The following is a 72,089-nucleotide window of genomic DNA, read 5'->3' as shown; positions in this document are numbered from 1 at the left end:
CGTCATGTGCTGTTTGGGGAGTGTTTTTTGGAAGGGCCATCCTGCGTGACACTGCAGTGCCACTCCTAGATGGGCCAGGTGTTTGTGTCGGCCACTAGGGTCGCTTATCTTACTCACACAGCTACCTCATTGCGCCTCTTTTTTTCTTTGCGTCATGTGCTGTTTGGGGAGTGTTTTTTGGAAGGGCCATCCTGCGTGACACTGCAGTGCCACTCCTAGATGGGCCAGGTGTTTGTGTCGGCCACTAGGGTCGCTTATCTTACTCACACAGCTACCTCATTGCGCCTCTTTTTTTCTTTGCATCATGTGCTGTTTGGGGAGTGTTTTTTGGAAGGGCCATCCTGCGTGACACTGCAGTGCCACTCCTAGATGGGCCAGGTGTTTGTGTCGGCTACTAGGGTCGCTTAACTTACTCACACAGCTACCTCATTGCGCCTCTTTTTTTCTTTGCGTCATGTGCTGTTTGGGGAGTGTTTTTTGGAAGGGCCATCCTGCGTGACACTGCAGTGCCACTCCTAGATGGGCCAGGTGTTTGTGTCGGCCACTAGGGTCGCTTATCTTACTCACACAGCTACCTCATTGCGCCTCTTTTTTTCTTTGCGTCATGTGCTGTTTGGGGAGTGTTTTTTGGAAGGGCCATCCTGCGTGACACTGCAGTGCCACTCCTAGATGGGCCAGGTGTTTGTGTCGGCCACTAGGGTCGCTTAGCTTACTCACACAGCTACCTCATTGCGCCTCTTTTTTTCTTTGCGTCATGTGCTGTTTGGGGAGTGTTTTTTGGAAGGGCCATCCTGCGTGACACTGCAGTGCCACTCCTAGATGGGCCAGGTGTTTGTGTCGGCCACTAGGGTCGCTTAGCTTACTCACACAGCTACCTCATTGCGCCTCATTTTTTCTTTGCGTCATGTGCTGTTTGGGGAGTGTTTTTTGGAAGGGCCATCCTGCGTGACACTGCAGTGCCACTCCTAGATGGGCCAGGTGTTTGTGTCGGCCACTTGGGTCGCTTAGCTTAGTCATCCAGCGACCTCGGTGCAAATTTTAGGACTAAAAATAATATTGTGAGGTGTGAGGTGTTCAGAATAGACTGAAAATGAGTGGAAATTATGGTTTTTGAGGTTAATAATACTTTGGGATCAAAATGACCCCCAAATTCTATGATTTAAGCTGTTTTTTAGGGTTTTTTGAAAAAAACACCCGAATCCAAAACACACCCGAATCCGACAAAAAAAAGTTCGGTGAGGTTTTGCCAAAACGCGGTCGAACCCAAAACACGGCCGCGGAACCGAACCCAAAACCAAAACACAAAACCCGAAAAATTTCAAGTGCACATCTCTAGTGTGAAATTATAGTTATATGTTATTTTTAAATTATTACATGTGCTGTGGGGAGCAATTAAAACTTGATGTATTTTGCTTTCTGAAGAGTCTGCTGTATTTATGTGTTATGTTGTACATCATGCACACGTCAGACATCAAATGTACAGTATGTATTATGCGCATAACAATTGAATTCACATGAAGATTCACTATGTGTATGTGGTACATGCAGAATTAGCAAAACACACCCCTTTCTTTGGCAAAGCAATTTGAAAAGTTGAAAGTTAACCATTTAGTAACATGTCCATTAACTTATTTTTTGTTCCATATGTATGAGACTATGTTGTTTTTAATTATTTGCATTTGAGGACAATGATAAAAGATTAAACTGGTCAATGTTTATCTTTTGGTGAGTAAATAACTGTAATTTCAGCATTACAGCTCTTGCTACTGTGTGCTAACTTTGGTCAGCAAGAATATGCATCATCGTGTACTCCACATTGGAAGAGACTAAGGGCCTAATTCAGACCTGATGGCTGCTGTGCATTTTCGCAGGTCAGGTCTGAACTGCGCATGCGCTGGCACCACAGTGCGCCGGCACATGCCAGACAGCCGACGACCATCTCAGCCCTGCGTTCGCCTCTGCCTGATTTACAGCGAGAGGCGGTCGCTGGGTGGGAGGGGCGGGCCGTGTAGCAATGTCATCTGGCGAGCAGGTGCTAGTTGTAGTAATTTCTGCACTGCTTTTCTCTTCATCAAGATGAATAAATATATATATATATATATATATATATATATATATATCCATCCAGTGAATACGGGGCACTCACCACAAACATGAAAACAGCTTCCTCCGGTGCATGTCCATATCAAAGGTAGACTTCCAGCAATGACAGCACTCAGAGATTATTTCAGCAATAAAAGTGTATTAAAGTAATTACTTTAATACACTTTTATTGCTGAAATAATCTCTGAGTGCTGTCATTGCTGGAAGTCTATATATATATATATATATATATATATTATCCATGACAGCCAGCACTCCCATCAATAACAGCAGCTTCGCCCCGTGCCTGGATACTAAACAGCATATGAATCCAAGAAAAACGGCACTGGAGGCTTGTATATAGCAAGCCTCCAGTGCCGTTTTTCTTGGATTTGTATATATATATATATATATATATATTTATAAATATATGTGTATATATTATGTACATTATGTTGCATTGGTTTTGTAAGATAATATTTTAGTGCAAGAATAAAATAATTTCTATAATTCAGTTTATCTTTTAAATATATGTGGGGAATATTGATAATATTATAGGTAAGGGAATAATCTTTTGTTCTGAAAATGCTCCAATCTGTGATTGTGAAAGAATCACGTATATTTAGCAATACCATTTACACTTTATCTGCCCAATCCAAATCACATTACAGTGTATTAACAAGTCCTTCAAATACATTTAATGCGAAATCCATAGTATCTGTACTGATATCTTGTAGCAAAAAAGAATACTGAAGGTGTCATCAATTATTTTTACTAGGCAATCTTTCAGAAGAATCTAGTATGAACCTTGGCACAGAAAGTAGAAACAAGCTTATGTAAAGAAATTGCATGGGCAACTGATTGGACTACTGTTGAATTTCTTGTTTTTTCACATGTTGACATTAGAATTAAAATCTATAGTTTTTCAACTCTCAGTAATGCTTCAAGATCAGATGTAAATTCACACCTTTGTGGTCCTCAGACATGGTTTTCTGCTTGTTATGGTATGTTGTTAACTGTTTAATTCTCAGTCTACACAAGCAAGATTTATATTGCTTATTCAGGACGTAGAGGTTATTTTTGCTATCATACGTATTAAAATATATAGTTTTCTCTTGCATCCTAGAGGATGCTGGGGTCCACATTAGTACCATGAGGTATAGACTGGTCCACCAGGAGCCATTGGCACTTTAAGAATTTAAGAGTGTGGGCTGGCTCCTCCCTCTATACCCCTCCTATTAGACTTAGTTTAGAAAATGTGCCCGGAGGAGCCGGTCACAGCTAGGGGAGTTCTCCTGAGCTTTTCTAATGAAGTTTAGTCTAGAGTTTTTCATTTTACAGGGAGGCTGCTGGCAACAGCCTCCCTGCAGCGAGGGACTAAGGGGGGGAGCAGTGTCTTCCCTGCAGGGTCTGAGCCACTGACTCTGCTGACTGGACACTGAGCTCCAGAGGGGCTGATCGGTCTCCGCCGCAGGGGAACCGCTCACCCCGCAGCATGCCGCCGACCCCTTACAGAGCTGAAGCAAGTGGTGAGTTAGTCATCGACCCCCCTAGCAAGCAGGGGGCCAGTGTGAAAATGGCGGCAACAGGGGATGGAGCGCAGTATTAACTGCGCTACTGGATGGCACCAGAGGCACACTGTACGGCACTGTGAGGGGCGCCCTGGGCCAGCGCTTACCCCTCACACTGTTCAGCAAGCCTGTCGGGCTCCCAGGATCCCAGCCAGCACAACTCCTCAGGCCAGTTTCAAATTCAGAAGAGCGGGAAGACAGCGCTTCTCCTCAGAGCGGACCCTGCAGCATTCCAGCACCATTTTCCTGCATGCTGTAGCTGAAGGATTATCCTGGTCCCTCCACAGCAGCTACAGATTATTGTAATATAGTACCAGGGGGTTGTAGAAGGGAGGGGAGGCTAATTGTTTGACTGTGTGCCCTACTAAGGAGATACATTGTATCTGTGCCGTGTGCTGCCTCACAGACACTACAGGAGCACACAGCCAATCAGAAGGGTGCCACGACAAGGCGCTCCCTGATTGGCTGAAGGGACCCTCTTTGACAGGAGTCAGGGGGGTCCTGGCAGTCGGGGAAAGGGGTCCCATGTGTAAACAGGGGACCCCTTTCAGTGCGTGGTCGGGTTTGCGTTTTTTTTTTTTTTTTGCCAAGTACGTGGATAATTCAAAGGCCGGATTCTTCACTGGATTATGTGAGTATAATTTTTTTACCCCTAGGATTCTACATGGAGAAGAGGACCGAGCCTCGTGGAAACATAGGTAAGTATGTGTGTATGTTGGTGTGCATGTATGTAATAAAGTTGTACTGTCACGGTGTGTGTGTGTGTGTCCTGTTTTTATTGGGGTATTTTTTTAGTAGTAGTACTACAGGTACCAGCGGGCCCGGTTTTCCACCGCATGCTGGTACTTGTGGTTCTCCAAGTACCAGCTTGCGGGGGAGGCTTGCTGGGACTTGTAGTACTGCTACTAAAAACAATGAGGGTAATTCCAAGTTGATCGCAGCAGGATTTTTGATAGCAATTGGGCAAAACCATGTGCACTGCAGGTGTGGCAGATATAACATGTGCAGAGAGAGATAGATTTGGGTGTGGTGAGTTCAATCTGCAATCTAAATTGCAGTGTAAAAATAAAGCAGCCAGTATTTACCCTGCACAGAAACAAAATAACCGACCCAAATCTAACCCTCTCTGCAAATGTTATATCTGCTTCCCCTGCAGTGCACATGGTTTTGCCCAACTGCTAAAATATTTCCTGCTGCGATCAACTTGGAATTACCCCCAATATTCACAATTTTACACTTGGCTATCAGCCCCCCATCCGCCGCCCTTGGATGGGGGGGTACAGCCTCGGGCTTCACCCCTGGCCCTTGGGTGGCTGGAGGGGGGGGGACCTCTTGATTGAAAGGGGTCCCCACTCCTTCAGGGTACCCCGTCCAGGGGTGACTAGTTGGGGTTTTAATGGCACGGCCGCAGGGACCGATATCAAAGTGTCCCCCGACTGTGGCATTATCTCCCCAGCTAGTGGAGCCCGGTGCTGGTTTCAGAAATATGGGGGACCCCTACGCTTTTTGTCCCCTGTATTTTTGGAACCAGGACCAGGCGCAGAGCCCGGTGCTGGTTGATGAAATATGGGGGAACCCCTGTAATTTTTTCCCCCATATTTTTTCAACCAGGACCGGCTCAAAGAGCCCGAGGCTGGTTATGCTTAGGAGGGGGGACCCCACGCAATTTTTTTCCTGTTTTTACAGTAAACAGACCCTATCCCATAGATAACCATGCACAGATCTCATTGATCCGTGCATGGTTATCCAAACTCGACTGGAAAAATCAGGTCTATTTTTTTGCTGCTTTTTTAAACGAATCGAAAAAAAAACAGACCCGCACTTGAGCACTCAGAAACTAACACCCAAATACGAATGAATAGTGAATGCCCGTATTCTATGAAATAACAGCCGTGTTTGACCGATGGTCTATTCATTCGTATTTCGGAAGGTTGTCATTCAAACCATTACGAATAGACCAGACACTGCCGAGATTGGTGCTTAGTGAATTCCCGGATTGGGACTTAGAAAAAAAAACACAAATCAGGTAAACTCTGATTTTTAGTAAATACTGGACAGTGTCTTTACTGGCATCAGACACTAAACGTAGCACACACAGGTGTGGGCCTGGTCACACACGTACATAATCAGTGTCGGACTGGGACATGTAGGGCCCACCAGGGGAATGCAGTGGTATGGGTCCATGTTTAGAGGTGTGGCCAGTCTGAAGAGGGGGTGTGGCCTGCCACCTCATTGGTTTGACCAACGATTAGATAGTGCAACGTCTGGGCCCTTTCATAAATATATACAGTAAATTCAGCTGCTGCATGCATGATAATGTACCAGATTATTTATCAGCAATGCACTCTAGAAAATACACTATAGTCCAGTATAAGGCAACATATGTATAATGTATAATTCAAGTGCACAGTCTGGAACCTGATCCTTAGAGCATGAGGTGGGCCCCCAGGCAATGGGGCCCACCGGTGGTTTCCCCTGTACCCCTGTGGGCCAGTCCAAACCTGTACATAACTTTAAATTAGCAAATGAAAAGTAAATGTCTTAGCACTCCCCATGCTTAATAGTCATTCTGCTGCAATGACCTGCAGGCTGCAGCCACCATCTGCCACGCTCTCCTGGTACAGTCAATGTCCCAAGTCCCTGGCACTATAAAACTGCAGCCTACTTGCTGACGGCTAACAGGCATCAGTGCACCGTGCAGTGCGTGTATTAGAGTTTTAAACCCCTCTCCTGCTTCTGAATTCCTGCTGGCTCTAGGTGAGCTGAAAAACCCGGAATTCTGTTTTTACACCCACAGCTCAGGATTATTAATGCAGGTGCAGAATGTTCAGGTCTTGTTTTCATCTCCATTGCAGGGAGCTGATACCACAGAAATGTGGGCAATTGTGGTGCGACACAAGCCCGCTCACCACAATATATTGTTCGTACTATGGGGGTCATTCCGAGTTGTTCGTTCGTTATATTTTTCTCGCAACGGAGCAATTAGTCGCTAATGCGCATGCGCAATGTCCGCAGTGCGACTGCGCCAAGTAAATTTGCTATGCAGTCAGGTATTTTACTCACGGCATTACAAGGTTTTTTCTTCGTTCTGGTGATCGTAATGTGATTGACAGGAAGTGGGTGTTTCTGGGCGGAAACTGGACGTTTTATGGGTGTGTGCGAAGAAACGCTACAGTTTCTGGGAAAAATGCGGGAGTGGCTGGAGAAACGGAGGAGTGTCTGGCCGAACGCTGGGAGTGTTTGTGACGTCAAACCAGGAACGAAACTGACTGAACTGATCGCAGTTGCCGAGTAAGTGTGGAGCTACTCAGAAACTGCTAAGAAGTGTCTATTCGCAATTCTGCTAATCTTTCATTCGCAATTTTGATAAGCTAAGATTCACTCCCAGTAGGCGGCGGCTTAGCGTGTGCAAAGCTGCTAAAAGCAGCTTGCGAGCGAACAACTCGGAATGAGGGCCAATGTCTGTATGCTGTACTCCAGTTCATTTGTTCACATAAATAAAAAAGCGCTGTGACTCCACATAGTGTAAACAGAGCTTATAAAAATATACATTTTCTATTGTTTGTATTACTTCTGTGTGTTTATCGATATGAATAATGATCAGTTGAGAGAAGAACAGGAAAGACAACCAAATGCTAGCACTGTAGCTGCTGTAATTCATGATAATACATCATCTACCAAAGATGGTCCAGGGAACAGAAAGTTTTGGAACGGGCACCTGAAATTGAAATCTTTCACAATGTTAAAAAATGGGTAGAGGTGTCACCTTAAAAGCAACTAATCAGTGCCCAAAAAAAAGAATACTAAGGCTCAAACTATGTGTTCACAAATCCCTGAGGAGAGACTAGAGGTGTCCATGTTAGTTATGTGTCAGTCAGACATTTCTTACACTGTCCACATAAAGAAGCCTCTTTCACCTCCTCCCATCATTTCTGCCCCATCTGCACATGTGGGGAGCAGTAAAGTAAAGATGGTGAGGAGTACATAATAGAAATTAAGGATGCTTGTGTGGAAGTGAAACAGGATGAGATGGATATGTGTGTACTACAACTATTTGACATTGACATTGAGGATGAGGAGGTTTATTATGTTGTTTGTGTAAGTCAGCCACCGATGGCTGTGGTTCATGCCCGTGATAAAAAAAACAAGTGATTGTGATGCCTGGGCATAAGACCAAAAAAGCCACCTCTTGGGTGTGGAAATATTTTTACTCAAACCCTGACAATGTTTGTGAAGGCATATCCCCCATTTGTGAGGCCAAAGTTAGAAGAGGTAGGGACATTAACCATCTAGGCACATCCTCCTTGTTACGTTATTTGTAGAGTTCATGGATTAAAATGTCTAAATAGTGATCGGTGTAAATCTTTACAAAAAATTGCCTTGTGATGGCCCAAACAAACCAAGCACTTCAGCCACAAAGTGGCAGTCCCTGTGCTTGGTTAGTTAAACTGCGCATGTCATTTTTAATATCCAACATAAAAGTGGGTGGGAGGGCCCAAGGACAGTTCCATTTTGCACTGCTCTTATTTTCATAATGGGCAGCATTTTTGGAGTGCATTGGCGATGGTCTATTTTGCATAGACAAACATCAGCTCTGATAAAAGGAAAGTTTACTGCTGAAAAATACAGTATAAAATTTCCAGCACTGGAATCCAGCATTTTCCTTACTTTGTTGCACTGGGAAGCAAAGGTCTTCCTCATATAATTTGTAGTTCATTTTTATGAATATGATATCAGAAAACTGGCTTTCACTAATCTGCCTGGCCGGATTCTGTCCCATTTGCCCCACGGCATCCGGAATGGACTCACGCTCTCAGAAGCACTGTCACCGCTGGCTGTGGTAACTGGGGTCATCCTCAGCAGCCTCCATCAGTGCTGTCAGTTTTTGGGTCTCAGAATGCCGACTTTCCCACCTACAACATTCAAGGGAGCAGCCATGTTATTCCAGTCAGCTGACCGGACTACGGACCAACCAGAATCCTACCTGCGGTCGTGTGACTCAGCCAATCCACTGCCTTACTGGGGTATAAAGCTGGTGATATGGAGCTGAAACAATGTCAGTGCTTTGTTGTCCTCAGCCTGTACTAGGCTCCTGCAGTGACATTCTGTTCCAGCATTCTATACAAAGACTTTAGAGTTTTCCAACTGCTCTCACTGACTCTGACTGTAACTGTGCCCCAGCTATTCAGTCTTCCTGCCCTGCTAGTCAACAGTGCTAAAGTATAAGTCTTGCCCTGGCTTTTCAGCCACTCCAGCTATTCAATTCTCTAGCATACCAGTGCTCAAGTATAAGCCATGTCCCAGCTTTTCAGCTACTTCAGCTACTCAAGTCTCTAGCACACCAGTGTTCAAATATAAGCCGTGCCCCAGCTTTTCAGCAACTCCAGCTACTCAAGTCTCTGGCACACCAGTGCTCAAGTATAAGCCATGTCATGGCTTTTCAGCTACTCCAGCTACTCAAGTCTCTGGCACACCAGTGCTCAAGTATAAGCTGAGTCCCATCTTTTCAGCTAATACACAGCCATGCCCCAGCTGTCCTGACTCTCACTTCTTCAAGTTCCATTATACCTCAGTTCAAGCAGCAAGTAAGGTCTGGACATTCAGCATCGGACATCCACTTCTTCAATTTATCTGTGGACAAGTATACAGCCAATTTCTTTGCCTTCTTTAAGAACTCTTGCATATTTGTGTATCATTACTCATTCTTTGCCATAACCCTGTATGCGAAGAAAGTATATTAAACAACCTTGCTTCATTCCTCTGCTTCTGAGTGTAATCCCTGATACAAGTTCTAGTTTAGGTCCAGCATTCGGTCAGAACCTGATACAGGAGTCTTTTTCAACATTTCATTTGTTGTTACCTCAAATGTTTTTTTCAGTAACTTGCATAAACAGAGTATTCTCCAGTGTGCATTGCCCCTCCTCTCTCTATATTATAGCTTCTCTTGTGTACTGTAGGTTTTGATGGCTTGCTGCTGTTCCTTCATTCGTAGAAGCATATAAAGGTTGCAGTTCCACCTGGTCACTACTTCTTGCTTTAGTTAGAGGCATGGCAAATGGGACTGTTCTTGCAGCATCTGCAATCTTCTACATGTTGTTGCTGAGTGAATGCTGAAAATGTCCAGATGTTTTTGAGGCCACAGACAGCATCTCCTGCATGCCCATATCATTAAAAAGAAATTCTGAACTACCAAGTTTATTGTTTGGGCAAGACCTGGGATGTGTTCAAATTCATCCAGTTGCAATGTTCTCACTATATTACATGCATTATTGGAAATGACAAATCATCAGGAAAGCCATCTTGTAATCAGATCCCTGAGTTTCTCCAAATAGGTTTACACTGGTATGCCTCTTAGTAAAGCAAGTGATACGGAGAGTAGCCTGCCTGGCAATGATCTGGTGGCAATGATCTGGTGTTGTGTGTAATATACTGCCATTGCTGCTGAAGGCCTTACACCCACCCAATGGGACTGTCACAGTCATGTAATCTTTGTTTGACCAGTTACACTTGTCCACATATCTGTGGTTAAGAGTATAGTGGGTACAATGGCATTTTGCAGGCCAATATTTTTTTTTTAACCTCACAGTACAGGTGAGGAATCGCTGTTCTGGTAAAATGCAATTGAGATGAATCCTGGCCATACTACCCCCCTCATACATTTTCTCAGTAAAACAATTCAATTAAATTAACAAACTAATCAATACTTCTTTCTTTCTTTTACAGCAAGTGGGAAGAGAAAAGGCCATTAAAGAAGAATTTTCAATCCTTACCGTCATGAAAGAAAAAAATTCATTCATTTAGATATCAATGGACCTGGAAAGCACTGATGTCCTGGCTTTGATTCCCACTATTACCCTAACTGCATGGAGTTAGTTTATTCTTCCTGTGCTTGTGTGGGTTTCCTTTGGGTGATTTGGTTTCCTCCCACAATCCAAAAAAATACTGGTAGTTTAATAGGCAACAAAAGATAAACTGTAGTGTGTGTGCAAGATGGGCCAAGCTGTTTTCATCTGCTGTCAAATGCTAAGTTAATCCTTATTTCTTTCTTCTACAGGAACTGAGAAGAGAAAAGGCCATGAAAGAAGAATTTTTAATCATTACCATTCCCAATACCCCCCTTGATTAACATTTTTGGAATTCCCTTCCCTACTGCAATGCCATATTTGAAGTTGAACTGCCAAGTGTTTTGTCACCAGGGATGGACGGGGCCTCCTAACCAGCCCTGGCATTTGTGAACATCATGAGGGGCATGTGCACGTCACAGTGGGGTGCATTGACATGACACATGGGGGCATGCCGTGAGTCATGGTGGCATAGACCCGTGGCACCCCCCCATTTCCATAGAGACACATGCTCGGTCAGTGGTGGTGGCTAAACCAGAGAGCTGGAGGCTGAGCGCAGCCTTCCCGGCTCTCTGTGGGACTGGACAAGCCATATACCAGAAGTCCAGCCTTGTGTGTGGCTCACTGCTGCTGCTTAGCTTAGACAGCCAGCTAGCTCAGTGCAACCTTTAGGCCTAAACTGGATGAAAACATTATACAGGAAATTAATGTCATTGAGGTTAATAGGAACAAAATAAGGTCCAAATTACGTTATTTCAGCAGTTTTCAGAAAGAAAAATACAGAAAACCAAAGCCAAAACACGTGATGGTGGTTTTAGTAAAACCAAATCACAAAGATAACACAGATTCAAAACAAAAAAATGAGGGTCAGTGCGCATCTCTACACCTAATTTGTGCCACGGTTAATTTTAAATTGCGTAATGGGGGTCTCTACAATTGATGCAGAGGTGTCACAAATGACATTGTACCCCATCAGGGCACAATACATTACAGACCATGTAGCACTGTCCACTAGATGGGATCAGTGTTAGGGAGGGTGGTGGTTGAAAGATAGACAGTCAAAAGGTCGACAGTCAAAAAGTTGACGCATGTTCTTTAGGGTTTTTGACATTTTTACAACTTTTCCTGCATTTACTATCCATATCACAAACAATTACCTTTAGTAACCTTGTGGCGAGCCAATCGGAGTGGTGCGAGCCACCGAGCCCGAAGCATGACGAGTGAAGTGAGCCCACAAAGGGACGCATTTCATCAAATTGACTATCCATGTCACAAACTATCACCATTAGTAACATTGTGGCTAGCAAAGCGGAGTGAGCCACCATACCAGAAGTGTGGCAAGCGGACGCATTTCAACAAATTGGGGTAAAAAAATGTTTAAAAATACAAAACAACCATTTTTGGGGGGTGTTGACCTTTTGACCCTCTCGACCTTTTGACTGTCGGCCTTGTGACCCTCTCGACCTTTTGACTGTTGACCTCTGACCCTGTGAAGCTTTTACTGTCGTCCTAATGATTGTCTATCTTTCCAATGTCTATCTTCTGTATTACACTCTTATAGGTACACAACCCCTGAAAAGACTGAGGTATCACTTGCTAGACCTATCCTAAAATATTGTCTTTCTCCAAATGGAGTCTTCTATTTTGCTAAGAAATATTTTTAAATGCTCATTCTGAAATATGTATTTTCTCTTATTCATACAAATAGAGGACATTTAAAAAAATAAATAAACATCAACTGCTCTCCCATATAAAAAAGGGAGTAATTCAGACTTGTTCATAGCAGCAAATTTGTTAGCAGTTGGGCAAAACCATGGGGGGTAATTCTGAGTTGAGCGCAGCAGCAAGTTTGTTAGCAATTGGGCAAAACCATGTGCACTGCAGGGGGGGCAGATATAACATTTGCAGAGAGAGTTAGATTTGGGTGGGTTATTTTGTTTCTGTGCAGGGTAAATACTGCCTGCTTTATTTTTACACTGCAATTTAGATTTCAGTTTGAACACACCCCACTCAAATCTAACTCTCTCTGCACATGTTATATCTGCCTCCCCTGCAGTGCACATGGGGGGTAATTCCAAGTTGATCGCAGCAGGAATTCTGTTAGCAATTGGGCAAAACCATGTGCAGAGAGAGTTAGATTTGGGTGTGGTGTGTTCAATCTGCAATCTAATTTGCAGTGTAAAAATAAAGCAGCCAGTATTTACCCTGCACAGAAATAAAATAACCCAACCAAATCTAACTCTCTCTGCAAATGTTATTTCTGCCACACCTGCAGTGCACATGGGCCCTCATTCCGAGTTGTTCGCTCGGTATTTTTCATCGCATCGCAGTGAAAATCCGCTTAGTACGCATGCGCAATGTTCGCACTGCGACTGCGCCAAGTAACTTTACTATGAAGAAAGTATTTTTACTCACGGCTTTTTCTTCGCTCCGGCGATCGTAATGTGATTGACAGGAAATGGGTGTTACTGGGCGGATACACGGCGTTTCAGGGGCGTGTGGCTGAAAACGCTACCGTTTCCGGAAAAAACGCAGGAGTGGCCGGGGAAACGGTGGGAGTGCCTGGGCGAACGCTGGGTGTGTTTGTGACGACAACCAGGAACGACAAGCACTGAAATGATCGCACAGGCAGAGTAAGTCTGGAGCTACTCTGAAACTGCTAACTCGTTTGTAATCGCAATATTGCGCGTACGTCGGTCGCAATTTTAAGAAGCTAAGATTCACTCCCAGTAGGCGGCGGCTTAGCGTGTGTAACTCTGCTACATTCGCCTTGCGAGCGAACAACTCGGAATGAGGGCCTTGGTTTTGCCCAACTGCTAAAAAATTTCCTGCTGCGATCAACTTGGAATTACCCCATGGTTTTGTCCAATTGCTAACAAATTTGCTGCTATGATCAACTCTGAATTACCCCCAAAGTGGCTAAAGTGTTAGTTGCAAACCAGTCTGTTTAAGACGAACAGAACCAAATTAAGGTCCACATGGTCCTAGGAATGAAACTTATGAAGGGACTATTGTTTTTAGTGGATCAGGTGTTACCACTGCTTGGTGGGAACAGAAAGGACATAAATACATGAAAATAAGTATAAATAAATAATTAATAAATAAACACTTGGAGTCCTTTTTCAAAGGTAAAATTTTTTATTTTCTTTTTTTTCCCCATGAATTTTATTTATTACGTATTTATTAATAGTTTCGTATATAGCGCAGCATATTCCGTTGTGCTTTACAATTAGAACAACAGTAATAGAACAATACTGGGTAAAAACAGACAGACATAGAGGTAGGAAGGCCCTGCTCGCAAGCTTACAATCTATAAGGAAATAGGCATAGATACACAAGGATAGATGCTATCTATTGCGTAATGGTCACCAGATTGCTAGGTTCTTATTGGGTTGTATGATATGATCACCAAGCAATGTTGGCTAAGTGTCAGGAGGGTGTGAGAGTAAATAAAGACAAGATATATGATGTTATGTGTACTGTACAGAGAGGATGTAATTAGATAGGGAAGCACTGAAGGTAATGTGGGTGGGTCTGGAATTTGATAGGCTAGTCTGAAGAGGGGAGTTTTCAGGGAACGTTTAAAGGTTTGGAGACTAGAAGCAAGTCTTATTGTGCGTGGGAGGGCATTCCACAGAGTGGGTGAAGCCCGGATAAAGTCCTGTAACTTTGAGTGTCAATAAGTAATGCGTGTGCCTGAGAGATGCAGATCTTGTGCAGAGCGGAGAGGTCGGGTAGGGAGATATTTTGAGATGAGTGAAGAGATGTATGTTGGTGCAGTTTGGTTAATAGCCCTGTATGTCAGTAAAAGTATTTTATATTTAATACGGTAGAATACCCGTAACCAATGGAGGGACTGACAGAGCGGATCTGCAGACGATGAACGTTCAGCGAGGAAGATTAACCTCGCAGCTGCATTCAAAATGGATTGTAGTGGTGAGAGCCTATGTTTGGGAAGACTGGTTAGGAGACTATTAAAATAATCAATGCGGGAGATAATGAGAGCATGGATTAGAGTTTTTGCTGTGTCTTGTGTAAGATATGGTCGTATTTTGGATATGTTTCTTAGATGTATGTAACATGATCTTGAGACATTGAATGTCAAAAATGACACCTAGTCAACGAGCTTGTGGGCTAGGGATGATTGCCGAGTTCTCAACAGTGATAGAGATATCAGGTTGGTAACTACTATTGGCCTGTGGAAATATAATTAATTCTGTTTTGGAAATACTAAGTTTGAGGCGGCGAGATGTCATCCAAGATGAAATGGCAGAAAGGCATTCAGTGACACAGGCCAATACAGATGGTGACAAATCTGGGGAGGATAGGTAGATTTGAGTATCATCTGCATACAGATGGTACTGAAATCCAAAAGAGTTGATTAGTTTGCCAAGAGATGTGGTATGGATAGAGAAAAGCAGAGAACCTAAGACTGAGCCTTGTGGTACTACAATGTAAAAATAAGGAATAGTACTGCTCTATTAATGAATGTCAGTAAGCAGCTCCTATTAAGTAGATGATAATAATAAATATTTGTAAGGAGCACTTAAATAAATAAATATAGATGTCATAAGTGTAATACCTATAATAAAAATGTATGCAATGCAATACCTGTAAAAGAAAAAAAAATTTACTTTTAAAATGTTTAAGCTCCTTTTGGGTGCTTTGTAATAGATAGCAGTCCATGCGGGTGAGACAGCGGCGGGTCCCGTTAATTGCCGGCGGTACTCCAACTGAGAGAGGTAGCGAAGAGGAGGTGGAATCAGAGAAATGAACACTGAAGGAGCGATTAGATAAGATGAGAACCAAGAAAGGGCTGTGTCCTGAATACCTAGGGATTGTAGTGTTTGTATGAGAAGAGAGTGGTCAACAGTGTCAAAAGCAGCAGAGAGATCAAGGAGAATAAGTAGTGTGTAATGTCATTTAGATTTATCAGTGACCAAATCATTCACTACCTTAGTCAGTGTTGTCCCTGTGGAGTGTTGGGCATGAAATCCTGACTGAAGTGGGTCCAGTAGGCTGTGTGAGTTAAGAAAGTGTGTGAGGCGAGTGTAGGCAAGTCTCTCCAGTAGCTTGGAGGGGCATGGGAGCTGAGAGATGGGATGGTAGTTTGAGAGAGAGTAAGGGTCAGAGTTTTTTTTTTCAGAATGGGAGTAATCACTGCATGCTTGTACAGAGAAGGAAAGAGACCAGTGGATAGAGAGAGATTACAGATTTTAGTTAAGGTTGGGATGAGCACAGCAGACAGAGCTTTACTAATTTGTGAGGGTATAGAGTCAACGGGAGAGCTATTAGAGTAGGCAGATGAAAAGAGTGCAGATACTACATCTTCATTTGTAGGATCAAATGAAGAGAATGTGTTAGAGGGTTCAGGCAGGGAATTGAGCAGGTCACTTGCTGTGGAAGAGCATACCATTTCATTTCAGATCTTATCAATCTTGTCCTTGAAATAGGAAGCAAGATCTTGCGCAATGACAGTGGCTGGTGGGTTGGGTGAGGGAGGGACAAGAAGTGATTTAAATGTATTAAAAAATCGCTTGGGGTTAGAGGCTTGAGCAGTTCTGAGAGATTGGAAATATGTTTGTTTGGCAGTGTCCAGAGCATTACGATAAGAGTGTTACACGGTTTTATATGTAATAAAGTCACTTGAACTACAAGATTTACGCCACTGGCGTTCTACTTTACGTGATAGTTTTTGTAGGTGTCTAGTGTATTTAGAGTGCCATGGTTGACATCTAAGTCTACGTGGAGTGTGATGTGTATCTGGAGCCACTTCATCGAGTGCTGTTTCTAGAGTTTGGTTAAGGTGTGACACAGCAGTCTCAGGAGAGGGTAGAAATTGGTGAGAGCAGTGGTTGCAGTGAGGTAGATAGTTGTTGAAAATTAATAGTGCTAATATTTCTGCGGGTTAGAGGCATCTTGGTAGACTTCAGGGACATTGAGTTTGAAGTAATGGAAGAGAGCATGCAGGTGATGAGGTTGTGATCTTAGAGAGGGAAAGGGTGTTAGTGAGTTCAGAAACAGAGCATAGTCTAGTAAATATACGATCAAGGCAGTGGCCATCCTGATGAGTAGGGGAGTCAGTCCATTGGGACAGGCCAAGAGAGGTGGATTGAGAGAGTAGTTTAGAGGCATAGGGAGATTCAGATGAATCAGATTATTCACCACAATTTGTCTCTGCTCACTACTTTAGCTAATGTCAGATACAGTATATTGTACCTGATATGAAATAAATGCTGCTCACTAAAACAGTATGTTTCTTCCCAATATAATTATTTTTGATCAGGATACAACGTAATTTGACACGGAGTGAAGAATTAAATCTCTTTCAGAGCTGTCTGTAGCTCTAACTAACATAGTAACATAGTATTCGAGGTTGAAAAGAGGCAAAATGCCCATCGCGTTCAACCTGTATTTTGTATTAAGTTGAGTTGATTTTAATGTACCTGCTGAAGAATGTTTTATGACTAATTAACAACTACAAATCATGTTACACCTGGATTAACAACTTCAATATTTTAAATGTTGTAGCCTTGGATATCCTTTTCAATCAGAAATTGATCCAATCCCCTTTTAAATGCATTTACAGTTTCCACCATTACCACCTTCCCTGTCAGGGATTTCCAAATCCTTATTGCCCTAACAGTGAAGACCCCTTTCCTCCATTGCGTGCAGAATTCTCTCTCCTCCAGCCTCAGCGAGTGCCCACGTGTCCTAAAGAGAGTTCTTTTTAATAAATACAGTAATTCCTCTGATAACTCTTTGTAGTGCCCCTTTACATATTTGAAGACATTAATTATGTCTCCTCTAAGACGCCTCTTTTCCAGTGTTTTCTAGCCTACTAATAGGAAGAATGCCAACAAATTTAATAAGTATAATACTCAAAGCATGGGAACAATTATTCAGAGAAAAAAAATGTTCCAAAATCTGCCTTTATAGAAAAATATGTTACTGTAGATGTTAAAATGAATAAAAAGATACCAATTAGTTGTGGCTTCTAATATATTTGTCTTCCTCCCCCACTATCTGCACCTCAAAACTGTCAAGATGCCTTCCATAAGTTCTAGCAGGAAGCTAATAGAGACTTAGATCACATTTTGAATGAGGTACTGTAGAAGAACTAAGTTCTAAAAGTGAGGACCCCAAAATTCATGAGTGGCTTAGCAATATCCATGCAGGAGCTTTGCTGGCAGGGGCTACTCGTCAGGTACAAAAGCATCACCGACGTGTTTTTTTTTGTACCTGTGTGGTGGTGGTGGGATAGGGCCAGACATGCGGGGCGCACTAGGCCTGAGCTGGGCGTACCCCCCCCCCCCCATGTCAGAGTAAATGATCGTAGATGTGCTAAATTTAGCACATCTATGATCAGATCTGAATTAGGCCCAAAAATCTAGTTATGTCATTCCCACAAAGCAAGTCACATGTGTTTTATGAAAACAGCAAACTCCAATTCTTGACATATCCCCACTGACTATTACCAAACGTAAGGAGCTTCAGCATCTCGCCCATGGTTTCATGACTATTGGATCTGCCACAAATGGGAGTTTTCATTAAAGCTGATCTTGCTCCTCCAATGCTGTTATTTTTCATGATCTGAGGGAAGGCTAAGATCTGGGTCCGGATGTAATGGCTTGCGAAACGGCCGGAACTCCGAGACTTCAGCCAAACTCATAATTTTTTTTAAAGCAGCAAACATTTACAAGGCAAAACATACCAGGTTTTGCCTTGTAAATGTTTGCTGCTTTAAAAAATTGAATGAATTTGTCCGGAGTCTCAGAGCTCCGGCTGTCTTGCAAGCCATTGCATCCGTCCCATATTCTCCAAACTTGAGGACTCTAGCCCTGTTCTCTAGAATTGATCCAGTCTCTTTACACTACTAAGTGCTTTAGTACCCATAAGTTTGTTTTTGGTTATCCTTCCAGTTTACATTTGTCCCCCATTATGCATGCTCATGATACGGGGACTCCATTTCTGTTGTTAATAATGCTAACTCTCTTTTATGGTCCAGAATATTGTTATATATGTTTTATCCTTCTATTATTCTCACAAATATTACATGTTTTTATTGTTACCTCCCCTATGTGGCCCTTTGGTTGCTGGAGAGATGGGAAGCTCAAGTGGATCTAACCACTCTACTTCCTCTTCTATGTTTTACACTATTTGTTCCATGAATTTTCCATGTTCTTGTTAGAGATAAGTGGCTCAGTTTTCGGGAAACTGAGCCCACCAGAACTTCTGGGATCTGAGTGAATACGAGCAGCGTCTTGGGTTTTCCTGCCTTGCTCAGATTCCAACTCTATGCAAAATGTCATCATCCTGGCATCAGATTCTTGCAGGTTTTGGATTCTATATAAGTGCCGTCAGTGGTGATTTGGTGCTATTTCACAGCATACTGTATAGAGAGCTGTATACTCTGATGGTCTGTGCATATTCCATGCTGAGTCTATCCACTCCAGTGGCTGAGCTGACCTATTTGTCTGTCTACTGTGTGCATCCACTCCAGTAGCTGAGCTGACCTATCTATGGCTACTATGCCCATTCACTCCAGTGGCTGAGCTGACCTACCTGTGTGTCCACTGTGTGCATCCACTCAAGTAGCTCAAGTCCACTGTATCGATTCTCTCTAGTGATTAAGCTGACATGTCTATATTCCCTCTAGGTGTTGACCTGACCTATCTGTGTCCACTGTGTCTATACACTCCAGTGCTGCTCAGTGTTGTTAATATTGGCCGAGTTTGATTACAGCACAGGCAGTTAGCAAGTTATTGTTTATTATTTTTTATAATGGAGGAATTTTGTTACATCTATTGCCTAAGTGTGTCAAACTGGTGCTGCATTGTGACTCCACAGCCCTGACGAAGCTAAAGTGAAACGTGCACGTGGGCGTTTCAGAGCGGCGTTAGCACGCCGACTCACTTAACATGTGTCCGCAATAGTAAATGTTTGTTTGTGTGCACAATGCCTAAGTAAATGTTTGTTTGTTTGTACAATGCCTAACAGAATGTTGTGAAAATCGACTAGAATATATGGAACATGCTCATAGTTAGGGACGAGGCAAGGGACCGAAGCTCACAGCAATAGGTCACACTGATTCAGATCAGGCTAGCTGTGGGACCTGCATGTGTAAAAAGACACAAAGTCTCAATCTCAGTATATTAGTATCAATACACCTGATTCAATTAAGTCAGTCTGCTAAGCAGATACGGCTTATTGGTATATGCTACTAATCTTGATCAATGCAATATACAGATACATCTTATTATAGGCTATGACAATTTTGTGCAATCAACGCACATAGAAACATAGCCTATTTCCTCTTTAAATAATTCATATGGTGGAGCAATAATTATTTCAAAAGTGGGTGCAATTAGTTTTTGCAGGATTGTGTATGCAACTAATAAACACAGCAGACTATCCCTAATAAGGGAAATAGAAATCCACAGTCTTAAGCTGCAACTGTTGCAATAATTACAACAGCATTTTAAATGCGATGGATTGCGACAGCCTGCAGGAGAGCAATAGACAAACTATATGTAATATATATAAATGAGGCATTTTTTGTACCAAACCAGCACAGAATTTTTTTACATTTCTTTTTACATTTATACTGGTATACCTGATTTAATTAAGTCAGCTATTACACAGGAACAGTATACTGGTACATGCAATCAGCCCAATATATAAGCGCATCACAATATAGGTGGTGCTAATTCTCTGCTATAAATACATATAGGTATGCATCTCAATTATATCTAAATGGCACTCAGCCTATGAGGCGGAACAGTATCTCTTGAAAGGCAACACAATCATTCCCTATAGAATTTTTACGTGAAGAATTCACTCAGTAATTAATTCTCAATAAGGGAAATAGAAACTTATAGCTCCATCAGCAACAGTTGCAATGTTAATAACACTTTAAATGTCACGGATTGCTGTAACTTGCAAGGTAAGTAACAGTATAAAAAGAGATACAAATGAGCTAAGTTACCATACAATCAGCACAATACTCAGACTATGAAATAATAGTTTGCATGATCAACGAATAAGAGGAATGTGAATAGGATTGGTTAAGAGCAATAGATACACACAGGGTTAATCTACATGTAAATATATGCTGTCTACATGTGAATATATGCTGTTTATTTAAGTCGGCACAAGTTACAGATACACTCTAATGGTGTATATTTAATTGATCCATAGGAGCTTGCAGGGTGGGACTGTACCCTTGAGGAGGGAACAATAATATCTCCTGCAATATACATATGACCCTCTAGCTCCTGCTGTAACTATTGCAGTGTTGCAGAATAGATGTAGCTCGGTTCGGTTCCATATATATGAGCAAGAATACACATAGAAAATAAGGATTTAGATGTAATATGATTATGAATTATAACATCATACTTGCTCATGTTTTGAAGTAATATAGGCATCTCATAAATTGAGGATTGATTTGAGTAGCCAATATAATATGGTTATTCTCAAATTGTAGCACACACTTAGGAGTCATAAATTATAAAAATAAGGAAACACAAGAGATTTGATAATTACAATATTCTATTATTTTTAGTTTTTCACTTTATGTAATGTTTGTGATTGTTGTCTCACGATTTTTCACGTTCTCAGGCATTTTTTTAATGGTATCAAATTAAAAGTTATATTTTAAATATATATACTCTTTTCTTGAAAGTGCGCCAACAAAGAGACAATCCTTTTCTTTCCAGTATTTGACTCCACAGGCCATACTCCACTGTGCCTTTGTTGAAATAATAAATATAAGTGGTTTGACTCACTGCTTTGAGTTGTCATTTTTTATACAAGCTGTGTGCACTATACCCCCCGCTTTGTGCTGTCACTTTCAAATAAAAATATATTTGCTCTTTTTTATCCAATGCCCTGTACCCCACCGTGCCATTGTTGACATAATAATAAATAAAAGCAGTTTGACTTGCCATTTTAAGCAAGTGATTGTTCTTTTTTTATACAAGTTGTGTGCACTGTACCCCTCTGTGCATTTTTTGACATAATAAACAAAAGCGGTTTGATTTGCTGTTGTTAGTTATTTTTTTTTAAAGTAAATAATAATTGCATTTTTATACAAGCTGTGTGTGCTGTACCCCACTGTGATTGTGTTAACAAAATAACAAATATAAGAGGTTTGACTCACCACTTTGTGTTATCATTAAAAAAATAGTTTTTTTTACACAAGTTTTGTCCCAACTGCACCTTTGTTGACATAATAAATATGAGTGGTGTAATTCGGCACTGAGAGTTGTCATTTTCAAAAAAGTAAAAAAGAATTGTTCTTTTTTTATAAAAGCTGTGTGTGCTGTACCCCACTGCAATTTTTTTTGACATAATAAATATAACTAGCACAAACCCACACTGAGTTATTTGCAAAAAAAAGCAAAAAAAAATGTTCTTTTGTTTGCACAAGTTTTGTGTGTTTAGTTCATTGATATTGATATTGATATTGATATTGATCAGTAAAGAGTGTAGAAGGAGCAGAAACCAAATACTAGACCTGCAGCTGCTGCCACAAATCATGACAAATCACTACTATCAAGTAGTCATTCAACATCATCTACTGAAGCCAATGCCCAAACGCATACATGGTTTAAGTCAGGGCATCTGAAAAAAACAAAACAAAACAAAACAGTATGTTACAGTGGGAAAGAAAAATAGACCTCTAATAAATAGAAAGTTTACTGCAGAAAACAAAAGAATTGCTAAGATACCGTTCACCACACTCAGTGGCAAGGAAAGGCCCAGGCCTTGGCCTTTATTTATGAGTGGTGGGTCTGCAACTGTCAATGAGGCATCTTCTTCTGCTTCTCATGACAATGCTAGCACTTCTCACTCAGAATGTAGAAAAGGTGTAAAAAATCTGAAAACCAGAAAGCCAATGTTGAAAAACAAAACAAAACTAAGACAGTAGAACAATCTGTGTGTTCAGAAGCATCATAAATCCCTGAGGAGATGCTAAGTGTGTCCACAAGTGCTATGTGTGATCCTGACCTTTCTGATACTGTACTCATAAATAAGCCTCCTTCCACCATTTCTGCACCCTCTGCAAGTGTGGGGATGAGCAGCACAATGTAGCTTGTGAAATAGAAATTGAGGATGGCACTGTAAAAGTGAAACAGGATGATGGGTTATTTGCGTAGCCTTCTCTGGCAGGATAAGTCTGTTGAGGATGAGAATGTTATTTGCGTAAGTCAGTCACCACTGGAAGCAGTTCTTGCCCATGATAAGAAGGCAATTGTCATGCATGGGCAAAATAACAATAATTACTCTTATGTGTGCAATTATTTTTCACAAACACTGACACTTGTTTAGCTATCTGTAGCATTTGTAAAGCCTCAGTAATTACAGCCATTGCTGAAAGGTTTTGAGAATGACACAAATATTAATTTTCACAAGGGCTGCTGCCTCAGTTTTTATGATGACAATTTGCACATACTCCAGAATGTCATGAAAAGTGATTGGATGAACTGCAATTAATTGCAGTCCCTCTTTGCCATGACAATAAACTTAATCCCAAAAACAAAAATTCCACTGCCACAAAAGGACCAACTGACATAATTTCAGTGATTCTCTCGTTAACACAGGTGAAAGTGTTGACGAGGACAAGGCTGGAGATCACTCTGTCATGCTAATTGAGTTAGAATAACAGACTGGAAGCTTTAAAAAGAGTGCAGTGCTTGAAATCATTGTTCTTTTTCTGTTAACTATGGTTACCTGCAAGAAAACACATGCAGTCATCTTTGTTTTGCACAAAAAGGGCTTCACAGGCAAAGATATTGCTGCTAGTAAGATTGCACCTAAATCAACCATTTATTGGGTCATCAAGAGCTTCAAGGAGAGAGGTTCAATATTTGTGAAGAAGGCTTCAGGGCACCCAAGAACATCCAGCAAGTGCCAGGACCATCTCTTAAAGCTGATTCAGCACCTGGATGGGGGGCGCCACCAGTGCAGAGCTTGCTCAGTAATGGCAGCAGGCAGGCATGAGTGCATTTGCATGCAGTGAGGTTAAGACTTTTGGAGGATGGTCTGGTGTCAGGAAGGGCAGCAAAGCAGCCACTTCTCTCCAGGAAAAACATCAGTGACAGACGGACATTCTGCAAAAGGTACAGGGATTGAACCTCTGAGGACTGGGTAAAGTCATTTTCTCTGATGAATACCCTTTTAGATTGTTTGGGGCATCTTGAAAAATTCTTGTCTAGAGAAGGAAAGATGAGCACTACCATCAGTCCTGTGTCATGTCAACAGTAAAGCATCCTGAGACCATTCATGTGTGGGGTTCCTTCTCTGCCAAGGGAGTGAGCTCAGTCAAAAATTGACTAAGTACACAGCCGTGAATAATAATAAATAATAAATAAATAAATAATAATAAACAAAAATTACACCAAAACATCCTCCAAGGGCAACTTCTCCCAACCATCCAAGAATAGTTTGGTGACGAACAATGCCTTTTCCAGCATGAATGGAGCACCTTGTCATAAGGCAAAAGTGATAACTAAGTGGCTCAGGGGGAAAAAAAATGACATTTTGGGTCAATGACCAGGAAACTCTCCAGACCATAATACCATTCAGAACTTCTGGTCAATCCTCAAGAGGTGGGTGGTCAAACAAAAACCCACAAATTCTGACAAACTCCAAGCATTGATTAGGCAACCCATTAGACAAGAATGGGTGGCCTTCAGTCAGTATGTGTCCCAGAAGTTGATTGACAGCATGTCAGGGCCAATTGCAAAGGTCTTCAAAAAGAAGGGTCAACACTGCAAATATTGACTCTTAATATAATTGTCAATAAATACCTTTGACACTTGTAATTTTACTTCAGTATACCATAGTAATATCTGACAAAAAGGTATAAAAACACTGAAGCAGCAAACTTTGAAAACCAATACTTGAGTCATTCACAAAACTTTTGGCCATGGCTGTAGAGGTAGAGACCTTAACCATCCAGGTACCTCCTCCCTCTTACGTCATTTGCAGTGAGTTCATGGAAATGTTTTGGGAAAATTAGAAATGTATGCTAAAAAAATAACAAAAAACAGTACAGCATCAGCTAGATCCCATTACCTGCAACCTCCACCATCAACACCTTCATCATCAATATTCTCAATATTCTCTCTGAGGAAGCCGCCGAGTCGCACACAGGCAGGGAAACGCGTTAGAGGAGTGCTATCCTCGGCTGGGATCAATTGCCGTTCACAAACAGCATCACAAGCGTGAGGACCGGCTAGGAGCATAAGGAGTGAGACGTCACCCCGGCTAATCACCATCCAGGTCTGAAGACACGCAGAATTGCTGGTTAATAAGCGTGGCCACACTGGACTGTTAAGTATATAACCATTATTAAAAGCTGTTGCAGTGGATATATTAGAGCAAAGGGATTCCTGCACTAATACGCTTTATACTAATAAGTTCCGTGCTTTAAACTTTATTAAACCTCCATCAGCTGAATGAGTTGCATGCTTTGAACTTTTTCTGATGATTTCAAGTTTTCCATTATGGCATGATTAATGGCTACTAACATCTAGTGCACTAAATAAGCTTATTAACCCCGGAGTGGCTACATTATATATTATATATGTTTTAAGTGATATTAGATTAACACCGGCCGTGTGATATATGTTTGTCATGTATTTGTTAAATAAATTTTATATGTTTTAAATATACATTGATTTGGACAGCGCTTCATTATTGTGTATATATCTTTTGGTACTTTTAGTGAGGTTGGCAGTGACCTCTTGGTGAAGCAGCAGCCTTAAATCAGTGATATTCAATATCAAAGTAATTATTTTCAGCGCCCAGATATTCGTTGTATTATTTTTCTTGTTTCAGGTGCTGGTACCTATAGAGTTGTCCACACTCTTGTTGGCAAATGGTAAATAGTTTTTTTTTGGTACCTGCGCTCACCAATGCATGTTGTCAAATGTATGAAAACTGTATAATCAGTGTATAATAAACAGGTGTCTGTGTCATCTACTAATACTTATTCAGTCACAATGCTGAGTATCAGTCATAAAAAAATGCTATAAACACCTATAAACACCAAATGAAAATAACAATTTTGTAAGCTATGTTCTTACACAACATATGTTAATTTTAAATATGGGGTCAGAATGTACGTATTCCGTGATGCACAAAGTTAATATCTAGTGCAGTTAATTAGTTTAATACAGTTCGCAGTCTCTTAGGGGTGCAATATTGACCCTTCAGTCTGGGAATGCCCACTTGATGCTGAAAAAAGAGTTTTTACTCTGAGGGGGGTCGTGTTCTTAGAAGGCGGCGTCTCAGCCTGCCAGGTGCAACAAACTTACTGACACTTCTTATGTATCTCCGATGTCTCACTAAGCTGTGAGTGTTCTACTAATGTTTCCGCTGTTGCTGCTGTACCCACTCTCCATCCCCGGCAGCTCTCCAAATGTGCAGGGCTTGGTGTCCACCTCGCTCTGCTGGTCAGTCGCCGGGTCCCACTGGAAGCCGCACTGTGGGGGTAATTCTGAGTTGATCGCAGCAGGAATTTTGGTTGCAGTTGGGCAAAACCATGTGCACTGCAGGGGAGGCAGATATAACATGTGCAGAGAGAGTTAGATTTGGGTGAGGTGTGTTCAATCTGCAATCTAAATTGCAGTGTAAAAATAAAGCAGCCAGTATTTACCCTGCACAGAAACAAAATAACCCACCCGAATCTAACTCTCTCGGCACATGTTATATCTGCCTCCCCTGCAGTGGACATGGTTTTTCCCAACTGCTAACAAAATTCCTGCTGCGATCAATGCAGAATTACCCCCTGTGACCGGAAGTCACAGGGGGTAACGGCCGCTCCACTCGCCAGCCGGCGAGGAGACTTATGGATGTAATTTGTGGTGCTTGGTTGGGTTTCAGCCCTTAGACCTTTTTCAAGGATCCTTGAAAAAGGCCTAAGGGCTAAAAGGCATTAGAGGCACTCATCAGCACTCACACACAGCCTAAAGAAAGCACTGCTAACCTGCAATCATACCAACCAAGCACCACGAATTACATCCATAAATCTCCCCACCAGCTGACGAGTGGAACGGCTGTTGAGCAGTATGTTGTTTAAACAGGGCATGCACAGTTAAACCCATAATTTCAGCGACAGGTGGTCCCCCTGGAAAAAGCTTGCCAAGTTCTCAGAATCATAGCTAGCTACAAACATACCACCTCCATATATGATGACTTTTCACATTACGAGAAAAGGCAAGAAGAAGAGGACAGTGTCAAGAAGGTGATTAAAAATTAGAGAGGCACATGCAATCATGAACAACATATAGGCTTTCACCTCCACTTCTGTATTGGTGTGGAACAGAAAGGACTTCAACCAAGCAAATATTTAATTGTTAATTACCATATTACTGGACAAACTAAAAAACTAGGGACCAAAGCCTCCAAAATTGTACCTCCTTCTCCATTTTCAGGGATTAAGATAATATTGGATTTAATGCTGGGATGCAAATAAACTGGTGTATACTACAAGATTAAGATTGGATATTTTCCCCTCCCTGGAGTCTGTAGACTTATTTTGTGAAAATCTCGTGGGTTTCTTTTTTTATTTTTTTTATTGCATTTTTATTTACATATTTTGTGGAAGGTGCCTTATTTTTAGTTTTCTCAGCTCCCAAGTACACACATGTAAGCTTACCTGTATCCCCCAGTTACACGCCTGTGAGCATACCTGTGTGTCTTGTTTATTTTATTCATATTTTTTTTTAAAGCAGCCCCTTAGATGTTTTAGCAGCCCCTCCTGAGCCCCCACAGCAGCTGCGGATGGGCAAGTTGAGTTCGGAAGTTGAGTTCGGGTAGGTTTGGTAAAGTACTAAGCACGACTGTGCAGTAAATATTTTTGTTATTGAGCCCCTGCCCTAGTGGAGCTTACCACTCTACAGTCCAAACTCATTTTAAGTAGGACTGTGGGAGGAAGCAATGCTAACCTCCGTGCCCACAGCATGCCTCAGCCTGGAGAGCCAGACATCTTCCTGGCTGTAAGCCACTCTGAGACTCAATACTGGGCCTTATTCAGTAACTTTTTGTGCCTCACAGGAGCTCCTTGCCCATCTAGTGCTGCAGTGCAATGGAAAGCTGATGCAATGCAAGATCACTGAAACTCTGTTCTTCTAACACCACAAGGTCTTGCCATAACCCTACACAGCACTTAGGAAAAGAAGATCCCTGTAAAACAAATGCACATCTTCTAAATAAATAATCCCAAAATGTGGAACATCAATAATAAATCAAAATGAAGGTTGACTAATTGGAGCCATTCATTTGAGTGAGTCCCTAACATGAAATAATTGAGAATATCCTCTCTCTAATGCTCCCGCAGAAAACATCACATTTACCTCTCCAGCAGTTGCGCTGGATTATGATTCAGTCTTTTCTGAGTCACACTGACTTTGGCCACAAATGTGGTATCTCCACACTTTATTAAAAACACTTTCCATTTAATTTCCACATTTGCGGTTAGTTTTCACAAATCTGTTTGTGATGTTGAAACTTGTTTCATATCTGCTGTAGGCATTCATTTAAACCTAGGATCAAGTACAGCAGCACCCCTGGACTTATACAGCAAAGGCAGCACCCCTGGAGAATTACACAGCACCGCAGACAGGCAACAGCACCCCTGGACTTAAACGGCAGTGTGGTCAACACCCCTGGACTGATAGGGCAGATGGGAAGTACCTCATAAATGGCAGCACCCCTGGAGTGATGTGGCAGACAAAGAAAAGACTTGCAAGATGGAATTGTCCTTGGGCCCTTCTACCCACCTTTATGTTGTATAAACAGGACATGCGACAGGGTCTGCCACACGACTGTGGCTGAAATGATTGGTTTGTTTGGCCCCCACCAAAAAATAAGCAATTAATATCTCCTTGCACAAACTGGCTCTACAGTGGCAAGATGTCGTCCTCATCCTCAGATTCCCCCACCCCCCCTCAGTGTTTACATCCTCATCATCACAGAGAATATTTAAACAAACAAAACCACATGATTTAGGTGTCAGTGGACTGCTTATGCTATTACCCAAAGTTTATAAACTTGACAATGACTTATGAGGAATGTGCTGCAGATGATGTATAAGGGAGGATGTTCCAAGGTGGTTAACGTCCTTACCCCTATTTATTATGGATTGAAAAAGGCAACAGATGGCTTGACACCTGTTGTTCGGATTTGTGGAGAAATAATTCCACACCGAAGAGGTGGCATTTTTGGTATTTTGCCCAGGCATGACAATTGCTTTTTCATCCCATGGCCAACAACTGTCTCCACTGGTGCCTTATGCAAACAAACAACATTACCATCAGAATCCTCATTGTCAACTTCCTCCACAGCGTCAGCTACACCCATATCCCCCTCATACTGGTGTACTTCTACAGTGACATCCTCAATCTCAATATCAGTAACTAGACTGGCAGTGCTCCTCCCAGCACTTGCAGGTGGTGTGCAAATGGTGGTAGGAGCATCCTCTTCCCATACAGTGTTGTGAAGGTCAGGCCTAGACATCGCAACCACAGACAGTGCCAGCACCCCTGTATTTTCACAACACACCTGTAATTTTACAGCATACAAGACAGAGTGAGTGTACATTGATTTTTACTGCACCCTAGAATTATTACAGCATACAAGACAGGGCCAGTGTACATTGCTTTTCACTGCACACCTGAATGTTAATAGTATACAGGGCTAGTGTAATGTTATTTGAACAGTAACACCTTTTGAGGCATACAGCAGTGTGTTTTCAAAAAATGTTTTAATCTCTTTATTTATAAAAGTGGAGAGCAAAAGTGTACAACTCAAATATAGTCAACAGGAAGCAATTGCAAAATACAATTCGATGTACTATGACATATGAAGCAAAGTATATTCCAAAACAAAACATACATTATCAAGTCCACTAATTTTTTTTTTTATTTTGGGGGGGAAGGTGGGAACAAAAAGAATCTACAGTATGATAACCACTGTATAGTATAGCTGGAATGGGAAATGGGAAAAGAAGATGAAGGGAGGGAGAGGAGGGTGGGGAGGTACACTACTGCTCCAATCAACGCTTAGTAGAGTATAGTGTAGTAGATGAGAGAAGGAGGGCTCCAAACACACAACAATAGAAAACAATTAGAAACAGGATTTATATTTGAAACTATAAGGAACCCGGAATTTGTCAATGGAAATATAGATACCAAGGGCTCCACATGTCTCGGAATTTGACTACTGAATCTTGAAGCAAGGCGGTGAGGTATTCCATCGATGCAATAAACCAAATTTGGTTTATTACATTTTGCAGAGAAGGAGCCGCAGGTTGCTTCCATTGTATTGCAATTAGTAACTTGGTGGCAATTAAGGATATGGGTGCAGAGTCTACTTGAGGGTCTAGAAATCCTTTCCAATGGTTTGCACAACAAGGTATGTAAGGGGCTAATAGGAGTGGAAATCTGGAGGATATTCCTGATGACAGTGAGGACGCTATCCCATTAAGAACTAATCAAAGGTCAATCCCACCACACACGTAAGAAAGAGCCTGTGCATCCACACTTTCTCCAGCAGAGATCCGAACTTGTCGGAAAGATTCAATGTAATCTTTCAGGGACCATATACCACCTTGAGTAGACTATGAATGCATTTTCCTTAAGATTTGTGTTTATAGAGGCCTTGGCAATTGAACACCTGATCTCTGACCACTCCTCCTCCTCCAAGGCCACGCCCAAGTCACGTTCCCAGGCCAATTCAAATGGTTCCTTGGGACATGAGGAGTCATCCAGAAGAGAGTATGAAATAGAAACAATGCCTCTGCATTCTGGGTCATTAATACAAATTTGCTCAAATGGATGGGGTTTTCTGAGTGTACCAGATGTACACAAAGAGCGTACAAAGCTGGTAATCTGCAAATATTCAAAGTACTGGGTTTCTGGTATACCATATTTTTAACGCAATGCTGAGAAATCTTGCGGAGTAAAATCCCCTGAAATGTGCAAAATCCTGTTTACACCCGCTTCAACCCAAGGGTGCATGTAAGAGGATATACAACCCAGAGGAAAACTAGGGTGATGCCAGAAAGGGGTCAAAGGGGAGGGATAAGGTGCTAAATTGAATTTCTTATTTAAACTATCCCATACCTTCAAAACAGAATGGATACAGGGGGCATCATGTACCAAGGCTGGTCTCATATGTAGAGGGAGCCATGGGAGGAAATTAACGGTAGTTAATAAGATCATTTTCCAGGGACATCCACTTACTGTTACCCTCAGGCAAATGCCAGGTGATGATGTGGCTCAATTGTGCAGCCTGGTAATACTGTTCAAATATAGGAAGCCCCAGACCTCCGATGGACGCTGATTTAGAGAGGAAAGATCTCCTAAGTCTGGGCCGTTTGTTCGACCAAATAAATTTGCCACACATAGATTGCACAGTATGGAGAAATTAGGTCAGGACTACTATGGGGATGGTTTGAAACAAATAAAGCAGTCGTGAGAAGATATACATTTTAACATAATTAATTCTACCAGTCCATGAAATACACAAGGGATCCAATTTAGCCAAGTCCTTCCTAATACTTTGCAGGAGTGGAAAAAAATTGGCCTTGAATAGCTGATCATAATGTTTTGTGATCTGGATCCCCAGATATTTGATGGACTGAGGCCGACATATATACTCAAAATTTGTTTCTAGAAGTTGCACAGTATCACTGGGAAGATGTAGTGCTAGTGCCTCATTTGGCACTATTAACTTTATGTCCCGATAACCTCCCAAACAACGAAAGTACGGCTTGCAAGTTAGGGAGAGAGGTCACAGGGAAGGACAAAGAAAGCAAGACATCATCTGCAAACAGAGATATTTTATATTGGGTACCTAGGACCGCGATCCGTTTGATATCAGGATTTATCCTAATGTGTGCTGCCAATGATTCAATACTAAGGGCGTATAACAGGGGTGATAAAGGACTGCCCTGTCTAGTGCCACTACCTAAACCGAATGAGGGAGAGGAGAGCCCATTGCTGGAAACAGATGCCGTGGGATTGTGGTAAAGAGCTTGTATTGCAGACAGGAAGTTACCACAAAAACCATAAGACCGAAGGGTTTGAAACATAAAAGGCCAGGACAAGCGGTCGAAAGCCTTCTCGGCGTCGAGTGACAAAAGAATAGATGGTAGTTTGTGTTTATTGATATATGAGATCAAATTGACTGTACGCTTCGTATTGTCAAGGGCTTGTCTGGTCGGAACAAATCCCACCTGATCAGTGTCAATCAAATGGACCAAATATGTATTCAACCGGATCACCAAAATCTTTGCGAATAACTGAATGTCTGCATTAAGAAAGGAAATTGGCCTATAGCTATTACAACTAGTCATGTCCTTTCCCGGTTTGGGCAACACAATAATTACTGATTTTAGTGAGTCTGCCTGGAAACGTTCCCCAAGCATTATTTTGTTAAAACAGTGATCAGATGGGGGGCCCATAAACCCGAAATGGATTTGTAGTATGACATGGGGAACCTGTCCTGCCCTGGCGCTTTAGACGGTTTCTGAGATTTCAGGGCTGCGTCAAATTCCTCGACTGAGATGGGGGAATTCAATTTGCTAACTGCGGAGGTAGGGAGGTGTGGGAGATTACAGGCAGCTAACTATTCCTTGGCCACTGCCAACGGTAGATTAGGACCTCTCACAGGCTCTCCAAGATTATAAAGAGACTTGTAATAATTATAGAAGGATTTGTTAATGGAGCCTGGGTCGTAACTAAGAAAATTCAAACCATTCCTGAGAATCAGGATGGTCTGCAAAGCTTTCTTAGCTCTAAGAGTGGCCGCTAATAGGGAATCAGATTTGTTCCTCTTTACATAGAATTTTTGGTTCAGATACTTAAGGGATTTCTCTGGGCGTTCTGCGAGGAAGGATTGAAGCTCTGCCCTGATACTTTGGATCTGACGAAGGACCTGTGGGGAGTGGGACTGCTTAGGGACATGCTCAAGCTGCGTTAGTTGAGAGGTGAGAGTAGCCATCCTCTCAGACTGTTGCTTTTTTCTATGTGTAACATATTTAATAATTGCCCCTCTAATGACGGCCTTATGTGCCTCCCAGATTGTGGCAATGGGAACATTGTCAGTGACATTGCTGATAAAATAATCCTCCAGTTGGGATCAAACGTATTCCTTAAAATGGGGAATGTGGAGAAGAGTCTCATTCAGTCGCCAAGTAGGGTGACCTCCAGGGAGTTTAGAGGATTGATGGTAGCTAGGACTACCGTGTGGTCAGACCAAACATTGGGAACATTGTCTACCTTCATTAAGGTTTGCAATAACCCACTGCAACCAAGGATCATGTAAATTCGTGAATATAAACCACAGGGATTAGAGAAGAATGTGTAATCCCTGGAGGTCGGGTAACGGGCCCACCATGTATCAAAGAGACCAGCCTCAGCCATGTGTTTCCTAAGATTTCCTACAGGTGGGCGTGGGAGAGGGGAGTGGCATGGCTTACTGCAGTCCAATTCGGGTAAGATTATGGAATTAAAGTCCCCACCCACTATGAGGATACCTTTATGGAGGGACTGAATATCAATAAAGAGTTTGTGGAAAAAGCGACATTGGCCCACATTGGTAGCATACAGGTTTACCAAAGTCATAATCTGAGGGCCCATTTGACATACCATAATAATATACCACCCATCCTTATCCACTTTAGTAGAAAGAACCTGGGAGGGGATAGATGCCCGTAGCATGACAGCTACCCCATTTTTCTTTGAGGTGTGAGAAGAATACAGTACTATGGGAAAGCATCTAGAGACAAGTGAAGGGTGAGATCCACTCTTAAAATGGATTTCTTGAAGGAACACAATGTCCCAGCGATGAGTATTGAGCCTTTTGTATAAGAGTGAGCATTTGGCGGGGGAATTCAAGCCCTTAACATTCATAGATAGAACATTTAAAGGCATACTATAGGATGGAATACCTACACACCCTGATATACGCAAAATCAGTAGGTGGCAAAAAAAGGAGAGAGGATAGCAATAGGGATGGAGAGGTAGCGTACTGGGAGTGAAAAGGGAGGGGGTGGAGGCTGTGAACTGGATCACTCCTCACCAAGGAGAGGCAGGTTCACAGATGTCGAGTCCCACGGGTGTAGGTATGCGTCAACAACAAGAAAAGCTAGGGGACCCAAATATTAGGAGTGCTATACAAAAAAAATACTGGCAACTAGAAAAACTATGAGAGCCAGGAGAACAGGGAAGCTCTCATGTAAGTCCCAGGTGTAGGGGGAGGGTGGCACAGGCTGAGCGGACAGGGGACTGTCCACCCGGAACCAATGGACAGTGAGACCAACATTACTACGTACAGACGAACAGTAAAGATAGTATTCAGATTGAAGTTGCTAACAGTAACTATACCTGGATGGCAAACGGAAAAACATGTCATGATAGCTTAATGTAGGGAAAGCATACATTACCAAGTCCTGTCAGTACTGTGTAACCCGGCCATGGGGGACACTGGGTATAACATGAGAAAAGAACAACAGGAGCAGAATAATAATGTTAGCAGTAGTCATTGGCAGGAATAAATGGTCCAAAACTACCCCGTACCGGGTATAACATATACTGAACTGGAGAATAACAGGAACGGTTCACAGGACCCCCGATCATCTGCTGAAAGTCCAAGCTTAAGATCTGGATGGATTACCAGAGGAGGGACGGATCCCAGATGCAGAGAGCTGGAGCCTATGAATCAGGTCTTTCCCTTCCTTAGGATCCCTCTCCAACACTGGGCGACCATTCACATCAACTATTAAGCAGAACGGGAATCCCCATTTATACTTGTATCCGTCGTCTCAAAGAACCGTCGTGGTGTCTCGCATTTCCCTGCATTTAATGATGGTGGAAGGAGACAAATCTTGGAAGATCTGTAGGTGAGATCCCTCAAAACGTATGTGTGGCATCACTCTGCTAGAAGCATACACCTGTTCCTTAGTCTTATAAGAGAGGAATTTCAACACCACGTCCCTGGGTGGATCACCAGCCCTAGGTCTCGGCCGTAGGGCTCTGTGAGCCTGTTCAATATGACACGGTTGATCCTTCAGTGCTGGGACAAGCATCTGGAATAAACTTAGTAGGTAAGATTCCAGGTCCTGAGGGACAACCAATTCCGGTACATTCCGAATGCGAAGATTGCATCATCTTTCTCTATTTTCGAGATCTTCGGTTTTATCGCAGAGAAATTCTAATTCATGGTAGAGAGACTGAAGGTCCTGAGAGGTTTCCAGCAAACCTTTAGAGTTGGACTCCACCTTAGATTACACAGCAGCCATGCATCCAGAAAGAGAGGCCAAGTCACTGCGTAAATCGGAAACAGTTGCTGGAAATTAAAGGTGAGGGTTTTATTCAAATCCGCCATCATGGCCTGAATGTTATTTTTAGTCGCAAAAGAATCACCAAGTGCAGCATCTGCACTAAGAGAGTCCACTGGAGAGGCAGGCGGTGAGTCTGAGGGGTGATGTGACGACCTGGAGAGGTGTTGCATAATGTCCTGTTGGGTATTTTTTTGTTTTCTTCCGTTGTTGTTATTTTTGGACATATTGACAGTTGAGAAAAAAAGACATAGTAAACAAGTGGGACAGTAGAGATTCCGGTTGAACAAGAGGGGACAAAATCAGAACATAACAGGCTGGAGTATTCCCCACAAATCGATAGACACTTCCGGAAACAGGAGCTGGATGTTTACTAAACTAAATAGCAATGTAGTATGCAGACACCGCAACAGACCCTGGTCACTGTACCTATGAGGGGTTGCAGGGTACAATCCACTGCCCCCAAAAACCCCTTCCTTATGGGTGGGATATCCAGTTACCAGGGCATGGGCAAGGGCAGAAAAGCGCCTCAGGCAAGCCCAGAGGGCAGACCCAAATGCCAGTGGCTGCATTGCAGTGTAGCCGGAAGACCCAGAGTGAGTATCTTAGGTGTCATTGGTAACAGACTCTTCAGCACGACAGGGGCAGGCAGTATATAAATACAGGAAAACACAAGGGGGGAAGGTTGAGAAAACCCCAGCTTCATGCACTGTGGGATCCAGCAGGCTAACCATTCAGTAATATTGGAGGGTTTCCTAGTTGGTTGATATAGCCCCTACCATCAACCAGCAGGGAGGTCATAGAGGAACTCCAGCACTTAGATATGCGGCATCTGGATGCTGCACAGGGGGCACCAGCAAATCACTCTTACTGCCCACTGGCCATCAGGTACAATGTGCAGATCTCCTGCGGTCAAGGTCGCTGCCGCCCGCCCACTCCCGTCGCAGGGAGAGAAGACACCGCAGCGTCCACCCAGGATCCCGGCTTTGAGCTCTGGATCCACTCTGGTTGGAGGGTTGGAGGGGAGCAGGGGATGCTGCAGGTGCGCCAGCACTCCATCCAGCAGCTGAGAAGGAGAGGGACCTGCGGTAAGCAAGTCCATGTGAACCGCGCCAACATGGCCCCCATGGCGGGCATAAGGAAGGTACTCCAGTCCACGGCTTATAGCAGGAGGAAGGCCACAATCTGCAGGGTCACCTAGAGTGACCACGTGTAGAACATGAAAACAGCGTTAATAAAGAATCTAAAAAAACAGGTGTTTCCTTAAAATAAATTACATACGTTTTAATATTATTCAACATATATATAAAAAAGAAAACTCTCACAGATATGAACCATAAAAATATAGAGCCTCTATAGCCAGTCTCTGACCACCGACATTTTGATGTAAATGTGCACACCTCTTGGTATTAGGAATGTCCCTGTGACCGGTCACAATATCAACAGGATCCTTAGTTTTAAATATGCAGATGTATCCAATCTTGTGGTATAGTTACCAAAATTGCAGTGGATTGGCCGGGTATCCCACCTAGCGAGGGTCCAGAGGCTGTCTCCGATCCGACGCAGATGTTTGGTGGTTTTCCCTCTGTTAATTTTCCACGTCCATAGGTTGAAAATGTCCAAGATGGTAATAACTGCAATGGTATCCTGAAGGTGGCTTTAGGGTGTCTGGGTCAGGGCTGGTTCGCTTACGCGTTTCGCTGGCGTTTGGCAGCTTTATCAAAGGTGCTCTTACTGGGCTCATATGGCTCTTATATAAGAATAACAATTAACAACCTGGAAACACCTGTTCCTATTTAATTAGGTTTATATACACAAAATCATATTAACTATACATATATAGCAGCAGAAAGACAGACATCTTCTAATGTAGATAGATAAATAAATAAAAAAACGAAATGTATAAATGTATTAAAAACATTGTTTTAGTTAAGTGTCAGAATGGGTCCGATCACATGACCTCTATCATGTGATGTGGGTTTGTCCTTGTCGTATATCCCTATTGGTCAGCAACATAAACTACAGAGTAACCATGGTAACCACCCCCACTATTCCCCGGTCACATGATTTTATCTCCCAATCATTGTATTCAATCGGACGGTCCCTCATCATACGTCCGGTATTATTTCCTTATAAGGACTTCCGGATCGGCCACGTCATATCATCATGTGACCGTGGCTCGACCGCCCGTCATAATGACGTATCCTGAGGCCCGATCACGTGATCGTCGGGTTTCCTGGATAGTGTGAAGGTACCCTACACTGCGGCGGCGCAGGACGTATATTCAACTCCAAGTCACATGATAACATTCCGTCATGTGATCGCCGCTGAATTACTTACACAGTATAGGAGTGCCTCACAGTGCAGCCGCGCGAACACGTGATCAGCACTAGGTGACATAATGTTGTTTACCTTTTACCTTACTGACGGGCGGTCGAGCCACGGTCACATGATGATATGACGTGGCCGATCCGGAAGTCCTTATAAGGAAATAATACCGGACGTATGATGAGGGACCGTCCGATTGAATACAATGATTGGGAGATAAAATCATGTGACCGGGGAATAGTAGGGGTGGTTACCATGGTTACTCAGTAGTTTATGTTGCTGACCAATAGGGATATACGACAAGGACAAACCCACATCACATGATAGAGGTCATGTGATCTGACCCATTCTGACACTTAACTAAAACAATGTTTTTAATACATTTATACATTTCGTTTTTTTATTTATTTATCTACATTAGAAGATGTCTGTCTTTCTGCTGCTATATATGTATAGTTAATATGATTTTGTGTATATAAACCTAATTAAATAGGAACAGGTGTTTCCAGGTTGTTAATTGTTATTCTTATATAAGAGCCATATGAGCCCAGTAAGAGCACCTTTGATAAAGCTGCCAAACGCCAGCGAAACGCGTAAGCGAACCAGCCCTGACCCAGACACCCTAAAGCCACCTTCAGGATACCATTGCAGTTATTACCATCTTGAACATTTTCAACCTGTGGACGTGGAAAATTAACAGAGGGAAAACCACCAAACATCTGCGTCGGATCGGAGACAGCCTCTGGACCCTCGCTAGGTGGGATACCCGGCCAATCCACTGCAATTTTGGTAACTATACCACAAGATTGGATACATCTGCATATTTAAAACTAAGGATCCTGTTGATATTGTGACCGGTCACAGGGACATTACTAATACCAAGAGGTGTGCACATTTACATCAAAATGTCGGTGGTCAGAGACTGGCTATAGAGGCTCTATATTTTTATGGTTCATATCTGTGAGAGTTTTCTTTTTTATATATATGTTGAATAATATTAAAACGTATGTAATTTATTTTAAGGAAACACCTGTTTTTTAGATTCTTTATTAGCGCTGTTTTCATGTTCTACACGTTGTATTTCCAGTATATGAGAGATTGACTGTCTCTCACCTTAACAGCAGCTTAGAGAACCAGCACAATCATAGCGCCAGAACTTGTATCAAGCAATTGATACAAATATATTTTTTTTCACCTAGAGTGACCCCCTGGCTCTGCAACCTGTCCTCCAGGGTGCTTGTACAATCAGTAACACCACTGATGTCCCTGGGGAAACACTGGGGTGGCTGGGAGCGGATGAAAAGGGTATTCTTTATATCTAGAAGCAGGGAGCTCTCCAAGCACATGACTGCACCCTTTGCTAGCCAGGCCACGCCCTGTATGCTTTCAATTTTTAACAACTGCACCCCTGAATTTTTAGAACATACAGGGTCAGCAGCACCCCTATATTTTCCAGCATACAGGAGAACAGTGCTCCTACACCCTGTTCAACAGAGTGACAGCCATAACAGCAACACCCATGTACAGCTGCAGCCCATGAAACACCAGTGACAGCCCGGACAGCCAGAACAGCCAGGAAAGCACCCCTAACACAACACAGGTACACCACAGTGACACAGAGCACACACCAACCCTACCCAATGCCACCACCCACAGAGAGAGACAGAGGTCTGTCTCCCTCACTCTCCAAGTCCAGAGTAAAAATGGCTGCAATGCGCGGATGTTTATATGGGATCCAAATCCTGCGAGAATCCTACAGTGGGATGACGATTTGCCTCGCTTTGGTTTCCGAGTCCGGGAAGTATAGAGACAAACAATGACGGGATGTTCGGAGGGGGGGGGGGGGGGTCGGTTCTCAGGGAACCAAACTAGCTCATCTCGAATAATATTGTCTTGTGTTTTTATGTGTCCTCCATGTTGTCCTCTCTTTAAACTAGTCTTTGATCAGGGAGCCGGCCTAGTGTTGTCCTACTCTGATGCTTCTACCCCACTTTAGTCAACCCTATGAGGAGTCTGTGCCCTCCCGTTTTCCTGTTAGCATTGTTTCTCTTGAACATGGCGTTTCAAGTTACTGAGTGTATAAAGCACTGCCTCATTATCACGTAGACAGGCCTAAACAACATTTTATGATTTTGCATTTATGCACACTTCTTGTCTGTATTCACTCTGATACCACTACCCTACATATTTCTTCCACCGCCCACCTTTTTATTGCTGCTCCTACATCTCACCCTTTTCCACTACATTTTCCAGTGAGACTTGTTCGTACTTCTATATCCCTCTCTTCAGTGGCGGAACTAGAATGTGGTGTGCCCAGGTGCAACAATATGCTTTGCCCCCCCCCCACACACACACACACACACACACACACACACACTACCCCCCCTTCCGACACAAACCCACAGAAGAAAAACAAGAGACTTAGTTCTTTGTTGCATGGTTTACTTCGTTTCAAGTATGTGTAGAGTACAATACAAGTTAACATGAGCACATACAATTATCAAAAATCCAGAATAAAAGCTGAAATGTACAATGAATGCCACATATAACATGAAACATAACATTAAAATCAATAAAAAGTATACAGGTTGAGTATCTCTTATCCAAAATACCACATTTTTTAGACCCCTTACTGATATAATGACATACTATGTGTATATACAAATATATTATATAGATATATACGTGTCATTATCCCAGTAAGGGAACCAAAAGTGTGATTTTGAATTTTGGATAAGAGATACTCGACCTGTATTACGTTTTAGCAATGAGTGTTTTCCTTGTTGGCATTTCTGGCATGCCAAAATAAATAAACACTTCTGCTTAGCTTCCTATCAAATGACAGTAATTGATAGGCATATCACAATACCAAGAGGGACCTAGGTGTCTGAGGTCTTTGGAATAGATCACCTACTGCTGCTGTAGGTACCCAACTCAGAGATTGGTAGTAACACTACTACAAAAAGATCATGTCCACTACACCTGCATGTAAGGAATGACTGTAACATCTTAAAGATACCAGCAAAAGAACAGGTAACAATTTCAAGAGGGACCCAGGTTTCTGAGGTCTTTGGAATAGATCACCTACTGCTACTGTAGGTACCCAACTCAGAGATTGGCAGTAACACTACTACAAAACGATCAAGTCCAATGCACCTGTATGCAAGAAAACTTGGAGATGCCAACAAAAGAACATACCTCAGAAACTTTGGTCCCTCTTGAAATTGTATTTGGGATAGTCTCCTACAGCTACTGTAGGTACCCAACTCAGAGATTGGCAGTAACACTACTACAAAAAGATCATGTCCACTACACCTGTATGCAAGGAATAACTGTAACAGCTTAAAGATACCAGCAAAAGAACAGGCAACAATTTCAAGAGGGACCCAGGTTTCTGAGGTCTTTGGAATAGATCAGCTACTGCTACTGTAGGTACCCAACTCAGAGATTGGCAGTAACACTACTTCAAAAAGGTCATGTCCACTACACCTGTATGCAAGGAATAACTGTAACAGCTTAAAGATACCAGCATAAGAACATGCAACAATTTCCAGAGGAACCCAGGTTTCTGAGGTCTTTCGAATAGATCGCCTACTGCTACTGTAGGTACCAAACTCAGAGATTACTACTACAAAAAGGTCATGTCCACTACACCTGTATGCAAGGAATGACTATTAACAGCTTAAAGATACCAGCAAAAGAACATGCAATTTCAAGACGGACCCAGGTTTCTGAGGTCTGTGATAAATCTACTGCGATCTGATAGGAAACCAAGCAGATTCTATGCCATTTTTTTTTTTCTGGGTATTTTTGTGAGTGCATAGATTGAAACTGTAAAGAAACCCACAAAAATGAATATAATTAATACTATGTGAAACAGAAGAAATAAATATATTACCCACTAAAAATACCACAGCAGCTGGGAGGGGTTTGTCAGACCCCGCTAAAAAATAAACAATATGCAGAGAGGTACCAGCGCTATGAGTTGTGTCGCCAATTATACAATAAATCAATTACCACTGGATCAGTTAGAAATTTTAATAAACATAATTATCACATAAATTAAAAACGTGAAAATGAGGTATTTAAGAGTTAACCATACAGTTAAAATATAGATTGCAATGTGATAAAATCAAAAAGCAAGGAAGATGAACTTCCAGTCATAGTATTAATTATATGCAGAGAGGTACCAGCGCTATGAGTTGTGTCGCCAATTGTACAATAAATCAATTACCACTGGATCAGTTAGAAATTTTAATGAACATAATTATCACATAAACTTTATTGCACACTTGGATTTCCAAGGACTTCACCTGCAAACCACTCCTTTTCAGCACAACCAGCAAGATTATGGAAACCCCTTGAATATCTGCACAGACGAGCAATCATCACCATCTTTATATGGAACTGTGTGAGAGGTACTATTAAGGGTATTACCAGCTGACTGCACAAATAATTCTAAGGAGGAGGAAATCTGCACTTTATTAAGTCCGGGATCACTACATTAATGGTTGGGTCCTTTCCAGCAATTTGAATCAATATCACCTCAGAGCCAATTTTTATTTTTGATTTTATCACATTGCAATCTATATTTTAACTGTATGGTTAACTCTTAAATACCTAATTTTCACATTTTTAATTTATGTGATAATTATGTTTATTAAAATTTCTAACTGATCCAGTGGTAATTGATTTATTGTATAATTGGCGACACAACTCATAGCGCTGGTACCTCTCTGCATATAATTAATACTATGACTGGAAGTTCATCTTCCTTGCTTTTCGCTCAGCAAATTCATCAATAACCTTATCTAATTTAAGATTCTTTGCCCTTTCATTTTCGATGGATAATATTGCTAATCCTTGAAGTCTCTCTTGTGCCATTGTGCTGCATAGGTAATTTTTAATGATTTTAAGTTTGGAGAATGAACGTTCAGCAGTTGCTACTGTTACTGTGATGAACAGAAACAAAATAATAGCTGTACATACTTCTGTAAAACTTGAAGACAACACACTATCGTCAACAATTAGTAGTTTTGCCATATCTTCCACAGTAGATAACTTTGAAATGCTTGGTTTTAAACATGATCTGAACTTGAGCAATTGCCCTGAGAAAGACCCAGTAAAGTCTTTACTGAAATGTTGAATTAGCTGTTCAGCATCTACATAGAGCTCGTCATCTGTTGCTGTCATAAGTGTGCTTGGTAGAATTGCTTTAAACTTTTTGACTGTGGCATCGAGACTCCTGAAACGATTAGACAGTTGTGCCACAATAATATCCAGACAACCACAGAAAATATTTACTTTAAAGGAACTTTCCGCATCATTTAGCCTCTCATCCTCACACAACTCATCAAATTGTTTTTTTACTCTTATTCTCCTTTTGGATGCAAACTTGGCCTCCACGTTCCACTTTTCAGACATGTTTATAGCAGTAATTTTAGCTTCTTCAAAATGGTTTCTAAACAAAGTCAGTGACTCTATTGCATTACAGATTAATTTTGCAGCATTTTCTAAGTGTGTTTGTTTGGACTGCAGGCATTTAGAGACAGAATTGACCATTTCAACAATCTTTTTTTGAAGTACTAACTGTACTACAAACTTATAACATCCTAGCATTTTGTTCAAAGCAGCAGCTTCATTTCATTCATCTTTATTCTTGCTGAGAAGAATTATTCTTGTAAGTGCCTTCATTATGTCCTTATACCGGAATCTCAAAGCAGTAAGATAATCATTCCTTGATGACCAATGTGTTGGACATAATCTTTTTAAAGTAACGTTGCTGCCAATCTCAGTGGCAGCAAGAGATACCAACTCTGACAACATGGCCTATCATTTGACACTATGCCCAAAGAAAGTGTACACTCTTTCAAGCACATTATGGAACTGTTTTATTTCAGGTATACCCTGAACACATTCATTTAGTGCAAGATTTAAATTGTGGTCAGCACAATGTACATATTCTGCACTAGGTTCTCGCTGAGCTATTCTTGCCTGCACTCCTGCATAAATGCCACTCATATTTGCTGCCCCATCATACTAAAGTTGAGCGGGTTCGGTTCCTCGGGATCTGAACCCCCCCAAACTTCACCCATTTTACATGGTTCCGAGGCAGCCTCAGATCTTCTTGCCTTGCTTGGTTAACCAGAACGCGCCCGAACGTCATCATTCCGCTGTCGGATTCTCGCAAGATTCATATTCTACATAAGGAGCTGCGCGTCGCCGCCGTTTTCACTCGTTCTTTGGAGATTGAACGGAGAGGACGTGGCAGCATTCTGTCCCTGAAAAGCTCCGTAATCTGTGCTCAGTGTGCTGCAAATATCTGTGCTCAGTGTGCTGCAAATAATCTGTGCTCAGTGTGCTGAAAATATTTACGTTCTCTGCCTGAAAACGCTCCATATCTATGCTCAGTGTGCTGCAAATATCTGATCAGTGTGCTGCATTGTGGGGACTGGAGACCACCAGTATATAATATATGTACTTTTCTATAGCTTCTATACTGCTTGTCAGGACACATGGTCACAGTTACATCGCTCTGTACTGATATACAATAATATATATACTTTTCTATAGCTTCTATACTGCTTGTCAGGACACGTGTCACAGTTACACTGCTCTGTACTGAAATATACAGTAATATATATACTTTTCTATAGCTTCTATACTGCTTGTCAGGACACACATGTGTCACAGTTACACCGCTCTATACTACTACTGATATACAGTAATATATATACTTTTCTATAGCTTCTATACTGCTTGTCAGGACACACATGTGTCACAGTTACACCACTCTGTACTGATATATACAATAATTTTAAATAATTTTCTATAGCTTCCATACTGCTTGTCAGGACACACATGTGTCACAGTTACACTGTTCTGTACTGATATATACAATAATTTTAAATCATTTTCTATAGCTTCTATACTGCTTGTCAGGACACAAATGTGTCACAGTTACACCGCTCTGTACTGATATATACAATAATTTTAAATCATTTTCTATAGCTTCTATACTGCTTGTCAGGACACACATGTGTCACAGTTACACCACTCTGTACTGATATATACAATAATTTTAAATCATTTTCTATAGCTTCTATACTGCTTGTCAGGACACACGTGTCACAGTTACACCGCTCTGTACTGATATATACAATAATAATATATATACTTTTCTATAGCTTCTATACTGCTTGTCAGGACACACATGTGTCACAGTTACACCGCTCTGTACTAATATATACAATCATTTTAAATCATTTTCTATAGTTTCTCTACTGTTTGTCAGGACACATGGTCACAGTTACACTGCTCAGTACTGATATATACAGTAATATATATACTTTTCTATAACCTCTATACTGCTTGTCAGGACACATGTGTCACAGTTACACTGCTCTGTACTGATATATATATACAATAATATATATACTTTTCTATAGCTTCTATACTGCTTGTCAGGACACACATGTGTCACAGTTACACCGCTCTGTACTAATATATACAATCATTTTAAATCATTTTCTATAGTTTCTATACTGCTTGTCAGAACGCATGGTCACAGTTACACTGCTCTGTACTGATATATACAGTAATATATATACTTTTCTATAGCTTCTATACTGCTTGTCAGTACACACGTGTCACAGTTACACCGCCCTGTACTACTACTGATATACAGTAATATATATACTTTTCTATAGCTTCTATACTGCTTGTCAGGACACACATGTGTCACAGTTACACCGCTCTGTACTGATATATACAGTAATATATATACTTTTCTATAGCTTCTATACTGCTTGTCAGTACACACGTGTCACAGTTACACCGCTCTGTACTACTACTGATATACAGTAATATATATACTTTTCTATAGCTTCTATACTGCTTGTCAGGACACACATGTGACACAGTTACACCGCTCTGTACTGATATATACAATAATTTTAAATAATTTTCTAAAGCTTCTATACTGTTTGTCAGGATACACATGTGTCACAGTTACACCGCTCTGTACTGATATATACAATAATTTTAAATCATTTTCAATAGCTTCTATACTGCTTGTCAGGACACACATGTCATAGTTACACCGCTCTGTACTGATATATACAATAATTTTAAATAATTTTCTATAGCTTCTATACTGCTTATCAGGACACACATGTGTCACAGTTACACTGCCCTGTACTGATATATACAATAATTTTAAATCATTTTCTATAGCTTCTACACTGCTTGTCAGGACACATGGTCACAGTTACACTGCTCTGTAGTGATATATACAGTAATATATATACTTTTCTATAGCTTCTATACTGCTTGTCAGGACACATGTGTCACAGTTGCACCACTCTGTCTGTACTGATATATACAATATTATATATACTTTTCTAAAGCTTCTAGTATTACAGTGCAGCATTTTGGTGACTAACAGTATACAGTTATACAGTAGGCCATTGCTGTATCTTGCAGCTCTGTGACACTGCAAGTATCCATCCATTCCATTTTCTTCCAGTGGTTTGGACCAATAATATCATTGATTAGAACAAATAATTCCAGTGATTTTGTCATTTTCTTCCAGTGATTTGGACCAATAATACCAGTGATTAGAACGAATAATTCCAGTGATTTTGTCATTTTCTTCCAGCGATTTGGACCAATAATACCAGTGATTAGAAGTTAGAACGAATAATTCCAGTGATTTTGTCATTTTCTTCCAGTGATTTGGACCAATAATACCAGTGATTAGAACGAATAATTCCAGTGATTTGTCATTTTCTTCCAGTGATTTGGACCAATAATACCATTGATTAGAAGTTAGAATGAATAATTCCAGTGATTTTGTCATTTTCTTCCAGTGATTTGGACCAATAATACCATTGATTGGAACGAATAATTCCAGTGATTTTGTAATTTTCTTCCAGTGATTTGGACCAATATTACCATTGATTAGAACGAATAATTCCAGTGATTTTGTCATTTTCTTCCAGTAATTTGGACCAATAACACCATTGATTAGAACGAATAAGTCCTGTGATATTGAGGTGATTGTGTCACTTAGCTTAGCCGTCCAGCGACCACAGTGCACCTCTTTTTCTCTTTTCTTTGCATCATGTGCTGTTTGGGGCCAATTTTTTTAAGTGCCATCCTGTCTGACACTTCAGTATATGTCCAGTGGTACTGCCATTTCATATAATTCCCAACATTAGTGCCATTTAATTCCAGTGATTTTGTCATTTTCTTCCAGTGATTTGGACCAATAATACCCTTGATTAGAATGAATAATTCCAGTGAATTTGTCATTTTCTTCCAGTGATTTGGACCAATATTACCATTGATTAGAACGAATAATTCCAGTGATTTTGTCATTTTCTTCCAGTGATTTGGACCAATAATACCATTGATTAGAACAAATAATTCCTGTGATATTGAGGTGTTTGTGTCGCTTAGCTTAGCCGTCCAGCGACCACAGAGCACCTCTTTTTCTCTTTTCTTTGCATCATGTGCTGTTTGGGACCAATTTTTTGAAGTGCTATCCTGTCTGACACTGCAGTGCCACTCCTAGATGGGCCAGGTGTTTGTGCCGCCCTCTTGGGTCACTTTGCTTAGTCATCCAGCGACCTTGGTGCAAATTTTAGGACTAAAAATAGTATTGTGAGGTGTGAGGTGTTCAGGATTGACTGGAAATGAGTGGAAATTGTTGCTATTGAGGGTAATAATACTATAGGATCAAAATGACCCCCAAATTCTATGATTTAAGCTATATTTGAGGGGTTTTTGAAAAAAAACACCCGAATCCAAAACACACCCGAATCCGACAAAAAAATTTCAGGGAGGTTTTGCCAAAACGCGTCCGAATCCAAAACACGGCCGTGGAACCGAATCCAAAACCAAAACACAAAACCCGAAAAATGTCCGGTGCACATCTCTACATCATACCCTTGCTCACAGCACTTTGCTAATTCTAGACCTTTTCCGTCAATACAGTTCACTATTTCGTTCTCAAGGCCAGCAGCTGTTTGATCAGATATAGCATGAACCCCTAAAAAAGACTCCTTGATTTTAATGCGAGTTACCTGGTGACACTCATTGCTTTCTAAGGTCACATAGCGAAATACTTGACTTAGTTGGTCAGTTTTTGAAGCATCTTGTGTTGTATCCGTAATTATTGAGAAAAAAGGTGCTGCTTTGATTTCAACAATTTCATTCTCTGTTTTTTTGGACAGCAGTTCGATAATTTAATTTTGAATCTTGTGACTTAAATACCAAACAGAGCCTTTAAGCATACTAATTAACTGCTTCAAAACAGGGTCATACTTTGCAAGGAGTTCAACAATTGACAAAAAAAATCCGCTATTCACATCTCCTAAAACTTCCCTATGCCCTCTAAAAGGTAGATTACACATTGACATTGTTAAAGTTACATTAATAAGGCGATCCAATACTTGTCTCCAGAAGTTCTTTGCTTTTAGGATTTCTCGTTCGTTTTCTTCATCAACAGTGCCATGCATTCGCCAATGCTGAAATACAATGCAAGCATTTAAGTGTTGGGATTTTTCATGACTACTTATTTTGACAGTTTAATGATGCCAATCTCTCACACCAGTCACCCATGCTGCATTATAGGTGTTAATATTATGATCAGCAAAGAGCCAACACGGCTCACTGTATGCGCTATCTGATTTAGGGGAATAGCAAAGCCATGCACAAGGTATGATTACACCAGCCTTTGTTTTCATAGTGTAATAAGTTTCAGAAAAACACCGCCCCCTTTGCTTCTCATCTCTCGGAAAGATCCCTTTCAGCATACAAGATCCCTCAGAAATTATATATCTTTTTGTTTTATTGTCTTTGATATCTGATGGAAAATCTCCTCAATCTGTAAGATATTTGATTTCTGTACACTGAACACTTTCTTCAGGATCATCCTCTACTCTATAGTTTTCAGATTCATCATCTTCGTTTAACAATACATCACTCTTATCTACTTCTGCACTATCACCCTGATTTTCACACTCTTTACTCGTTTCTGAACTTGTAGTTGCTGCACTCTCTTGCAGTGTATCTGTATATTCAACATTACTACTGTTTGGATTGCTGTCAGAATCTGAGATCTCTACACGTTGAAAAAAAACGATTATTTTTGGTAGCTTTGCGCTCTTTTCTAATTCTTAGTTCATTTCTTTGCACTTTTGTACACCACTTTTAGGTTTAGCTGGCATTCCTAAAGAGGTGATCAAAAAACAAACTAGAGTTGAGTTGATGGCACCCACTGTAAATCAAACATTAGAGCCCCCAGTTCCCTAAACTCCAGAGTCTCTCCAAACTTCTGGCCATTCCCTGTTTTCACTTACTTTTATTGTTCTGATATCTCCCTCTTTTGCTGGCAGCTATTCTGTGCTGTGGCAGGTGGGTCCTCTTTGCCGACGGCAGGTGGATCCTCTATGTAAAAATGTAGAATGTACAGACTGAGTAGATTGACATTTCAGGGACATATGGTCAAGTAACTTGACCACTTCAGTTCCTAAAATACCCCATAGCAGTACTGCTAGTTCCTTACTAATGGCAGAATAGTGCCCTATAGCAGAGACTTCTTACAGCGTCTCTCAAAACCCCTGCCCATTCCCCATTTTCACTTACCTTAGTTTTTGTGATAGAATGTTTCAGGTCCTGTGTGCTGGCGGCAAGTGGGTCGTGTGTGCTGGCAGAAAGTGGGTCGTGTGTGTAAAAACGTAGAATGTACAGACTGAGTGGATTTACAATTCAGGGACATAATATGGTTAAGTAACTTGACCACGTCAGGTCCTAAAGTGTACCATAGTATTGTCGCCAGTTCCTTACTAACACCAGAGTGTCTACATAAATCCCTGCCCACTCCTCATTTTCACTTGCCTTAATTGTTGTAATACGATGTCTCCATCTTCTGCTGGCAGCTATTCTGTGCTGGCATCAAGTGGGTCCTCTGTGTAAAAATGTAGAATGTACAGACTGAGTGGATTTACATTTCAGAGATGCAATATGTTCAAGTAACTTGACTACTACAGTTCCTCAAATGCCTTTCCACCATTTTGACTTGCCTTAATTGTTCTGATACGATGTCTCCCTCTTTTGCTGGCATCTATTCTGTGCTGGCGTCAGGTGGGTCCTCTGTGCTGGCAGCAGATGTTTTCAGTAATGTGACCACTGTAAGCCAAAATTATTTTTCAAGTTTGTGCCATTTTCTGAATAATCATTTCAATCAGCGTAATGGAAGCCTTTGTTCACTACTCTGTGTGGCTGGGGACCCTGCTCATCCCACTATATAACTCTTAGCCTTTCGCTTCCTGCTGCCTCCATTCCCCTCCTCACATCATGTCACATGCAGCCCTGTCCTCGCTGACACATCACTCATCTCCTGATATACTCCTCTATGTAAAAATGTAGAATGTACAGACTGAGTAGATGACATTTCAGGGACATATGGTCAAGTAACTTGACGACTTCAGTTCCTAAAATACCCCATAGCAGTGCTGCCAGTTCCTTACTAATGCCAGAGTAGTGCCCTTTAGCAGAGACTTCTTACAGCATCTCTCAAAACCCCTTCCCATTCCCCATTTTCACTTACCTTAGTTTTTGTGATAGCATGTTTCAGGTCGTTTGTGTGCTGGCGGCAAGTGGGTCCTGTGTGCTGGCGGCAAGTGGGTCCTGTGTGCAAAAATGTACAATGTACAGACTGAGTGGATTTACATTTCAGAGACATAATATGGTCAAGTAACTTGACTACTACAATTCCTTAAATGCCTTTACCCCATTTTCACTTGCCTTAATTGTTCTGATACGGTGTTTTCAGTAACACGAGCATTGGCGGCCACTGTAAGCCAAAGTTATTTTTCAAGTTTGCACCATTTTCTGAATAATCATTCCAATCAGCGTAACGGAAGCCTTAGTTCACTACTCTGTGTTGCTGAGGACCCTGCTCCTCCCACTATATAACTCTCAGTCTGTGGCTTCCTGCTGCCTCCATTCCCCTCCTCACGTAATGTCACTGTCACATGCAGCCCCGTCCTCACTGACACATCACTGATCTTCTGATATACTCTGTGCTGCTGGGGACCCTGCTCCTCCCACTATATCACTCTCAGTCAGCGACCTCCTTTCCCCTCCTCACATCATGTCACTGCCTTTGTCACATGCAGCCCTGTCCTCACTGACACATCACTCCTCTCCTGATATACTCTGTGCAGCTTGAATCCCTGCAGGGGTGACAGCATGTTGATGTCAGGATGAAATTAAATTATTTACAGTCAAGTTAATAGGCAAAAACAGTGCTTGTGGCTTACAATCAGAAAATGTGAACAAACAAAAGCAAAACCTATCACCACATAACTGAACACAAGGATAATATAAAAGCACGGTTTACTTAATATTTTTTCAATAATAAACTTTTGGCCTAGCGGAGCCATGAAAAAAAAATGATACTCTAGGGCCCAGTGATTCAAAAAAGTTTGGTAATCACTGGTATAAAGCATAATACTGTTATAAGCAAGAGTACACTCCCACATTTTAAGGTATCATGCAACTCCCTGGAACCTAGTGTAGCCCCTCGTATTACTGTTCCAGGGTGGCCTCCAGTGAAAGATGGATATGATATATGTGTATATATATTAATTGTAATAAATGCTGTATATAGGGATGTAAATGTATGAATTACAAGTAGGGTTAGTATAGTTGAACATGTAATTAAATTCTCTGCATCAGTGGGACTAGAGTGGCATGAGAAAGATGGAGGAGTATGCTAAAAACACCCCGTGCCGCAGCGTGACTGTCTGGAGAGGTGAGCTGAGTATGCCGCCTGCGGGGAGAAAAACGTCCGCTTGCGAGGAGGGAGAGAGGAGGTGACGCAGAAAGGACAGAGAGAGCAGTTCGGGGAGAGAGCTGGCAGGACGTGTGCGCTGTAACCGGAGGAGCGGAAAGTTATACAGCCGGGGGAGACTGCCGTCTAGCGCCTCCAGAGAGATGGAAAATAGCTGCTGGAACGTCCGCCCCGGCTAGTGAGTCGGGGGAGGAGTCTCGGATTGAAGTAGCTGTCTGGAGCTCCCAAGCACTTGAACATAGCCGAACCTGTAAGTACGAGAGACTGCAGTGCTGAAGCCCAAAGAGGGTCGGCTCTCACTTGAACCCCCCCATCTCACCACTCTACAGTAGACAAGCTGATGTAACTGTGAGTAACCGGCTTCTGCTACCTGCCATCAGCTTAGACAGTAGAGAAAGCAAGGAGGGGGATCAGACACAGAGGGTCACCTACCAGCCTAAGAGACCTTTTCAGAGGAACCATATAGCTGTATAACGAGTAAGCAGTGAACGTAGAACCCCCACGGCACCTAACATCACCCGAGGAGATAATTGTTATCTACGAGAATATTGGAAGGTTACTATACACCCCTACCCACGTAATACACAGAGGGAGAGTGTTCAAAGCAATATAATAAACTGTAAACAAGAGCTATTTGATAGAGGGACACTAGTCAGAAGAGGACTTCTCATCATCTATTAGCAGTCTACCCTAAGAGGCAGCAGTATGGGGGGGGGGGGGGGAGGCAGGATTCCCTGATAAGTCCGATTGCAAGACAGACTAATAGACTCGGCAGGGGTTACAGTGAACCAGTACAGTGGAGAGTTGAGGACAGCGAGAGAGCCGTGAGGAAACGCCAACCCCCTTCCTTAAGACACAGTCTAGTGCTCAGGCATTGCAAAGTATGGTAATCTGACATTCGTGGTCTGAGCTGCCCATAGTCAGATCGGATCCTATCCAGGGCCGCACCATGTGCACCAACGTTCAAACTGAGTATACTCCTCTGGTAAAATAGTACTTGTATGCGCATCGATTAGAGAAATACCTGTCAGTGCCCTAGGTTTTTTCTTCTATATAACCGGTTCTGTTTTTTTGTAATGCATGCAATCTAACTGAAAGGGGGGCATATTAGAATATTCTTGTAGCAATTACCTATATAAATATTAGTGATGAGCGGGTTCGGTTTCCGAGAAACCGAACCACCCCGAACTTCACCCTTTTTAGACGGGTCCGAGCCGTACTCGGATTCTCCCGTGTGGCTCGGGTAAACCGAGCGCGCCCGAACGTCATCATCCCGCTGTCGGATTCTCGCGAGATTCGGATTCTATATAAGCAGCCGCGCGTCGCCGCCATTTTCACACGTGCATTGAGATTGATAGGGAGAGGACGTGGCTGGCGTCCTCTCCGTTTAGTTATAGTATTAGTTAGTTGATCTGATTGCTATTGCTTAGCTTATTGTGGGGAGGATTGGGGAGCAGCTGTTAGGAGGAGTACAGTGCAGAGTTTTGCTAGTTTTTTTTAATCCGTTCTCTGCCTGAAAAAAACGCTCCATACCATATTCTGTGCTCAGCCTCAGTGTGCTGCATGATATATCTGACTGTGCTCACACTGCTTAATTGTGGGGGAGACTGGGGAGCAGCTATAGCAGGAGTACAGTGCACAGTTTTGCTGACAGTGACCACCAGTATACGTTTGTCTGCCTGAAAAACACTCCTGTGGTGTCTTTTTTTCTTTATACTATAAACACAGTCTGCTGACAGTGTCCACCAGGTCCATTATACTGTATATAGCAGTACGGTAGGCCACTGCTGTACCTACCTCTGTGTCGTCACTCGTCGTCATACATAAAGTATACTATCCATCCATCTACATTGTATACCTGTGGTGTCTTTTTTTCTTTATACTATAAACGCAGTCTGCTGACAGTGTCCACCAGGTCCATTATACTGTATATAGCAGTACGGTAGGCCACTGCTGTACCTACCTCTGTGTCTTCAGTCACTCGTCGTCATACATACAGTATACTATCCATCCATCTACATTGTATAACTGTGGTGTCTTTTTTTCTTTATACTATAAACGCAGTCTGCTGACAGTGTCCACCAGGTCCATTATACTGTATATAGCAGTACGGTATGCCACTGCTGTACCTACCTCTGTGTCTTCAGTCACTCGTCGTCATACATAAAGTATACTATCCATCCATCTACATTGTATACCTGTGGTGTCTTTTTTTCTTTATAATATAAACGCAGTCTGCTGACAGTGTCCACCAGGTCCATTATACTGTATATAGCAGTACGGTAGGCCACTGCTGTACCTACCTCTGTGTCTTCAGTCACTCGTCGTCATACATAAAGTATACTATCCATCCATCTACATTGAATACCTGTGGTGTCTTTTTCTTTATACTATAAACGCAGTCTGCTGACAGTGTCCACCAGGTCCATTATACTGTATATAGCAGTACGGTAGGCCACTGCTGTACCTACCTCTGTCTTCAGTCACTCGTCGTCATACATAAAATATACTATCCATCCATCTACATTGTATACCTGTGGTGTCTTTTTTTCTTTATACTATAAACGCAGTCTGCTGACAGTGTCCACCAGGTCCATTATACTGTATATAGCAGTACGGTAGGCCACTGCTGTACCTACCTTTGTGTCTTCAGTCACTCGTCGTCATACATAAAGTATACTATCCATCCATCTACATTGTATACCTGTGGTGTCTTTTTTTCTTTATACTATAAATGCAGTCTGCTGACAGTGTCCACCAGGTCCATTATACTGTATATAGCAGTACGGTAGGCCACTGCTGTACCTACCTCTGTCTTCAGTCACTCGTCGTCATACATAAAATATACTATCCATCCATCTACATTGTATACCTGTGGTGTCTTTTTTTCTTTATACTATAAACGCAATCTGCTGACAGTGTCCACCAGGTCCATTATACTGTATATAGCAGTACGGTAGGCCACTGCTGTACCTATCTCTGTCTTCAGTCACTCGTCTTCATACATAAAATATACTATCCATCCATCTACATTGTATACCTGTGGTGTCTTTTTTTCTTTATACTATAAACGCAGTCTGCTGACAGTGTCCACCAGGTCCATTATACTGTATATAGCAGTACGGTAGGCCACTGCTGTACCTACCTCTGTGACTTCAGTCACTCGTCGTCATACATAAAGTATACTATCCATCCATCTACATTGTATACCTGTGGTGTCTTTTTTTCTTTATACTAATAACGCAGTCTGCTGACAGTGTCCACCAGGTCCATTATACTGTATATAGCAGTACGGTAGGCCACTGCTGTACCTACCTTTGTGTCTTCAGTCACTCGTCGTCATACATAAAGAATACTATCCATCCATCTACATTGTATACCTGTGGTGTCTTTTTTTCTTTATACTATAAACGCAGTCTGCTGACAGTGTCCACCAGGTCCATTATACTGTATATAGCAGTACGGTAGGCCACTGCTGTACCTACCTCTGTGTCTTCAGTCACTCGTCGTCATACATAAAGTATACTATCCATCCATCTACATTGTATACCTGTGGTGTATTTTTTTCTTTATACTATAAACGCAGTCTGCTGACAGTGTCCACCAGGTCCATTATACTGTATATAGCAGTACGGTAGGCCACTGCTGTACCTACCTCTGTGTCTTCAGTCACTCGTCGTCATACATAAAGTATACTATCCATCCATCTACATTGTATACCTGTGGTGTCTTTTTTTCTTTATACTATAAACGCAGTCTGCTGACAGTGTCCACCAGGTCCATTATACTGTATATAGCAGTACGGTAGGCCATTGCTGTACCTACCTCTTTCTTCAGTCACTCGTCGTCATACATAAAATATACTATCCATCCATCTACATTGTATACCTGTGGTGTCTTTTTTTCTTTATACTATAAATGCAGTCTGCTGACAGTGTCCATCAGGTCCATTATACTGTATATAGCAGTACGGTAGGCCACTGCTGTACCTACCTCTGTGTCTTCAGTCACTTGTCCATAAGTATACTATCCATCCATCTACATTGTATACCTGTGGTGCCTTTTAGTTGTGCGCATTAAAATATGGAGAACAAAAATGTGGAGGTTAAAAAAATAGGAAAAGATCAAGATCCACTTCCACCTCGTGCTGAAGCTGCTGCCACTAGTCATGGCCTAGACGATGAAATGCCATCAACGTCGTCTGCCAAGGCCGATGCCCAATGTCATAGTACAGAGCATGTAAAATCCAAAACACAAAAGATCAGTAAAAAAATGACCCAAAAATCAAAATTAAAAGCGTCTGAGGAGAAGCGTAAACTTGCCAATATGCCATTTACAACACGGAGTGGCAAGGAACGGCTGAGGCCCTGGCCTATGTTCATGGCTAGTGGTTCAGCTTCACATGAGGATGGAAGCACTCAGCCTCTCGCTAGAAAAATGAAAAGACTTAAGCTGGCAAAAGCACAGCAAAGAACTGTGCGTTCTTCGAAATCACAAATCCCCAAGGAGAGTCCAATTGTGTCGGTTGCGATGCCTGACCTTCCCAACACTGGACGGGAAGAGCTTGCGCCCTTTACTATTTGCACGCTCCCTGCAAGTGCTGGAAGGAGCACCCGCAGTCCAGTTCCTGATAGTCAAATTGAAGATGTCAGTGTTGAAGTACACCAGGATGAGGATATGGGTGTTGCTGGCGCTGGGGAGGAAATTGACAAGGAGGATTCTGATGGTGAGGTGGTTTGTTTAAGTCAGGCACCCGGATAGACACCTGTTGTCCGTGGGAGGAATATGGCCATTGACATGCCTGGTCAAAATACAAAAAAAATCAGCTCTTCGGTGTGGAATTATTTCAACAGAAATGCGGACAACAGGTGTCAAGCCATGTGTTGCCTTTGTCAAGCTGTAATAAGTAGGGGTAAGGACGTTAACCACCTCGGAACATCCTCCCTTATATGTCACCTGCAGCGCATTCATCATAAGTCAGTGACAAGTTCAAAAACTTTGGGCGACAGCGGAAGCAGTCCACTGACCAGTAAATCCCTTCCTCTTGTAACCAAGCTCCCGCAAACCACACCACCAACTCCCTCAGTGTCAATTTCCTCCTTACCCAGGAATGCCAATAGTCCTGCAGGCCATGTCACTGGCAAGTCTGACGAGTCCTCTCCTGCCTGGTATTCCTCCGATGCATCCTTGAGTGTAACGCCTACTGCTGCTGGCGCTGCTGTTGTTGCTGCTGGGAGTCGATCGTCATCCCAGCAGCGTCTGTGTCTGTGTCTTCAGTCACTCGTCGTCATACATAAAGTATACTATCCATCCATCTACATTGTATACCTGTGGTGTCTTTTTTTCTTTATACTATAAACGCAGTCTGCTGACAGTGTCCACCAGGTCCATTATACTGTATATAGCAGTACGGTAGGCCACTGCTGTACCTACCTCTGTGTCTTCAGTCACTCGTCGTCATACATAAAGTATACTATCCATCCATCTACATTGTATACCTGTGGTGTCTTTTTTTCTTTATACTATAAATGCAGTCTGCTGACAGTGTCCACCAGGTCCATTATACTGTATATAGAAGTACGGTAGGCCACTGCTGTACCTACCTCTGTCTTCAGTCACTCGTCGTCATACATAAAATATACTATCCATCCATCTACATTGTATACCTGTGGTGTCTTTTTTTCTTTATACTATAAACGCAGTCTGCTGACAGTGTCCACCAGGTCCATTATACTGTATATAGCAGTACGGTAGGCCACTGCTGTACCTACCTCTGTGTCTTCAGTCACTTGTCCATAAGTATACTATCCATCCATCTACATTGTATACCTGTGGTGCCTTTTAGTTGTGCGCATTAAAATATGGAGAACAAAAATGTGGACTTTAAAAAAATAGGGAAAGATCAAGATCCACTTCCACCTCATGCTGAAGCTGCTGCCACTAGTCATGGCCGAGACGATGAAATGCCATCAACGTCGTCTGCCAAGGCCGATGCCCAATGTCATAGTACAGAGCATGTAAAATCCAAAACACAAAAGATCAGTAAAAAAATGACCCAAAAATCAAAATTAAAAGCGTCTGAGGAGAAGCGTAAACTTGCCAATATGCCATTTACAACACGGAGTGGCAAGGAACGGCTGAGGCCCTGGCCTATGTTCATGGCTAGTGGTTCAGCTTCACATGAGGATGGAAGCACTCAGCCTCTCGCTAGAAAAATGAAAAGACTTAAGCTGGCAAAAGCACAGCAAAGAACTGTGCGTTCTTCGAAATCACAAATCCCCAAGGAGAGTCCAATTGTGTCGGTTGCGATGCCTGACCTTCCCAACACTGGACGGGAAGAGCTTGCGCCTTTCACTATTTGCACGCTCCCTGCAAGTGCTGGAAGGAGCACCCGCAGTCCAGTTCCTGATAGTCAAATTGAAGATGTCAGTGTTGAAGTACACCAGGATGAGGATATGGGTGTTGCTGGCGCTGGGGAGGAAATTGACAAGGAGGATTCTGATGGTGAGGTGGTTTGTTTAAGTCAGGCACCCGGATAGACACCTGTTGTCCGTGGGAGGAATATGGCCATTGACATGCCTGGTCAAAATACAAAAAAAAATCAGCTCTTCGGTGTGGAATTATTTCAACAGAAATGCGGACAACAGGTGTCAAGCCATGTGTTGCCTTTGTCAAGCTGTAATAAGTAGGGGTAAGGACGTTAACCACCTCGGAACATCCTCCCTTATACGTCACCTGCAGCGCATTCATCATAAGTCAGTGACAAGTTCAAAAACTTTGGGCGACAGCGGAAGCAGTCCACTGACCAGTAAATCCCTTCCTCTTGTAACCAAGCTCCCGCAAACCACACCACCAACTCCCTCAGTGTCAATTTCCTCCTTACCCAGGAATGCCAATAGTCCTGCAGGCCATGTCACTGGCAAGTCTGACGAGTCCTCTCCTGCCTGGGATTCCTCCGATGCATCCTTGAGTGTAACGCCTACTGCTGCTGGCGCTGCTGTTGTTGCTGCTGGGAGTCGATCGTCATCCCAGCAGCGTCTGTGTCTGTGTCTTCAGTCACTCGTCGTCATACATAAAGTATACTATCCATCCATCTACATTGTATACCTGTGGTGTCTTTTTTTCTTTATACTATAAATGCAGTCTGCTGACAGTGTCCACCAGGTCCATTATACTGTATATAGCAGTACGGTAGGCCACTGCTGTACCTACCTCTGTCTTCAGTCACTCGTCGTCATACATAAAATATACTATCCATCCATCTACATTGTATACCTGTGGTGTCTTTTTTTCTTTATACTATAAACGCAGTCTGCTGACAGTGTCCACCAGGTCCATTATACTGTATATAGCAGTACGGTAGGCCACTGCTGTACCTACCTCTGTGACTTCAGTCACTCGTCGTCATACATAAAGTATACTATCCATCCATCTACATTGTATACCTGTGGTGTCTTTTTTCTTTATACTATTAACGCAGTCTGCTGACAGTGTCTACCAGGTCCATTATACTGTGTATAGCAGTACGGTAGGCCACTGCTGTACCTACCTCTGTGTCTTCAGTCACTCGTCGTAATACATGAAATATACTATCCATCCATCTACATTGTATACCTGTGGTGTCTTTTTTTCTTTATACTATAAACGCAATCTGCTGACAGTGTCCACCAGGTCCATTATACTGTATATAGCAGTACGGTAGGCCACTGCTGTACCTACCTCTGTCTTCAGTCACTCGTCTTCATACATAAAATATACTATCCATCCATCTACATTGTATACCTGTGGTGTCTTTTTTTCTTTATACTATAAACGCAGTCTGCTGACAGTGTCCACCAGGTCCATTATACTGTATATAGCAGTACGGTAGGCCACTGCTGTACCTACCTCAGTGTCTTCAGTCACTCGTCATCATACATAAAGTATACTATCCATCCATCTACATTGTATACCTGTGGTGTCTTTTTTTCTTTATACTATAAATGCAGTCTGCTGACAGTGTCCAGCAGGTCCATTATACTGTATATAGCAGTACGGTAGGCCACTGCTGTACCTACCTCTGTGACTTCAGTCACTCGTCGTCATACATAAAGTATACTATCCATCCATCTACATTGTATACCTGTGGTGTCTTTTTTTCTTTATACTATAAACGCAGTCTGCTGACAGTGTCCACCAGGTCCATTATACTGTATATAGCAGTACGGTAGGCCACTGCTGTACCTACCTCTGTGTCTTCAGTCACTCGTCGTCATACATAAAGTATACTATCCATCCATCTACATTGTATACCTGTGGTGTCTTTTTTTCTTTATACTATAAACGCAGTCTGCTGACAGTGTCCACCAGGTCCATTATACTGTATATAGCAGTACGGTAGGCCACTGCTGTACCTACCTCTGTGTCTTCAGTCACTCGTCGTCATACATAAAGTATACTATCCATCCATCTACATTGTATACCTGTGGTGTCTTTTTTTCTTTATACTATAAATGCAGTCTGCTGACAGTGTCCACCAGGTCCATTATACTGTATATAGCAGTACGGTAGGCCATTGCTGTACCTACCTCTGTCTTCAGTCACTCGTCGTCATACATAAAATATACTATCCATCCATCTACATTGTATACCTGTGGTGTCTTTTTTTCTTTATACTATAAACGCAGTCTGCTGACAGTGTCCACCAGGTCCATTATACTGTATATAGCAGTACGGTAGGCCACTGCTGTACCTACCTCTGTGACTTCAGTCACTCGTCGTCATACATAAAGTATACTATCCATCCATCTACATTGTATACCTGTGGTGTCTTTTTTTCTTTATACTATTAACGCAGTCTGCTGACAGTGTCCACCAGGTCCATTATACTGTATATAGCAGTACGGTAGGCCACTGCTGTACCTACCTCTGTGACTTCAGTCACTCGTCGTCATACATAAAGTATACTATCCATCCATCTACATTGTATACCTGTGGTGTCTTTTTTTCTTTATACTATAAACGCAGTCTGCTGACAGTGTCCACCAGGTCCATTATACTGTATATAGCAGTACGGTAGGCCACTGCTGTACCTACCTCTGTGTCTTCAGTCACTCGTCGTCATACATAAAGTATACTATCCATCCATCTACATTGTATACCTGTGGTGTCTTTTTTTCTTTATACTATAAACGCAGTCTGCTGACAGTGTCCACCAGGTCCATTATACTGTATATAGCAGTACGGTAGGCCACTGCTGTACCTACCTCTGTGTCTTCAGTCACTCGTCGTCATACATAAAGTATACTATCCATCCATCTACATTGTATACCTGTGGTGTCTTTTTTTCTTTATACTATAAATGCAGTCTGCTGACAGTGTCCACCAGGTCCATTATACTGTATATAGCAGTACGGTAGGCCATTGCTGTACCTACCTCTGTCTTCAGTCACTCGTCGTCATACATAAAATATACTATCCATCCATCTACATTGTATACCTGTGGTGTCTTTTTTTCTTTATACTATAAACGCAGTCTGCTGACAGTGTCCATCAGGTCCATTATACTGTATATAGCAGTACGGTAGGCCACTGCTGTACCTACCTCTGTGTCTTCAGTCACTTGTCCATAAGTATACTATCCATCCATCTACATTGTATACCTGTGGTGCCTTTTAGTTGTGCGCATTAAAATATGGAGAACAAAAATGTGGAGGTTAAAAAAATAGGGAAAGATCAAGATCCACTTCCACCTCGTGCTGAAGCTGCTGCCACTAGTCATGGCCGAGACGATGAAATGCCATCAACGTCGTCTGCCAAGGTCGATGCCCAATGTCATAGTACAGAGCATGTAAAATCCAAAACACAAAAGATCAGTAAAAAAATGACCCAAAAATCAAAATTAAAAGCGTCTGAGGAGAAGCGTAAACTTGCCAATATGCCATTTACAACACGGAGTGGCAAGGAACGGCTGAGGCCCTGGCCTATGTTCATGGCTAGTGGTTCAGCTTCACATGAGGATGGAAGCACTCAGCCTCTCGCTAGAAAAATGAAAAGACTTAAGCTGGCAAAAGCACAGCAAAGAACTGTGCGTTCTTCGAAATCACAAATCCCCAAGGAGAGTCCAATTGTGTCGGTTGCGATGCCTGACCTTCCCAACACTGGACGGGATGAGCTTGCGCCTTTCACTATTTGCATGCTCCCTGCAAGTGCTGGAAGGAGCACCCGCAGTCCAGTTCCTGATAGTCAAATTGAAGATGTCAGTGTTGAAGTACACCAGGATGAGGATATGGGTGTTGCTGGCGCTGGGGAGGAAATTGACAAGGAGGATTCTGATGGTGAGGTGGTTTGTTTAAGTCAGGCACCCGGATAGACACCTGTTGTCTGTGGGAGGAATATGGCCATTGACATGCCTGGTCAAAATACAAAAAAAATCAGCTCTTCGGTGTGGAATTATTTCAACAGAAATGCGGACAACAGGTGTCAAGCCATGTGTTGCCTTTGTCAAGCTGTAATAAGTAGGGGTAAGGACGTTAACCACCTCGGAACATCCTCCCTTATACGTCACCTGCAGCGCATTCATCATAAGTCAGTGACAAGTTCAAAAACTTTGGGCGACAGCGGAAGCAGTCCACTGACCAGTAAATCCCTTCCTCTTGTAACCAAGCTCCCGCAAACCACACCACCAACTCCCTCAGTGTCAATTTCCTCCTTACCCAGGAATGCCAATAGTCCTGCAGGCCATGTCACTGGCAAGTCTGACGAGTCCTCTCCTGCCTGGGATTCCTCCGATGCATCCTTGAGTGTAACGCCTACTGCTGCTGGCGCTGCTGTTGTTGCTGCTGGGAGTCGATCGTCATCCCAGAGGGGAAGTCGGAAGACCACTTGTACTACTTCCAGTAAGCAATTGACTGTCCAACAGTCCTTTGCGAGGAAGATTAAATATCACAGCAGTCATCCTGCTGCAAAGCGGATAACTGAGGCCTTGGCAGCCTGGGCGGTGAGAAACGTGGTTCCGGTATCCATCGTTACTTCAGAGCCAACTATAGACTTGATTGAGGTACTGTGTCCCCGGTACCAAATACCATCTAGGTTCCATTTCTCTAGGCAGGCGATACCGAAAATGTACACAGACCTCAGAAAAAGAGTCACCAGTGTCCTAAAAAATGCAGTTGTACCCAATGTCCACTTAACCACGGACATGTTGACAAGTGGAGCAGGGCAGATTCAGGACTATATGACTGTGACAGCCCAATGGGTAGATGTATTGCCTCCCGCTACAAGAACAGCAGCGGCAGCACCAGTAGCAGCATCTCGCAAACGCCAACTCGTTCCTAGGCAGGCTACGCTTTGTATCACCGCTTTCCAGAATTTGCACACAGCTGAAAACCTCTTACGGCAACTGAGGAAGATCATTGCAGAATGGCTTATCCCAATTGGACTCTCCTGGGGATTTGTGGCATCGGACAACGCCAGCAATATTGTGCGTGCATTACATCTGGGCAAATTCCAGCACGTCCCATGTTTTGCACATACCTTGAATTTGGTGGTGCAGAATTATTTAAAAAACGACAGGGGCGTGCAAGAGATGCTGTCAGTGGCCAGAAGAATTGCGGGCCACTTTCGGCGTACAGGCACCGTGTACAGAAGACTGGAGCACCACCAAAAACACCTGAACCTGCCCTGCCATCATCTGAAGCAAGAGGTGGTAACGAGGTGGAATTCAACCCTCTATATGCTTCAGAGGATGGAGGAGCAGCAAAAGGCCATTCAAGCCTATACATCTGGCCACGATATAGGCAAAGGAGGTGGAATGCACCTGTCTCAAGCGCAGTGGAGAATGATTTCAACGTTGTGCAAGGTTCTGCAACGCTTTGAACTTGCCACACGCGAAGTCAGTTCAGACACTGCCTCATCAGGCTTTTGCAGAAGAAGCTGGAGACATTGAAGGAGGAGCTAAAACAGAGCGATTCCGCTAGGCATGTGGGACTTGTGGATGGAGCCCTTAATTCGCTTAACCAGGATTCAAGGGTGGTCAATCTGTTGAAATCAGAGCACTACATTTTGGCCACCGTGCTCGATCCTATATTTAAAACCTATGTTGTATCTCTCTTTCCGGCAGACACAAGTCTGCAGGGGTTCAAAGACCTGCTGGTGAGAAAATTGTCAAGTCAAGCGGAACGTGACGCGTCAACAGCTCCTCCTTCACATTCTCCCGCAACTGGGGGTGCGAGGAAAAGACTAAGAATTCCGAGCCCACCCGCTGGCGGTGATGCAGGGCAGTCTGGAGCGAGTGCTGACATCTGGTCCGGACTGAAGGACCTGCCAACGATTACTGACATGTCGTCTACTGTCACTGCATATGATTCTCTCACCATTGAAAGAATGGTGGAGGATTATATGAGTGACCGCATCCAAGTAGGTACGTCAGACAGTCCGTACGTATACTGGCAGGAAAAAAAAGGCAATTTAGAGGCCCATGCAGAAACTGGCTTTATTCTACCTAAGTTGCCCTCCCTCCAGTGTGTACTCCGAAAGAGTGTTTAGTACCGCCGCTCACCTTGTCAGCAATCGGCGTACGAGGTTACTTCCAGAAAATGTGGAGAAGATGATGTTCATTAAAATTAATTATAATCAATTCCTCCGTGGAGACATTCACCAGCAGCAATTGCCTCCAGAAAATACACAGGGACCTGAGATGGTGGATTCCAGTGGGGACGAATTAATAATCTGTGACGAGGGGGATGTACACAGTGAAAGGGGTGATGAATTGGACGATGATGATGAGGTGGATATCTTGCCTCTGTAGAGCCAGTTTGTGCAAGGAGAGATTGATTGCTTCTTTTTTGGTAGGGGCCCAAACCAACCAGTCATTTCAGTCACAGTCGTGTGGCAGACCCTGTCGCTGAAATGATGGGTTCGTTAAAGTGTGCATGTCCTGTTTATACAACATAAGGGTGGGTGGGAGGGCCCAAGGACAATTCCATCTTGCACCTCTTTTTTCTTTCATTTTTCTTTGCGTCATGTGCTGTTTGGGGAGTATTTTTTTGAAGGGCCATCCTGCGTGACACTGCAGTGCCACTCCTAGATGGGCCAGGTGTTTGTGTCGGCCACTTGGGTCGCTTATCTTAGTCACACAGCTACCTCATTGCGCCTCTTTTTTTCTTTGCGTCATGTGCTGTTTGGGGAGTATTTTTTTGAAGGGCCATCCTGCGTGACACTGCAGTGCCACTCCTAGATGGGCCAGGTGTTTGTGTCGGCTACTTGGGTCGCTTATCTTAGTCACACAGCTACCTCATTGCGCCTCTTTTTTTCTTTGCGTCATGTGCTGTTTGGGGAGTATTTTATTGAAGGGCCATCCTGTCTGACACTGCAGTGCCACTTCTAGATGGGCCAGGTGTTTGTGTCGGCCACTTGGGTCGCTTATCTTAGTCACACAGCTACCTCATTGCGCCTCCTTTTTTCTTTGCGTCATGTGCTGTTTGGGGAGTATTTTTTTGAAGGACCATCCTGCGTGACACTGCAGTGCCACTACTAGACCTAGATGGGCCAGGTGTTTGTGTCGGCCACTTGGGTCGCTTGCCTCTGTAGAGCCAGTTTGTGCAAGGGGAGATTGATTGCTTCTTTTTTGGTGGGGGCCCAAACCAACCAGTCATTTCAGTCACAGTCGTGTGGCAGACCCTGTCGCTGAAATGATGGGTTCGTTAAAGTGTGCATGTCCTGTTTATACAACATAAGGGTGGGTGGGAGGGCCCAAGGACAATTCCATCTTGCACCTCTTTTTTCTTTAATTTTTCTTTGCGTCATGTGCTGTTTGGGGAGTATTTTTTTTGAGGGCCATCCTGCGTGACACTGCAGTGCCACTCCTAGATGGGCCAGGTGTTTGTGTCGGCCACTTGGGTCGCTTATCTTTGTCACACAGCTACCTCATTGCGCCTCTTTTTTTCTTTGCGTCATGTGCTGTTTGGGGAGTATTTTTTTGAAGGGCCATCCTGCTTGACACTGCAGTGCCACTCCTAGATGGGCCAGGTGTTTGTGTCGGCCACTTGGGTCGCTTATCTTAGTCACACAGCTACCTCATTGCGCCTCTTTTTTTCTTTGCGTCATGTGCTGTTTGGGGAGTATTTTTTTGAAGGGCCATCCTGCGTGACACTGCAGTGCCACTCCTAGATGGGCCAGGTGTTTGTGTCGGCCACTTGGGTCGCTTATCTTAGTCACACAGCTACCTCATTGCACCTCTTTTTTTCTTTGCGTCATGTGCTGTTTGGGGAGTATTTTTTTGAAGGGCCATCCTGTCTGACACTGCAGTGCCACTCCTAGATGGGCCAGGTGTTTGTGTCGGCCACTTGGGTCGCTTAGCTTAGTCACACAGCTACCTCGGTGCAAATTTTAGGACTAAAAATAATATTGTGAGGTTTGAGGTGTTCAGAATAGACTGAAAATGAGTGGAAATTATGGTTATTGAGGTTAATAATACTGTGGGATCAAAATGACCCCCAAATTCTATGATTTAAGCTGTTTTTTAGGGTTTTTTGAAAAAAACACCCGAATCCAAAACACACCCGAATCCGACAAAAAAAATTCGGTGAGGTTTTGCCAAAACGCGTTCGAACCCAAAACACGGCCGCGGAACCGAACCCAAAACCAAAACACAAAACCCGAAAAATTTCCGGTGCACATCACTAATAAATATAAGATAAAGGTCCAAAACCGTTGCAGAGTTATGTGTTAGAAAGTGGTTGTGTCTGTGTAATTTTTGTATAACTTACCTTCATTTTGGGATTCCTGGGAAGGTCGTCACCGAAGAGGATCTGGAAAACAAAGAAGGTTGATATTATACACAGCATTGGTAGGGGTACCTGCTACAGTTTACAGATTATAGGGAAACACCAAGTACGGGCTATCCCAAGCTAGCCTGAGTATACTGAAAGTATACCAAAAGCTTGGGTGGAGGCACTTTTTTGTAAATAAGTCGTAGTAACTCTAGTGCCCCAGGTCGTATCAAGTAAGGGAGGGTTACACTTGAATACATAATTAGGTCATACTTGCCTACCTGACCCTCTCCATGAGGGAGAAAATGCTCTGTTCCTGGTCTTTCCTGGTAATGTATGATTGCCATCACCTGTGGTGAGCTAGTTAATTGATAAGAAAGGTGTTTCACCACAGGTGATGGCAATCATACATTACCAGGAAAGACCAGGAACAGAGCATTTTCTCCCTCATGGAGAGAGTCAGGTATCAAATATGAATTAGATCTTATGGGCCATGTTCTGTCATCCAAAAAATTAAGAAAGCAATTTATTCTGTGATTAGCAGTAGCACTATTTTCTATAATCTGCAAAGCATGCAGCATGTAAACCAGATGGTGGGAGGGGTATGGCTGCAGGGTATATAAAGCAATCACTAGTTTAGCAAATAGAAAGCCAATACTGCTGCTCTTTGAATTAATAACCAGACAGCATACTGTAAGTAGTCTCCATGTTGAGACTTGAACGGTCCAGCTTTTAAGTGTCTATGGCTAGCAAAGATAGTTAAGTCAAATTGACTGAGGTGCTACTTAAGTCACCTGTGGCCAAGCATGGATATACTTAAAATTTGGACTGTTGGGGTGCCTTGTGGACTGGGTTTGAAAACCTCGGCCTTAAGCATTTAAAGAGTACAACTACATTAGGTACGGATTGATACTTAAAACTGCATGATTGACAATGATAATATACCACCTTGTCTAACTGTTCTGGTAACTACACAAAAAAAGGGAGGTTTTTGATCCTGCACCGACCTAGATTCAAAGTACATACTAATATAGATGCCAAGAAGTGGACAATAATGCTGAATAATAGCAATTAATGTCTGTCCGTATGGCGGTGCGCCCGGAGTCAAAAAAAGGGGGGAATATGCATGTAAAGAAGGAAAAGTATGACTCTTGTTTGGGCGCACTCTTATGTTAACTGTCTGTTAATTGATAAGTGAAGTGTCTGAGAAGTAATAATACAATAAGATCTGAACATTTTTTGGGAGACCGTTTTCTCCAGCTGACCTATCCACATTTGCTCCATCTCCAACCTGTCTTGTTTAGTCCCCATGTATTTTAAAGAGTAGAAATAAAGATTGTATTATTACTTCTCAGACACTTCACTTATCAATTAACAGACAGTTAACATAAGAGTGCGCCCAAACAAGAGTCATACTTTTCCTTCTTTACATGCATATTCCTCCCTTTTTTTGACTCCGGGCGCACCGCCATACGGACAGACATTAATTGCTATTATTCAGCATTATTGTCCACTTCTTGGCATCTATATTAGTATGTACTTTGAATCTAGGTCGGTGCAGGATCAAAAACCTCCCTTTTTTTGTGTAAGCATAGATTTATGCTGAGCTAAGCTCAGCTTCTGATCCGTTGCACGTCCACACTATACAACTTTGTACAGGGCAGATACTCTCTATCGCCCCATACATTGTCTCTGATCTCCAGTTTTTCGCTCTTCTACCTTGTTAAACATGTCCTAACTTGACCACGGCCTTACATACATCAACTTTAGCTCCCGCTCCTAACCAAGATTAACCGGTGCGACAACTTATGTTGCACGAGTTCCTGGCATTTTGGCACCAGTGATACTCCTACTACATTATGTCCTCTTTCTCTCTCAAAAATGAGTTGTCGAAACGGAGGAATGTAGGACAATTTGAAGATCTCCTTTCTGAAACTCTCAACATTGAAAGAACGTCCACAGACTGGAGGCTCCCTTTCTCCAAATTACAAAAAACTCTAAAGAGACGCATTCGTCTTACTTGGGACATCACCACCTTAGACAATTACATCAAGCATAAAATAGTACCAAGGGGTCTTAGGACCAAGATTTTCCCCTCGTTTTCTCTTGCTACAGAGAACTTCAAGAGCGAATGGGAATCAGCTCTCCTGAAATGTTCTAATGACCTTTTACATATCCTGATTAAACATGACACCCTGGTGTTAGATCAGGTTGAAAAATACATAGAGGATTTGGGAAAGGATCTAGAAAATTGGGAAAAAGACGTATCCTTCCAGAAAACCTTCGAAAAATACAAGAAGGATCTCGACACCTATGAAAAAACCATCATTGACAGAAAACGCAACAAATTACAAAGAGATAAGCGAGACTTCTCACAAGGAGATATTTTTAGGTGGAACTCACAGCCCTCCAGAAATAGAGGTAGAAGGCAACAAGAGGAGTACACATTCTCAGAATTCGAGTAATCAATTAGTGAAGATTCTCCCAGTGAAGAGCACGATACGACACGACCCACCCCTAATTCTAGCCGAGAAGGTTCCCCTAATTTTTTAGAAAGAGGACAGAAACCGAGAGGAAGGTACAGACCGCAAGAAAGACGAGACGAGGGAGGAAGAAGAGACACGGGACGAGATCCCCGCTGGGATCCGCCACGAACATCCAAGTACCCGGAACGCCAGAGGTGGAAAATTCGGTAGACCCGACTACATCCCAATGTTTAACAATAATTAATCTATCTCATAGAACCCTCACTCCTGCACAATCCAATGTTCTTAGCAAAGGCCTCTCCTTTTCTCCCACAAAGTCCTTTGATAGGTTCCTGTGGGAAAAAGATTTAAGACTCTTCGGTCGTAAACTTCTGTTAAAAAATTTTTTTGCAAAAAGGATCCAACAAAAAGATGGTATCCTGGATGCCCCCCTAACGGAGGAGGACAGCAACACACTCAGCATCCTGGAAGAACTGTACGCTGAATCCAATATGGATCTGGCAACGGACCGACGTCCAATGTGTAAAGGCAAATCAACCTTTTTTCCTTCAGATGACCACAGCCCCGAAGTGCGAGTATTTTTGAATTTGGTTGCCAAGGAATTTGATAACATCCACATGCGAAATATCAACAAGCGACATGCATTTCCGGACAATCTGAAGAAAGAAGAAAGACTAGCACTCAAGGAACTGCATTCATGGAAAGATGTGGTCATAAAACCGTCCAATAAGGGCGGGAACATCGTCCTTTGGCCAACAGAGATGTATACAATTGAGGCACTTCGCCAACTGAATCAGACGACCTGTTATCAAAAACTTTCCCATAATCCGATCCCACAGTTTTTGAGAGAATATTCCCAGCTGATTAATGAAGCAGTAGCAACTGGTACCATAACAAAGCAGGAGCACAAATATCTCTCGGTTACCAATCCCAGGATGCCCACTTTTTACCTCCTTCCCAAGGTCCATAAGAACATCCGAAGACCACCTGGAAGACCCATCATGTCTGGGAATGGAGGGATGCTGGAACAACCAAGCCGCTTCCTGGACTTACATCTTCGGGAGTATGTATTGCAACTGCCATCCTATTTACAGGACACATCGGACTTGCTCCATAAGATTCAAGACATTAATTTTGAAGAGCATTTCCTATTAGCTACACTGGACGTAGAAGCCCTATATACCAGTATCGATCACCAGAAGGGCCTCGAGGCAGCCAAATACTTCTTGGATTCCAGCGGGAATGATGATTTCAATTCGTTACTTTACAATCTGTTGAAATTTGTACTGGAGAAAAATCATTTCACTTTCCAGGATCGGTTCTACCTGCAAGTTAGGGGCACCGCTATGGGCGCAGCCTGCGCACCAACTTACGCCAACTTATTTTTGGGGAGATGGGAGCAAACTCATTTCTTCAACGAACAGAATGACAAGTATACAGAACATGTGCTAATCTGGCTTAGATATATAGACGATATCTTTATTATCTGGGATGGCACAGAGGAACTCCTGTTATAATTTTTTCATCTTCTCAACAGCAATAACCTGAACATAAAATTAACACACACAATCAGCAAAGATATGGTTGCCTTCCTGGACCTACGGGTTTACAAGTCTCCAAACGGCGTGGTAGCAACGGAACTCTATCGAAAAGAAACTGCCACAAACAGTATCCTCCTTCAAACCAGCGCACACTTTCCCCCTACCATAGAGAACATTCCTAAAGGGGAATTTTTGAGACTGAGGCGAAACTGCTCGGAGCTAGAGATCTATAAGGTGAAGAGCCTTGAATTGATCAATCGGCTCCTAGAGAGGGGATACAGTAAGCGCTCGCTGAAGCGGGCCCGTAAAGAGGCACTCTACACCAGCAGAGACACTTTAATCTCACAACGCCAGTCTAAGAGTAAGAAGGATGAGACCAAAATCAGGTTTGTCTGAACTTTCTATCCTGAATGGAAACTCCTAAAACAGGCAATTGAAAAACATCTTCCCATATTACAGTCAGATGCGGACTTATCACCCTACATAGACTCAAAAGTCAAAATGAGTTGGCGCAGGTCGAAAAATATTAAAGACCATTTGGTCAGAAGCCACTTCATTAAAAAGACACCCACACAAAGTCAGATTACGGACTTTATGGCCAGCGGAACACCAGCACACACAACAGTGACGGACTCTTTTCCTTGTGGTAAATGCAAAGCTTGCCCCCATATTCTGAAAACCAATTCAGTGGTGGACAGATATGGTAAGACCATAAGGATCAAACAATTTTTTAACTGCGACACGCAAGCACTCATTTATTGCATCACATGCAGTTGCAACATCAGATATATAGGAATGACAACTCGTAAACTCAAGGAAAGAGCTTTGGAACATCTTGGCACCTGCCGTAATGCCGCCATGGACCTTGCCCGGATGAAGCAGATAACTACAGTTGCCAGACATTTTTATACCCGGCATAAGGATCATCAGAAGGACCTCAAGATCTTTGGTCTGGAGCAAATCCATCTGGGAATTAGGGGTGGCGACATCACCAAGGAACTTTTGAAAAAAGAAAGCGAGTGGACCTTCAGGCTGGGTGGACTTTGACCGAATGGCCTCAATGCGAATATCAATTACAGTGTATTCTTATAATCATTAGTCACAGTTAATCTACATGACCTATCAAATTCCTCCTTTCCCCTTTGTTCTTCCCACACCTTACACACACCTCAGACAACTTTCATGACTCCTTGGGCCTCTCCACCTTTTTCATCCTACATTGATATCATGTTCCAATATATATTTCGGCACTTTTTATTCATTATTATTTCCCATATTATATCCTTGTTCGACAGCACCCAGTATCCTCACTCTACCAACACATCACCTTGGCACCGGTCCGACACTAATCATCACACAACACTCACTCCCATCACTCACTCACTTAGACTCCCAATTTTATTATCACCCTCCTCCCCTAGGGTGCACTCACTTTTTCCACCTATTCCACACTCTCCAATTTGATATATGACCCATCACCAGCAAGCTCGTGGCACTACAGCTACCCATGCCACATTTTAGTACCTCTGTCACCCAGACCAACACCTGTCCTCTAGTAGCTCACACTTCCTCATCCTATATTTGCATACCACTCACCACCTACTCACCGAACGGCCCGATCACGTCATCTAGCACCACATTCATTTTATAGTTACTTTTTCACTTATATACATTTATATAATTTATATTTTTATATATTTATATTTTTATTTATTCTTTTCACTACCATTTTTATTCTTATTTTCATTTTCACTTATTTCTATCATATTTTATTTTTTAGTTTTATATTCACATTTATGCTCGTTTTATTATTATTTTTTTATATATATTTTTTACATTCATATTGATATATTTTATTTTTATTTTTATTTTTATTTTCATTGTTACCTTCATTCTCATGTACATCATTATTATCATGCATACAATCTTGCTATTTTCAATACATATACTTTATAATTCCTTCCTTTTTCTCCCCATCCCGCTAAATCATTCCCCTCATTTCTATGCCATTAACCCAACCTTACATCCATCTACATACCCCTATATATAGTATATGATTTTCAGCTATGTCACGTGTATCCCTCTTACTCATCTTATATAATAATTTTTTTATTTCCTACTTTATTTATTATTATTATTTTTTATTTTTTATTATCTTCACATATCAGTTTGTGCTCACAAATGTAACTGCAATCTGCAAACACATCAGCATTCACAGCTTTGTAATACGGAGGGTGGGGCATACTGGCCTCTCCCTGAATGCCCTT

General features: G+C 42.4%; 1 protein-coding gene across 1 annotated transcript; it reads right to left on the bottom strand.

Annotated features, from left to right (window-relative positions):
- Positions 1 to 41,920: 41,920 nt before the first annotated feature.
- Positions 41,921 to 48,631, bottom strand: LOC134947604 (zinc finger MYM-type protein 1-like). The gene is made up of 2 exons (XM_063935611.1): positions 48,548 to 48,631; positions 41,921 to 47,713 (listed from the first exon to the last, which is right to left on the bottom strand). Exon 2 carries the CDS (start codon positions 42,798 to 42,800, stop codon positions 41,934 to 41,936), a length of 867 nt encoding a protein of 288 aa, XP_063791681.1. The 5' UTR covers positions 42,801 to 47,713; positions 48,548 to 48,631; the 3' UTR covers positions 41,921 to 41,933.
- Positions 48,632 to 72,089: the final 23,458 nt, after the last annotated feature.

The sequence above is a fragment of the Pseudophryne corroboree genome, chromosome 8, assembly GCF_028390025.1.
Source record: "Pseudophryne corroboree isolate aPseCor3 chromosome 8, aPseCor3.hap2, whole genome shotgun sequence".
Classification (NCBI taxonomy): Eukaryota; Metazoa; Chordata; class Amphibia; order Anura; family Myobatrachidae; genus Pseudophryne; species Pseudophryne corroboree.
Note: the sequence above shows the minus strand (reverse complement) of the source record. Positions and strands in the feature narration are given on the sequence as shown.

What these genes read in the sequence shown, in the direction of transcription:
- LOC134947604 (XM_063935611.1), bottom strand. Translation starts at nt 42,800, where the DNA reads ATGCTAGGATGTTATAAGTTTGTAGTACAGTTAGTACTTCAAAAAAAG.